Genomic DNA, 72,089 nt, shown 5'->3' on the forward strand with positions numbered 1-72,089 from the left:
AGTACAATTTTTTATGATTTTAGATGTATCATAATTGAGTGAGGTCCATTGGTATTCCCAATCACATTATTCAACCCTTAGGATAATTTAAACCACTTATCAATAAGGCACACCTTATAAAATTCTTACACGAACAACAACACGGATAAAATATATAAATTATGGTGGGCTCCACCAAGCTCCTAACAAGACCTACCATCTCTAGTTAGCTTGTCCCAAACCCAGAACAGGCTGAGGCTCTAAGCGGACACTGGATTTGTCAATACTGTCCAGTAATTTCCTCATTTTTCCCATGTCGTTTTAGGATATAAGCTAATACATGAAGCAAGTCCAAGGATTAAATGCAGCACATGGTGGGGATTAAAAACACACCATCAAAAACTTCTTGGGAACCGTATCTGTCTCACCTTTGGGCTTACGGCTTATGATGATATGGAAAAATGGACGCAGTTATTAATAAACCCATAAAACACAATAGCCCCTCAGCCTGTTCGGGCTTAGGACATGCCGGTTAGTATCTAAGCCACGTCCGGTCCTGGTTGGGTAGTACCCAGTCGGCGTCCCCATTGTCTAGATCACAGTCCATGGCCCACTTCCACGTACTCCAAAAAAACACACTAGTACAGGACGCATGTCATGATGCGGACGCGGATCAGCTGATGCCTGACCGTGGGGCCCACCTCGATGCATGCCTTATATATCCAAGCCGCCCATCCGTTTTCCCGACTTATTTAGTAAATAGTCCTAAAGACGAAGCAGATATAAATCTCAAGTGGACCACACCGTAGGGAAAAGTGCTCATTGAACACCTACCATTAAATACTTACTGGCGTCCACCGTAATGCTTCTTTAACACCCAACCTGTTGATGAAGGGAAAACACATCTTTTGTGGCCCGAAGAAGCTTTTAATGATTGGAATTCAATTCCTACTGTGTGGTCCACCTGAGATTTGTATCTGCTTCATTTTTTGAAAAATATCCTCAAATAAGCTGTTAAAATGAATGGACAGCGTGGATATACAGAGCATACATCGATGTGGGCCCCACGGTGAGGGTCGCACCTACTTGGCTGCATCCGCGGTCGCAGCCAATCCTCGTTCTTTCTAATGCCGAGGATCGTATCAAATATGTATACCCTCTCGATATCATCGAATTAATTTAACTGAAGCAAATGACCTGTTATTGGATTTATATTCCCTTCATCTTCCCTTCCATCGCATGCTCTCAGAAAGCAAAACCCCATTTTAACCTACGCACCTCTGGCGCAGGATAAGGAACGATGACATCTGCTCTCGGGCATTCCATCATTTCAACCAGAAGCGTCGACTTCCCTTCATTTCCCGGTATTTTATTATTTTAATTTTCTTAATTTTCCCCAAATTTCTGTTTCTTTGATCTGTTCATCTCGTTTAATCTCTTCTTATATTTCGTTTTTATTTGTAATTATAGTTCTTGATTGCATGCTGGAATCCGTCGATTCGACAGTTCTGGATCTTTTTATTTTAATTTCTTCATTTTTAGGAATTCCTACTGGAACATCTTCACTGTACACGTGGCACTTGTTCACCTTGATCAACACTGTGGATTTGTGGGGCCCATCATGTGGCTGGGCGATTGCACCGAAAATCGGGGTGATCTATAACGGTCTGTAAATTGATGGATTTAACTCAAGAGTCTAGTGAAACATGAGTGATGGTCCGCGGTGGATGAGAAAAGCTCATAATGGTCAGGATTGTCTGATGGTCTTTCCAAGCGACGGTCCATCAGACCGATGGTCATGACCACTGCCACATGTATGCGAAAATGTACTTCATAATAGGATTTATTTTTTTAATGTGTTTGAGTTTGATGTTTGGTAAATTCTACGATGAGGTGATGCTCCTCCAAACAAGATTTTCATTTTGTTCAGCCCATCAACTTAACAGGGTGGTCCACCTTTTGCGATCAGATGGTTGATCTGGTGGGCCGCAATATGGATAGGTTGTTATCAGAAAAATAAAAAAGAAGCACCTCACAACACACATGATAAGCCTTTTGGTGATTTAGACTAAGCCTTTTTGGTGATTTAGACTGTTCTGATGGGTCGTCATGTGCATAGGCCACATCCCAAAGGGTTAAAGATTGACAGTGGTAGGAATCTGATGCGTGGCGACTTAAAAAAGTTAGAGCAGTGGTCCACATTTCACGGGAAAATCTCATGATAACTGGATGGTCGAAGTCGTCCAATTACAGTGATTTCATTTTTGAACCATAGTCCATCCACACAGAGGCCAGCCAGATCAACAGTTCTGATCGTAGAAAAACCATACATCTGGTTTCCTTTGTAGTGACACATCAGTTGATGTTCCCCCTTCGGAAGGTCCAAAAGACCATGAATTCAACCAAATGAAATCAAGCAAATATGATAAAAAGGAACAATTCACTGTTTTTTTTTTCCATGAAATAAATGAAATAAATTCCCATTGCTTGCTTATGGATTCTATCCTATAGACAATTTATGATGCAAATGAGAAATCTGGGCCCCAAGAATGAAGATGCAAGTGTGACTGACGATCCAGGGAAGTTCTAGGGGCTGAAGTGGGCCCTAGCAGTTCCAAAATGGGACCCAAAATGGCCAACAGTTGCATCCATAGGGATAACAAAGTAGCCTTCATATGCAAGGTTTGGAGCCCCAAGATAGGGACTGAATCAGCCCTTGATGATGTCAGCATCTCCATGGCACAAAGTGCTTTCAAGGTTGAATGTGTTTGTGCATGATCTCAAAATAGAGTTTAGCCTGTTCATGTGTGACTTGGTGATGGGGGCCTTAAACTATATAAAAGGAGAAATAAGGTTAGGGTGGGGCCCCACAAGTCAACCAACCACTTTAGAAGGCCAAAATAAGTGGTGCGGCTGGGCCTCCTTCAGCCCAGCACGTACATGTGATTTTAATTAAGAAAAGTTGATTGCAGAGGTATTTTAGTAATAAGTATTTTTCTGTAACTCAGCCTAGTAGTTTTTTGTTTTTTGTTTTTTTGGGGGGGGGTGCCTGGTAGAGGTGCCGATTCCTCTCCTTCGTCTTGGTGCTGACTCCAAGATCATCATTGGTGTTGATTCCATGGTGAAACATATCTCTTTCCCTCCTCTAATCTTCTGTAGTCTTCTTCTTCTCTTCTTACTTTTACATTTTCTATTTCAAACTTTTGAATCTCATTTGTTTTTCTTTATTCTGAATTTAGACAAACCCATCAACCCTTAAAGATCATCTAAGGTCACATCTAAGATTTTCGGGTTGTGAACTTTCAAATCCCTAGATCATTCCCATCCCATTCCCATCCTTAGCCTAACTTGGAGGTTGTGTTTCCTCCATTCCACTGGGCTAGACAAAGCTCTCAATTGGTTTCCCTAGCTCTTCTCTTTCTATATATATAAAACCCTAAGCCTCCTCGCTATTTCCTCTTTCCCTTAAACCCTAGATCTGTTGCATTCTGAATTCTCAGATTTCTTTTATTTTTGTTATTCAGTCTCTAATTCTTCCATCACCCATTATTAGGTTTCTAGTTACCTGTAGGCACTAGTTTGCATCAACATCGTTATTCTAGTTGTTCACTCACTATCAAATTGGTATTAGAGTTGAGTTTGCCACAATGTCAACTCGCATAGGCAGATCCTATCGTGGGAGATTTATGGATGTACAACGGGATGCTTGTAGGCATGGCGGATCAAATCGACTACTTTGTATGTCACATGTATGCATTAGAGATGCGAGTGGAGTGACAGAGTCAAGGAATGATGGAAATCGTGTGCTCGCAAATCCTACACATGACACGAGAGATGGTGAGACTTCTAGACAACATGTGGCGGAGGAAGAAGGTGAGGTCGATGATCTTCCTCGAGAGCATCCATTGACACCTTCTAATTTAACTGCCAATAGAGCTACTCGGGAGCGGCCTATTCCTCCACGAGGTGCGTTTATGGAGACTACCAATGTATTTTGGAGGGGATGAACCTAAACATAACTATGTGGCTAATGATATTACGAAGAAAGTGAGAATAGACGTGCTTGATTTCATTGGCAAGTGGGAGCTGAAACAATTTCTTGATTGGTTGACAGCATTGGACGATTACTTTGAATGGTACAGCATGGATAATGATCGTTGAATCCGATTTGCGAAGATGAAGCTTAAGGGGCATGCTCGTGTTTGGTGGAGAAGTGTGGAAGATCGTATGTATTGACTTGACTTGCCACCTTTGGTTTTATGAGGATATGCTTTATGAACAACTGGCCAAACTTCGACAAGGGAGCATGATAGTGGAAGAATACATTGAGCGCTTCAATGAGCTCACGACCCGTTGTCAAATTAATGAGGAGGAACATCATACTCTCTCTCGTGTCAAATCAGGCCTTAGATATGAAATTCAAAGAGATGATTACTGTGAAACTTTATGGAATAGATGATGCATTCCAATTAGCTCTAAAAAATGAGCAACAACTTGCAGTTCGTTGGGAGAAGATTTGGCGCCATTGCCAGAGAGTTGATTGTGTAGTACATTGCCCTCGGAAAGTTAATTCTTTTTGTACGGAAGAAGGGGATAATGAATCCGCAGGGGAAAAAGATCCATGTGAGGCCGATGAACAACAAGAAGACACCTATGAATGTGGCTCGGAAGACGAAATATTTGCAGTTGTTCGGAGAGTACTTGTAGCTCCTAAGAACGAAGAGACCGAAGATTGGCAACGGACTACTCTTTTCCAAACCAGAGTCAAGTGTGGTGATAAAGTATGCAACCTGATTATTGATGGGGGAAGTTGTTCAAATGTGGTATCACTTGTAGCACACCCACAACTCTATAAGATTGCATGGGTCAATGACATGACTATTTCAGTATCCAAGAGGGGTTTGGCGAACTTCAAGATAGGCCACTATGAAGATTCCATTTGGTGTGATGCAGTTTCCATGAACATTTCTCATATTCTTCTTGGGAGGCCTTGGCTTTATGACCGAAAGGTGTTCAGTGACAGAGAGGCTAACACATTTACCTTCAAATTTAATGGCAAGAAGATTCTTCTTATGCCTATGAAAGCAAATGAACCAATGAAAAAGAGAGCCGAGCCAAAGAAGTCATCCAATGTCTTATTTATGAGACAATTTGAGGAAGAGAGTAAAGAGGGAGGTGTTATGTATGCTCTAGTGACGTGGGAGGTTAAAGACAAGGTTTGGAAAAAGGGGCAAGTGATGAATCCAAAAGTAGAAAGGGTGATGTTTGAATTTTCAGATCTGGTACTTGATGAATTCTCACCTATGAGGGATATTCAACATGTTGTTGACTTCGTCTCGGGGTTCGTGCTTCCTAACCTACTAGCCTACAAGATGAATCCAACGAAGGATACCAACTTGAAAAGGCAGGTCGATGAATTGTTGTAGAAAGGCTATCAAAGAAAGCCTTAGTCCGTGAGCTGTCCTGGCTTTGTTGACACCAAAGAAAGACGGGAGTTGGCAAATGTGTGTGGACAACCGTGCCATAAATAAAATAACCATCAAGTACTACTTTTCAATACCATGACTTGATGATATGGTTGACATGTTGGTTGATTCCAGATTCTTTTCAAAGATTGACTTGAGAAGTGACTACCACCAATTATGGATCTGACCTGGTGATGAGTGGAAGACAACATTCAAAACAACGGATGGGCTCTACAAATGGTTGGTTATGCCTTTCGGATTGACCAATGCTCCTAGCACCTTCATGCGAGTAATGAATCAGGTACTGTGTCTCGTTATCGGTCGCTTCATTGTTTTCTATTTTGATGGTATATTTGTATATAGCAAAGAGGAGAATATTGATCACCTTCAACAAGTTATGAGAGTTCTCAAAAAAGAAAAACTCTACATTAACTTGAAGAAGTGCACTTTTGTAAGTGCAAGTGTGATCTTTCTTGGCTTTGTGGTCTCTTCATGTGGTGTAAAAGCTGACCCGGATAAAGTAAAAGCAATACAAGACTGGCCTATTGCTACTAATGTGCATGAAGTGCGAAGTTTCCATGGGTTAGCTACCTTCTACAGGAGATTTATCAGAAATTTTAGCACCATCATGGCACTGTTTACTTGTGTTTGAAAAAGGGACAGTTTATGTGGACCAAGGCAGCGGCTAAAGCTTTTGAACTTCAAAGATATTAAAACTAAAATGACTACAACCCTAGTTTTTTAGTTGCCGGACTTCAACAAAGTCTTTGAAGTTGCTTGTGATGCTTCTCACGTAAGTATTGGAGGGTTACTTAGTCAAGATGGACACACGGTGGCTTACTTTAGTGAAAAGTTGAATTAAGCTAAATAGAAGTACTCAACATATGATGTGGAATTTTACGCAGTGGTGTAGGCGTTGTGGCATTGACGGCATTTCCTTATCGGCAAAGAGTTTGTTCTTTATTCTGACCATGAAGCACTCAAGTATCTCAATTCCTAGAAGAAGTTAAGTCATAGGTATGCCAAATGAAGTGCTTATCTCCAAGAATTCACCTTTGTGCTGGAACATAGGTTAGGAGTTGAGAACAAAGCGACTGATGCATTGAGTAGAAGAACCCACTTGTTGGCAACAACGTCAGTAGAGGTGATTGGCTTCAACCAGATAAAGCGTGACAGCTAGGGAGATGGTGATTTTGGGCAGATTTATGCAGATTTTTATGCCGGGCAGCAAGCAAGTCACCCAAAGTTTAGTGTGCATGATGGGTATCTCTTCTTTGAAATGTTTCTATGTATATCCATCACTTGTCTACGGTAGCATGTGATGCTAGAATCATGCTCATGTGGCCTCAACAATCATTTTGGGCGTGATAAAACAGTTGCTCTAGTAGAAGATAGATTTTATTGGCCTTCATTGAAGTGAGACGGGGCGAGATGGGTGCAACAATGTCGAATTTTCCAACTTACCAAAACACAAGCAAAATTTAGGTTTATAGTTTATACACATCGTTGCCCATGCCACAAGAGTCATGGCAAGATATCAGTATGGATTTTGTGGTTTTGCCGAAGACCGTATGAGGAAATGATTCCATCTTTGTTGTAGTAGATCGCTTTTTTTAAGATGACTCATTTTATTCCTTGCTCTAAGAGCTCAGATGCTCTGAAGACAGCCACCTTGTTCTTTCGGTAGGTGGTTCGCTTACACGGTGTGCCAAAATTTATTTTATTCGATAGGGATGTGAAGTTTATTAGCTACTTTCGGAAAACTTTATGGAAGATTATGAGCACCAAGCTTAAGTTTGGTTGCATATCATCCTCGAACAGATGGTTAGACAGAGGTGATTAACTAGAGTTTGGGAAATCTACTACAGTGATTAGTTGGTGACCATGTTTCGAGGTGGGATCAGATTCTTTATATGGCTGAATTTGCTTATAACAGTTCAGTTAATTGGTCAACTGGATTGTCACCATTTGAGGCAGTGTTGGGAATGAAACCAGAGGTAGTGTTGGGAATGAAACCAAGACAACCCATTGATTTGATTGCCCTGCATATAGATGCATGACTGTGCAAGGAGGCTGAAACTTTGCCCAACATATGTGTGACATCCATGAAGAGGAAACAAGGAAGATTGCAACCAACAATGAAAAGTATAAAGCGCAAGCTGATTTGCATCAGTGCTTCGTGGAATTCAAGGAGGGTGACAAAGTGATGCTATGTCTCCGACCAGAAAGATTTCCTATAGGGAAGTACCAAAAACTTCACTCTAGGAGTGTTAATCCCTTCAAAATATTGAAGAAAATCAGCGCTAATGCTTATGTTTTAGAGTTGCTAGAAGATTTGCGTATTAGCTCAACATTCAATGTTGGAGACTTGATTATTTATCATGGCGCCCATGAAGATGAAGGATACGGAGAGCAAACTAGAAGGTTGCCTCCTGTGCCTACTATAAGCGAAGAGATTAAAGATCTGTACGACAATCAATTGATGTCTACTAAGGATGGCAGATATCACAAGTTCCTTGTAAAATGGAAGGGTAGACCAATTTTCGATTGCACATGGATTACATCTTCTGATTTTCAATGTCTTAATCCAGATTTGTATGAGAGGTACCAAGCTGCTAACTCGCCGGGGTAAAGTTTTTCCAAATCAGGGAGAGATGATGGGGGGCCTTAAAGTATATAAAAGGAGAAGTCTTCTCTAGGCCCCACAAGTCAACCGACCCTTTCCCTTAAACCCTAGATGTGCTGCATCTTGAAATTTCATATTCTTTTATTTTTGTTATTCAGACCTGAATTCTTCCATCCCCCATTATTAGGTTTCTAGTTACCTATTGGCACCAATTTGCATCAACATTGTTTTCTAGTTGCCCATCTGCTATCACTTGGGGTGGCTCTCAGGAAGGGATCAACCATGGGTTAAACATGTTTTATTTTGTATATTAGGACTCCTAGTTGCAAGATATAATGTCTGAGATTGCACACAATCACAGTTCCAAATATTTGTAATTACATGTTTAGTGTATTGCACTCACGATATTCGTGATTGTATTCACATATAATATTAATTCCTGACTCTAGATTGATTTGTGGTCTCTTGTGATGTTTTGGCTAACATTTGTATTGAAGATGGGATTATATTTTATTTCCAAATATATATACAACTATTTAGTTACATTATTACATTTCCAAAAGAAAGACTAAGCCAAATGGGATATAGTTTCTCTTCTCGCTCAACTACCTCGGCTGGCTAAGATTCCCTGAAAAAGATGACAGATGGAATGAGCTTTATAACCTCAATGGTAGTGTTATCAAAATCGTATGATTCACGATATAAATCGTACGATTTATATCGTATTGTATGGGTATTCAATTTGAATCATACACCTAAATTGTAAATCCTAAATAAGCGTACTAATTGTATAGAATCATATGATAATCGCATTGAATCGTATGATAATCGTAAATTGCATAATTGGGCCCAAAAATTACTTAAAAAATAAAAAAATTTAATTTTTTATTCAAAATTGCTTCTTTCTTTGTACCCTTTTGCTCACAAAACATAAAAAGGCACTCCCTTATTAAATATATCCTCATTTTTTTTAGAGAGAGAGGAGGAGAATGCCATTTTTTCTTTGGAGATTTTGAAATCAAGACACTATTCACAATGGAATTGAATGCCATTTTTTCGAACATGATGCTACACTCAAGAAAGGTACAAAAGAACAAAATTATTGAAGGACTATTGTACGTTTTTTAAGGTAATTTTTTTAAAAGACAATTAAAGAAAATAAAGGAAAAAGATGAGAATACTTTACTATCATGATATGTATACAATATAGATTTTCTCAATTGATAATATCATGATATGTATTACTTTTTTTGGTACATGTTGATGGGAAATGGATGATTAATGAGTTTTTAATCTTTTTTGATTTACTTATATTTTTTCATGTGTTTTATATGTATTTTTAAAATTAGAAAAAATCTTATGATTTACGATTTACAATACGATTTGTAATTCGATATAATTTGACCCCTTTTACAATTTGCGATATGATAACGATTTTGACAACATTGCTCAGTGGGTACATCTCTACTCCCAAGGTAAGATAAACTACAATGGGTACAATAAGCATATGGTATAAGTGTGTAGCTAAAAGTATCAATTACTAAAATCAGTAAAATGAAATCATGGATGCAATGCAAGTATGAATGCAATGAGTATAAAAGCTACCTCCAACCAAGGTATTCTGTAACGGTAATAGTGCCCGTAACGGGCACTGGCGTTACCGTTACAGGGGCGTAATGGCCGTTACGCCCCCCTGTAACGGTTAATTTTTTTTTTTTGTTAGAAAATTATGAAAAAATATGGGAGAAATCCCATTTAATTAGAGGATTGCAAATACGTTTTTATTTTTATTTTTTATTTTTTATTTTCAACATGTTTATGATGGCGTAACGATCCAATCTTTGGTTTAATGTTTATTGATTTTATGAACCTGATAGTCTTCATTTGGCTGTAAAATTCATATATTTCATTTTCTAAATATATTTTATCAATGATTCAATATAGATAAGATAATATTAGTATCATGGGGATTGGGCGAACGGTTAGCATCGTGGGTGTGCTCGTCATAGACACGAGTTCGATTTCCTTCCCTGGGATTACCTAATAAATGTGATTTGGGGGTGATTGCGTGCATCTACATGGTATAATCTCACCTCAAAATGAGGCAGGGACATCCTGACGTTATAAAAAAAGAAGACAATGATGGATTATATTCATGGATGTAATATAAAGATACTGTATAAGTAACATATTAAGTGAATGGATTGGAGAATGGACAATGTCTCATGCATAGAAAAAATAAAAAAAACATTATTATTATAAAGTGATATAGTTTATAGTAAACCATTTGTGTGAATAAATGTATTCCGTATTGGTAATGGTGGTTGTAATGTTCACCATCGTTATCAATATAGGTATCGACCGTATCGGTTGATATGGTGGCGTAACGACCATTATGATCCCTGTAACAGTTGAAAAAAAAAATTGTTCGAAAAGTTCTGAAAAAATATTTAGAAAATCTAGAATAATGTAAATATTCTAAATATATATTGATTTTTTGTTTTAAACATGTTTATGATAGCGTAATGGTCACTCTTTGGTGACATTTGTATTTGATTGTCTAGTGAATTTGTGAACATGGTTATATGTCTCTAATATTTACATATTACAATTGAGCATTAGAACTAGAAATCGGAAAACAAGCATAAATACTACTTTTTATTTTTTGAAAAAAATGGCCATCAAAGTTTCTATTCGCCCAAATCGCTTCAATTTACGGTTTTAATCCTAAAAAATATAGTAAAAGTGTTCGAAGTATATTGTAGAATAATCTAGGAAAGTATTTGGAATAAGAAAGTGAAAAAATGAGGAGAAAAATGAATTTAAATAGAAAAAAAGATGACCGTTTTTCGACTGTTAAGGGGTAATGGTGTTATGCCCTATAACGGCCTATACAACCCCTGTAACGGCCGATATGGTCTCAGAAAACTAGCTGCACCTTTTCGCTCCCGTATCGCGTAACAGTCATGGTTGTTACCAATATGTATCAGCCTTTACTGCCGTAATGTAAACATACCACCAACATACTCTAATCACCACTAGAAAGAAAACCTTGCTCCCTGTGGCTAATCGACCTCTGCGTCGTCGTCATACTAATGTAGCTGTGGCTGTGGCTGTGGCTGTGGAGGAGTTGCATATCCATAGTAATTACCAGATCCTGTGGGGAAGACCAAATCAAGGAATCCTGAGGATGATTGACCTCGATTCTCACTACCACTAGGCATTTGCTGTGTGGAATCTAGGTGAGAATAAGTGTCAAATGACGACCTGTATTCACCATAGCCGTACTTATATCCGTCCTTGGACTTGGCACTGCTCGTACTGAAACTGTGAATGAAACTAGGACGATGTAGAGCTTTGATCTGGATACGGATATCTATATTCCATATATTGACCGTATACTCGAACAGAACTAGTCCAACATGAATGTGTATGAATATGTTCTACATATTGGCCATACCCATATGAATCGTCTTATCCATATTCATAAACGACAATAGTCTGATGTCTGGGTTCTCCATCTCCTGTTGTGCCATTAGTGCCACCTCTCTATGATGCTTCCCTTGTGCTCCTGAGTGGTCATATTGTGGCTCATTGCACTTGTATGTGCGGCCTCTAGTCCGTCGATGCTAATCAACCTCGTGACGTGTAGATAGTTTTATGGTGGGTTGGGCAATGTCAATGGCAGGACCAATAGGTGCATCATCATCATTGTCCCCACTATCATTTGTTTCGGTGTCTTCTCTGTCGCTGCTTCTTATCTTCTCTTGAGGAGGTGGAGACCTCTCTAGATCCAAGATAACGACACGACTCTGTTGCTGCGCTATGCATATTTTTGGATAATTGATCTCGATTTCTTCATTGTGTTCTTCTACGTATTTATCACTTTCTTCCAACCAAGGTGGTAGTGGGTCATCCTCATTGTAAATGTGGTCCAAGTTTATTGGACAGAAGTCGCCCTCTTCAACTAAATTTGCACACGCCTTGAATTCCGCAATTGCAGCTTCATATTGTAATGCATATAAATGAGCCGGTCTAACGTCCTGGTCTGTATTCTATTTCTATTCTTTGAATGAATGAGCGTAAAACAACTCCAATTCCTCTTGTAGCTAGGGTAAGAAATTGTTTGGCGTAGAACTTTGATTGCAATCGACCCTAGGTGTCCCAAAACAGTTACGTATCGGCCGTAACGGCTGATACGTAACGGTAACGGTGGTACCCGTTACGCGATACGGGGCTGTATTGGCCGAGTCCCTTTTTTGTACACGTAACGGCCGTTACGGGCACGTTACGGGCGTAACAGCCGTTACTGACCCGTAACGGCTGTTACGGGCCTTGGAAAAAAAAAGAGAAGAAAATAAATAAAAAAACCCTAACCTTTTTCCTTTCTTTTCCTCTTCTTCTTCTCTCTCTTCTTCTTCTTCTTCTTCTTCTTCCTCTTCTCGGCCTGCTGCGGCTGCGGCCTCCTCCTCCTCCTCCTTCTTCTCTCTCTCTCTCTCTCCCTCTCTGTTCTTTCCCTCTTTCCCTCTTTTTTCTTCTCTTCTTTCCCTCTTTTTTCTTTTCGGTTTCCCTCTCTCCTTCCCTCTTTTTTTTTTTTTTTGGGCAGCGTAAGCTGCTGTCGTTACGTGTCACGCTGCGACGAGCGCTGACACTCCTCGAGCTCCGCGTTGTACGAACGGTTCAAAGGAGATCAAAGTTTTATAGGCTCCACAGTGATGTATTTATTATATCCACACCGTTCATCTATTTTTAAATATTATTTTATAACATTACCTAAAAAATGAATCGTATCCAAGGACCGTCCGGACCACACCAAAAATAGCAGCGGAGGTGATGATTTTCACCGTTAAACAATTCGTAGGCCCACCGTAACATTTATTTTCCATCCAATTTGTTCATAAGGTCAAAAAGACCCGAATGAAGAGGAAAAACAAATTTTATATTGATCTAAAAGTCATGTGATCCCAAAAAAGTTTTCAATGGTAGACGTTCAATCCCCCATTGCTTTTTGGGGTGTGGTCCACTTGATAGTTAGATCTGTATTATTTTTCGTGTCAAGTCTTAAGACAATCTCGTCAAATGAATGGACGGTTTAGATATAACACATTCATCATGCGTGGGGCCCAAAAAATTTTGACATGTGTGCTACACTTCACAATCCAAGTCTCACCTAATTTGAGGCCATAAAAAATTGTACCAAAGACATATTAACTTAAAATTTACTGATTAAATTATAAACTGCAATTGCTAACTCACAATGCCAAAATCAAATTATTTGAATAGTTTTTAATTGTTATTCGGTGTACTCTTATTTTTTAAAATAGGGCCTTTTGGTTTTTTTCATGATTCACTATCCAATAAATGTCTACTAATACATAAGTGGGATAATGACAATAAATTGCATGAATTTGAGGCTAATTTGGGGCATAGATTGGTCCTCCAAGTCAGCCCGAAATTGGCAACGCCATCTACCTAAATTTAATTTCATTTTTTTAAAGAACTACTAGGAGAAAGATATTAAATTGTTAAGTATATAAATTAGATATTTAGAAAATTAAATATATACATTTTGTAGTCAAATTCAGGTTACTTGGTTCAAAAATTAATCAGACAGTCCGATACAGCTTCTCACCAAAGAGTGGACCGTTACACCACCATAAACGTGTTCCAATTTATAAATGAATGCATATTTGGAATGCTTAGAATATTCCGGATTTAATACATATTTTTTTATATTTTTTTGGCAAAAAATTTTTTTTACGCCGTTACGGGCCGTTACGCCCCCGTATCGCCGTCACGACCCCGTATCCGTATCGGTTTTGGAGGTCACCGTTACGCCAACCGATACCGATACGGGACACCTTGAATCGACCTGAGAGTTGGTGCAATCTCTCCATAATGCATCCACCAATTGGCTGTATGGGAAAAATACTTACGTTGCTTACTTTGTAAACTATCAAGCTCTAATCTTACATGAGATTCTACAATTTGTAGAATAATGCCAATATTAGTAACTATTAAGCAGTCTAATAGATTGCCTTTTGTGCAATGGCATCGGAGAAACTACCCTGGCGTAGTGTATATATTTCCAAGTGTGGATGACACATTATACATCACAATGTTAAAGACTTTAAGCTTTAAAGAACGTAGATAATAAAATTAAAGACCAATAAGTTAAAGGCTAAAGATTTTCATAGGTGTACTTCATTCAATGCCCTTATTTGCCTATCTAAGTTGGGCTCTAATATTTTTATCACATTTTTAAGCCCGATACGAACCTTCTTGTCCTCATTATATGATTGAGCATATCTGTATCTTGGATTTAAAATGTATCCTACATTGCAATAATGAATTTAGTATCCATCAATTTATTTAATGGTCAAAGACAAGAAGAATAAGTGCATAACTAAGAGTTTAGCTGCTGCATGAAGATGATGATGAAGCTACTTCGTCCAATGCTTGTCAATCATCTTTCAGTAAATCATATGGTGTTTAGAATCCCGCTTGATAGCAAGCTTTGGCTTATCCCTGGCGTCGTAGAGGAAGCCCATGGTAGGTACCTCATCTGATTCGACAAGACAAATGACTCATCGGTGGTTCCATCACCTTTAGGATGTTTGCAACACTTTTTCAATATTTGTTGTATAGTTGCGACGACATTGACCGGTGCCCTTGATGTCTTCTTCCCGTATTTTGTATTAAGCTAATCTCATGAAGCAAACATCTTGGACAACTCTCCCCGATGCTCATATAAACTTTGAAGGATTATAAAGTTTGTTGCAAATCTTGTTGGCACAAGCCTAAGCTGCTCTCTACCCTTTGTGTACTTCCTCATTATGGCGACGACTAGGTTGTGGTTGTAGATGAATGTTGTTACTTCCCTTCCCCTTTCAACCAATGTTATGACTTTCGTCCTCCTTCCAATATCTTCTAAGATGAGGTCGATGTAGTGTGCAGCACATGGTGACCATAGCAAAGTTGGTCTCCTTTCCATCAACTGTCTTCCGATTCCCATGTATGTTACTTCATTGTTGGTCTGGAAACTCGGTTAAACTACTGAAAAATTGTTTCTAGTTGCTCGAAATTGCAGTTGTTGAATCAGCGATTGAAGTCCTCCAATTACTCATATTTAGTGGAGGAGCTGGGATCATCCCCGCTTATCCCCTATTACGTCGTGTTTTGAAGAGGGCAATTGAAAACAGATATGTAATCCTATGATCTATTGCATCACATGACCTGACCCTGTCAATTTGAAATTTACAAAAAAAAAAAAAAAAAAAAAAGGGTTCAACAAAAATTATAAACCAAGAACAAGAAAAACATTAATGCACTGCTTCCAAAATTTCATCAAAATAACTGTCTCTTCAGGTGGGCACTGCAGAGCAACTGGCCCAGTTATTGTGCCCTAAAAATCTTTTATGATGGCAATGGTGATCTTCTTTTATGATCCTATGAATCACTGTGGATGTTTGCCAAAATATTGGTGCTTTTCCGGTGTTTTAGTGACGTATCTCTGAATTGCCGGCAAGTATATCTGCTATTGACTTTGGTTCTTGGCTACATGGGAGAGTTTGATTCAGGATGACTGTTGAGGGTCATGCTCGACCCACAATCTCATATCTTAATTCTCCTATAAGAAATAATTAGAACAAATCTGAAAATTGTTGACTAGATTCAGAAGTTTCAACATTACAGCATAAGTTGTTTGCATGGTCCAATTATGACTAGTATTGCACTAATCATTGATGGAGTGTCACACCTCACCTGGCCATAGCATCACACCATGTGTATTAAGCATCATACCCAATATATTTCAAGAATTCACCTCCCGAACTTTAGAGAATCTCTAAGTATTAACTCTTCGCTTCTCATTTTCATCCATGCTACTAATATTTATAAATTACAATTGAGAAGACCAAAAACCCAAAAGTTCCCGTGAGATCTAGAAAATATATCTATCATTGTTTTAAATAGCTTTACTTTGTAGTGTGTAGCTTCCACTACGTAGTGTAGCTTAGCCTTAACGTTTCGCTCATGAAAATAGCTTAAATTGTGTGTAGATGCTACATGGTAATTTGTATATGCTACATGCTATATAGCCTACGTTACACACTATGTAGCTCATGCAAGTTACTTTTCAGTTAAAAAAAAGTTACTTTTCAGTAAAACATTAAAATCCATTAATGTTTCAATGTTTTGTTACATTTTTCAAATTTCAATAAAAATTAGTTAAGCTTTTTAATAATTTTAGTAAAATAATATAAGTAACAATATTAAATAAGTTATGTTACTCTTTCTTTACCTTTATACTTAATCTTTGTCTATTTTTCCTATTATTTTAGGTTGTGTTTGGTTGCACCAAATATCATAAAATTTCATTGTTAATGGGACCAATTTGGTGCCAAATATCATGAAATTTCATGATATCTAGCGGAACCAAGCACAACCTTCGTTAAAATTTAGAAGTAGCGTGTAGCTTACGCCTCATGCTTTAGAGGGGTGAATGCTATGCTACACGCTATTTGCTAATTAAAACACTGATATCTAGTCATTTGAACCCTCATGAAAACTACGGAAAATAGTTAAAAATAGAAAAATCCTAAATGTGAATCAAATCTTCTTGCTCCCTTTATGAAATTGTATCAAAAGGAAACCATCATTGATTATTTGATAAAAAAATAAAATAAAAATCAAACTGACAAGTTTTAAAATGATGAATATACCCCTATTAGAAAAGAGGGAAAATACAGAATTCTAAAATTTCATTATTTGATTGGGATGTCACAAATGACAAAGTTCTTCAAAATTATTGTCTTGATGATCTTCCTGCTTGTTTGCTCCATTCTTGTCTTGCATGAATTGGGTAGTATTTCTGTGTCCCAGGGAAATTCACAAAGTAAGTTGAACTCCTCCTTTTTGTCTTTGATTCTTGGATGCAACAAGCTCTGGATCGCATTAATAGCTTATACACTGAAACCCAGCAGAAGATTAGCATGCTTGTCAAAGATATGGTTGAAGTGCTTTGGTGTGGGACCTGAGAAGTAATCCATATGATATCAAGGAGCTTGCGGTTATCTGAATTGGTGGGTGTAAGTGTAAAAAGGTTTGTGAAGCCAGCTCATGTACTTGAGATCCTGGCTTAGCTGTCTCAGTGAGACTAACTGGTCTTGCAGGTCAGATGATTGTGGAATCGTGGGTATCATGAAGAAAATCCCCTGGTTTGTAGTCTGTATGGACAATTATGATCCTGTCTGGCGAAAGAAACATTCATACCCAATGAGGAGAAGCATGAACATTCACTTTTTCAGTGAGTCACATGAAATCCTCTCAATTGCACTATGCAATTCATCGCCCACCATAGGAAGTGGTTATTCTGCTTGTTCCACATTCGCTAGATAATGGAAGCTGTTATCTGAATCTTTTAGGGTGGTCTGTGGTCGCCAAATATTACAAAAACCTGTCAGAAGCAAATAACTCATGATTGAAGTATCATGTAATTCTTTGGAATTAGTTAAGTATTCTATTTCAACCATAAACTCATTAATATTACTGGAAATTTGTCAGGTTTATTTTTAGCTTACCCTTTTTATTTCCATTATGTGGTTATTTTAGCAGGTTTGTGACAGCCCTTTTGCTACTTCATATTTTTAACTTACTAGTTCACTGTTGTGGAATGCTAGTTCTTTTATTTATTCATGAGATGTCTTAGTATGCATGCGCACTATTGTGTCAGTTTCTTATGGATGTATAATACACTTGGCATTTGTAAGCATTAAATCAGTTCATAACCTACTTGTGAATGCTGATTCTTTTTTTTGTTGATGTTTCTACTCTTTTTTTTTTCTTTCTGGTTGATTATAATTCTACTGTTCTTGAAGTCTGTCAGCTTGTATAATCCTTGTCAAAATTTCTCATGAAGGTTCTCCAGTGAAGCAATCAGGGCAATGCCTTGTGAACTGTGGTCTTGTTAACTTTTCTATCAATCCCATTCGCTGGCAGAAAGCAAAGATTTCAACTCATAAAAGTTTGCTTACAGTTCGAGCTGGGTACAGGTATGTTATTCGTTATTTACGAACTCTTCTGGTTTTGCAGCTTTCTTTTTTATCTTTGATTATGATCTGTAAATTTCAAACAACAATTATATGGGTGTGTTTGTGTCCCTCTCACCACTGTTCATACTAATTTGGACCCACTAATGTTCGCTCAAACTTTATGTTTTCATGAAGTGTAGAATTTCCCATCAGGGTCGAGTGGATGCTGATATTGTTCTCTAGTTTTTGTACTCTTTCGTTTCTTCTTACCCACAGTGTCCATCAATTTGGGCAATCTGGGAAGAAAGGAACTGAAGATGCTTTCATTATTCTAGCCACAGTGTTGATTGGGCTATTGCAAAATTTTGGACCTACTCTCAGGAATGGGGTTGATGCTTCTTGGGCTGTGTGGGGTGTGGGTCTTTTCTGAGTTGTTGATCCTTTGGGGTTTGATTTTGTTGGGGCTCTTCTGTTGGGGGCTGCTTTTTTTTTTTTTTTTTTCTTTTTTCTTCTTTCTTTCTTTATTGTCTTTGGCGCTTTCTCAATAACTTTTTTTTTTGGTCAACTCTCTAAAAAAAAAGTGTCCATTGGTTTTTAGTTTATGTTCAGTTATTTCTCCACAGCACCTTTTTGGGAAAAATAAATTCTGTACTCATGATATCTGCACATAAATACATGTCTTCACTGTGCAACACATTGATGAAAAACTGTGCAATACGAGTTTCTGAAATTTGGGACCCAAAGAAATGTGAGAGGCATATGTCTGTGTATGATAGTTGAGTAATTGAAATATGTGAAATAGTGGAGAGATGTGTAAAATATGGACGCATTCATAATTAGGATAATATCCATTTGCATCCATTTAGTTAATATCGTGTATTGGACACTGTATTTTTGTCAATGTTGCTAATTGAGAACTAGTCTACATATTTAGCCAGTGATATTGCGATATTTTTACTACTTAGACAGTCAGGGCGACAGTTGAAAGTTCTGAGGACTGATAACTATGTCGAGTTTACTTCGAAGGAACTTAAATCTATTTTGTAAGAATGAGGGGATCGTGAGGCATAACATAGTAAGACATACACCAAAGTAGAACGGTGTGGTGGAGTGTATGAATCAGACTCTTTTGGAAAGAGCTCGAAGTATGATGAGTAATGCTGTGTTAGGCAAGGAGCTATGGCTGAGACTGTTAATACGGCTTGCTATTTAGTGAATTGTTCCCCGTCCATGCCGATTGATTGTAAAATTCCAGACAAAGTATGGAGTGGTCATGAAGTTGATTACTCGGGATTGCGCGCATTGGGTTGTGATGCTTACTCATGTACCGTCTGTTGAGAGAGATAAGCTAGACCAAAGGGCGAAACAGTGTATCTTTGTCAACTATGATGATAGTGTGAAAAGATACAAGTTGTATGATCGGTCCACACGGAAGATCACAATTAGCGGGGATATCAAGTTTGATGAGAGCAATGTTTAAATTATCGGCGATATTATCGAATTATCGCCAATAATTTCGATATCGCTAGAGTTGCGACACCGAAACTCCCTATTTTCGTTTCTCTTCCTTATATCGCTTATTTTTCGGCGATTTTATCGATTTTTTGTGAAAAGTCCAGTTGTCAGCAGTGTTCGCGCTATCGTCACAGTCCAATGATACGAAACACGTCGGAAGAAATATTCCGAAAAAATTGAAAAAAAAAAGAGAGAGAGAGGGAAACTTTCAATAGGGTGGATTTCCCCGATTGGAAGCTGCATTTGGTGGGCCATTTGAATCGAAGCTCGCCATTCGTAGGTTACTGTAAAGAAAATCTCGATTCTCTTTTTTTCTTTCTTCTATTAGATTGTTACTTGAAAATGAAATTGATTTCGGAAGGAAATGCGAAAAAAAAAACAAAATCTAGAGAAATCCGGAGATTTGGGGAAGATTTCAGGGGTTTTAGGGTCTCTTGGATTAAAAGAAAGGGTTCGGAGCCCTTTTTTATCGGGCGCGGATGCGCTATTGACGGGTTGAGTAGCCAGACTAGCTACTGAAGTGACGTCACCAAGTTCTGTGGGTCCCACCATGATGTATGTTTTGTATCCACACCGTCCATCCATTTTGAGAGACCATTTTAGGTCATGAGCCAAAGAATGATTTAGATCCAAAGCTTGAGTGAACCCCACCACAGAAAAAAGTGGAGAGAGTGACGCCCACAATTAAAAATTTCTAATGGCCACATAAGTTTTCAATGAAGCTGATATTTGTGTTTTACCTTATTTAATGTTTGTGTTAACTTATGAACAGATTGGATCTCAAATAAACATCACGGTGGACCTTAGGAAGGTTTCAACGGTGAGTGTAACTCACTCCACTGTTTTCAGTGGTGGGGTCCATTATAGTTTTGGATCCGCCTAATTCTTTGGATCATGCCCTAAAATGTTCTCTCCAAATGGATGGACGGTGTGGATACAACACATACATCATGATAGGACCCACATAACTTGGTGATGTCACTTCAGTAGCCACGCTCGCTACTCAACCTGTCATAGATAATCCATGTCCTTTTTTATCGGGCACGGCTACACGAGGCACGTAGGTATCTTTTCACACGTGTAATGGGCCTCCAATCATGGAATGCCAAATCGGTTACGTATCGGCCGTATCGGCCGATACGTAACGGTAACGGTGCGAACCGTTACCCGTTTCGGGGCCGAAACGGCCGATTCGATTTTTTGTACCCGTATCGGCCGATACGGGACCGATACGGGCGTAACGGGCCGTTACGGGGCGTAACGGGCCGTTACGGGCCCGTTACGGGCCCGAAACGGTAACTTTTTTTTTAGCTCTGTTTTTGCCGTTTTTTTGAAACCTCTTGCTTCCAAACTGTTTCTAAGTCCTTCTACTACTAATTTCGACCAACCTTAGCTAGGTATTTGATAGAAAAACACATTATATTATAGATTTTTTTGAATCAAAGCTCGGTGGGCCATTTTTCAGAAATTCATCAAAAATAGGTATTTATACTTTTTTTAATATATTTTGCTGTTTTAATCATGTCATATGATGTGTTAATCATAGTAGAACATGTTAATGTGCATTTTACAGATTTGGGGTGCCATTTAATAATTTTTTAATTTTTTTTCTATTTACGCATGTATTTTGGCCCCTTTTTTAAAATTCGAAAAATCAGTTTTTAATGGTTGTTTTGCTGTTTTAATCATGCCATTTGATGTATTAATCATAGTAGAACATGTTAATGTGCATTTTACAGATTTGGGGTGCCATTTTATATTTTTTTAATAATTTTTTCTATTTACGCATTTATTTTGGCCCTTTTTTTGAAAATTCGAAAAACCATTTTTAAATGATTCTTTTGCTGTTTTAATGATGTCATATGATGTGTTAATCATAGTAGAACATGTTAATGTGCATTTTACAGATTTGGGGTTCCATTTTATATATTTTTTATATTTTTTTCTATTTACGCATTTATTTTGGCCCTTTTTTTGAAAATTCGAAAAATATTTTTTAATGATTCTTTTGCTGTTTTAATGATGCCATATGATGTGTTAATCATAGTAGAACATGTTAATATGCATTTTACAGATTTGGGGTGCCATTTTATATTTTTTTTTATATTTTTTTCTATTTACGCATTTATTTCGGCCCTTTTTTTGAAAATTCGAAAAATCATTTTTTAACGATTCTTTTGCTGTTTTAATGATGCCATATGATGTGTTAATCATAGTAGAACATGTTAATGTGCATTTTACATATTTGGGGTGCCATTTTATATATATTTTTTATTTTTTTCTATTTACACATTTTTTTCGGCCCTTTTTTTGAAAATTCGAAAAATCATTTTTTAATGATTCTTTTGCTGTCTTAATGATGCCATATGATGTGTTAATCATAGTAGAACATGTTAATGTGCATTTTACATATTTGGGGTGCCATTTTATATTTTTTTCTATTTACGCATGAATTTTGGCCCTCAAAAATAATTGCAAACACCTAAATGTAAGATATTTTCATATTACATTCATTCTAATATATCTATCATTGATAGTAGATAGTTAGAAAATTAAATATATGAATTTTGTAGTCAAATTCAGGTTATCTGGTTCATAAATTCATCAGACAGTCCGATACAACTTCTCACTAAAGAGTGGACTGTTACACCACCATAAACATGTTCCAATTTATAAATGAATGCATATTTGGAATGCTTAGAATATTCCGGATTTAATCCATATTTTTTTATATTTTTTTGGCAAAAAAAAATTTTTGTGCCGTTACGGGCCGTTACGCCCCCGTATCACCGTTACGCCCCCGTATCCGTATCGATTTTGGAGGTCACCGTTACGCCAACCGATACCGATACGGGACACCTTGCCTCCAATCTAAACAGTTCATGTGATGCGGCGTCCCATGAAACTCCCGGGGACCAAATTTTACCTTGATCTAAAACTCTGGTGGGCCATAGCAAAGAAAGATGCAAATCAAGGGAGAAAAATGTTTTCTTTTATAATGGCCCATTGAAGTCTTAGATGAAAGCAAAAATTGAACTATAGAGGTTTCATGGAGTGCTGCATCACTTAGATCGTTCAGATTTTGGACTCACATCACATATGATGAGTTCTCAAAAAGTTCTCACGATATCTTTGCTTATGGGAAAATTGGCGTTGGCGCAGATCTGGAGCCTGTTGGCGCAGATCTGGAGCCTAGAGATGGATGCTCCTGTCAGGGCTCTATAAGGCCTACCATGATATATTTTTTTTTATCTACACCATCCATCCATTTTGACTTGTTATTCTAGGGAATGAGCCCAAAATGTAGCCAGATATGAGGCTCAAGTGGTCCACACCACAGGAAGTTGTGGTGGGAATGATATCCACCATTGAAGCTTTCCTAGGGCCCTTCATGATGTTCATTTTCCATCCAATTTGTTCATGAGGTCTAAAAGACCTGGATGAAGGGAAAACATAAATATTAGCTTGCTCCAAAACTTATGGGCCCCATACAGTTGACTCAGTACGATGAGCGTACTGATTTATATGATGCGCACGTGTGACTTGTTTGGATCCATGGATTGATGGGTCCATGTTTTGTGGGGCCATCATAATGATAAATATTTTATCAATGTTGTCCATTTACTTTGATAGATAATTTTAAGGCATGAGTCCAAAATGAGACAGATTTGCATCTCAGGTGGACTACACTAAGGGAAACAGTGGTGATTAAATGCCCACCATTAAAAACTTCATTGGGCCATTGTAATGTTTTTTTTTTTTTGCCATCCAACCTCTTGATCAGGTCACACAGATCTTGATGAAGTGAAAACTCAGTTTAGATTATGTTAGATTTTGCCACATGTACATCTCTATCATGCAAAAACCACATTGATTGGATAATCCTATCCATCCTTGATTTGACATCTTTGAGTTCATTTACTTTTATGTGTCTTAATTAGCATATGCCAACTGCATTTGTAATATGTAAACTCATTTTGGTTGCTATTAAAGTGATTTTTTTTGGCATCGTATGCTTTTTGGGTCCCATTAAATGAAAACTTATTATGTAATGTATTCTTTTTGCAATTTTTTATTCCTAAATATGTAAATATGTGTATTTAGGCATGTCTTGAAGTTTCACTGAAAAATTCCATCGTTTTCCCCATGTTTTCCTCTTTTTCCCCACATTTCTGATTATCGGCGATAACGATATTATATCTTTATCTCTGGCCGGCGAAACTTGTAGCGATATCGACAACTCGAACACTGGATGAGAGTTCCTTGTTTCGTAAGGATGAACACAAGGAAACGGAAAAATCAGCGGTGATTGATGTTAAAATTGATAAGGGTAAGACACTTGAAGAAGCCGAGCTTCAGGAAGAGGTACAAGAGTAGGTGGAGCTGCCACCTGTTAAGAGAAATTCACCATGGGATTGCAGGTTACCGTTGAGATACAGAGATAACTCAAATGTTGTATTCGCCCTTATTACAGATAAGGGGGACTCGTTTACTTTTTAGGAGACTTTCGATGACATAGATGCAAAGAAGTGGATGGTAGCGATGAAGGATGAGATGGAATCTTTGTACAAGAATGAGACCTGGGAGTTGATGGAGCTTCCTGTTGGGCAGAAAGCGATCGGGTGCAAGTGAGTTTATCAAAAGAAACATGATAAATACAAGGCCAGATTGGTAGCGAAGGGTATGTGCATGAGGGTGTTGACTTTAGCAAAAATTTTGCACCTGCGATCAAGTAGGGATCTATCAGATTTGTGTCACTGTTAGTGTTGGTTGACCAATATAATCTAGAACTGGAATAGTTGGATGCAAAGATTGCTTTCCTACATGAGGAATTGGAAGATCAGATTTACATGAAGCAACCTGAAGGGTTTGAGGTACAGGGAGTAGAAAATAAGATTTGTGGGTTGAAAAGGTTGTTAAACGGCCTGAAACAGTTGCCTAGGCAATGTTATAAGAAGTTTGATTCTTTCATGTTAAGTCAGTGGTTTACCAGAAGTGAATTCGATTATTGTGTCCACTTCAGATTATTGAATGATGGTGAATTCATTATTCTGGTATTGTATGTTGATGATATACTTATCACCAACCATAACATGTTTGAAATTAACATATTGAAGGCTCAATTATCCAGGACATTCGAGATGAAAGATCTGGGGCCTGCAAAAAGGATTCTCTGCATTGATGTACACAAGGACAAGGAAAGGAGCAGGCTGTGGTTGTCTCAGGAAGAGTATCTTGAGAAGGTCTTGGTCTAGTTCGGACTAGATAAGGCTAAATTGGTTAGCACTCCCACACTGCTTACTTTCGGCTTTCTTTGGAACAATGTCCTATGTATGATGAAGAAAAACAATATATGTCTTGTGTGCTGTACTCAATGTTCGAAATATCGATATCGCACCATGTATCGCATCCTTGGGATACAGATACGTATCGGTTATCGCACGGGATATATCGTTTGTATCACATAATTTATTGCACTTTTTGGGAAACATTGGGAAAATGGTTGAATTTTTTAATGAAACTTTGGGGATTGTTAAAAAAGCCCTTAATACACTTTTAAATCATAACATCTCAAAAAAAAAATAAAATGCACATAATAAATTTCCTTTGTATAGGGTCTTAAGCTATGCGTTGTTTAACTGAACTAATGCAACTATATTTAAATTGAATGCATGATATTTACAAATATATTAAAGTCATGTATGAAAACATAGCCAATTTATTGAAAAGCAAAAGAAGAAGTAAAAATTGAGAAATATACATATCAATAATGGGCCCATGGTACAATGGGGATGGACCCACAACTGAAATGGCCCATGGTACATGATACACCGTCCAAAAATCTGCTAGACCCACAATTGAAATGGGCCACACCATATGGTACAAGGAAGCGGATTGCGTAGTAACTCACTACGGTTAGCGTACTGAGATGCGTGGATAGACCACATACATTCAAACCATTAGACGCTCTGTGAGGGCTACCGTGATGTAAAGGTCTTATCCACACCTTCCATCCCTATTTATAGATTATTTTAGGGTATGATACCAAAAATGAGGCAAAACCAAGGCTTAAGTGGGCCACAAAGTGGTGATTGAACGCCCACCAATAGACGCTCATAGGGTCCACTACTTTTTTCAGTGTGGTCCAGTTGATTTTTGGATGTCTTATTTTTCAACTCAACCCCTCAAATGAGCTATTCAAGTGGATGGACAGCTTGGATATAACCCATACCTCATGATAGGACCCACAGTGGCCCATCAGTGGCCCTCGGATCCTCCGCCTGTGCGGAGCTCTGAACACACAGGGGGTAGTACATAATCCGCTCCCTGCGTGATACACGGAAGCGGACTGTGTACTGCCTAACTTAGTACGCCAAGCGTACTAAGTTAACTCTGTGGGACCCACTGTGATTTATGTATTTTATCAGCTCCCCTCATCCGTTTTACTAGATAAATTTAGATCTTTATCTGAAAAATGAAGCACATCCAAAGTTCAGGTGAACCACACCACAAGAACAAAAAAAAAAAAAAAGAACATCTAACGTTGGGGGCACAGAAGTTTTGGATCAAGATGATATTTGTTTTTTCCCTTCATCCATGTCTTTGTGATCTTATGAACAGAATGGATGACAAATAAACATCACTGTGGGCCTTAAGAACATATCAACGGTGGAAATCATTATTCCCACTCTTTCCTGTGGTATGGTCCACTAGATCTTTGGATATGCTACAATTTTGGGCTCAACCTCCCAAATGAGATGAAAAAAAATGGATGAACGGCGTGGATAAGCCACGCATACATTCAAGATAGGCCCAACAGAGTTTATCAGTAGCGTACACTGTATGCCAGCCAATCTGCGTACGCATCAAGGTGGTGCGCTGGGATGGAAGGTGGGGTCCACCTTATGTTTGTAAGTAATCCACTCCGTCCATCCGTTTTATGATATCATTTTATGACATACTTCAGAAAATAAGGTGGATACACAAATCAAGTGGGCCATATGAGAGGGAAAACTGGGGAAAGAGTTTTCTACCGTTGAAACCTTCGTGGTCTCCACCTTGATGTTTATATGCCATCGAACCTATTTATAAGGTCATTCCCACTGGGATGAAGTGAAAAAACTGTCCACTTAGCCTTATGCAAAAATCCCAAGTGAGGCCCACTTAAAAATATTCCAGCGGTGGTGACTGAATCCTCATTGTTTCCTCTAGTGCGGCCCACTTGAGTTTTGAATTTGCCTCATTTTCAGTCATATGTCCTAAAATGATCTAGGAAAACGAATGAAGTGGATTTCTCACAAACATCAAGGTGGACCCCACCTAGCATCCCAGTGGTGCCCAAGGGGAAGCGGATTGTGTACTGGGTAACTCAGTACCCAAAGCGTACTGAGTAAACTCTGTGGGGCCCACCGTCATTTCTTTGTTTTGATGCATTCCGTTCATCCATTTTACCAGATAATTTTAGTGCTTTAGCACAAAAATAAAGCATATAAAAATCTAGAGTGGACCACACCAACGGAAACAGTGTGATTTGAACGTTTACCGTTGAAAAGTTCTTTGGGGTCACAAAAGTTTTATATCAAGTTAGATATTTGATTTTTCCCTTCATCCATGTCATTTTGACATTATGAATAGGTTGGATGACAAATAAACATTACTGTAGCCCTCAGAATGGTTTCAACGGTGGAAATAAATACTTAACTCTTTTTCTTGTGGTATGGTCCACTTGAGATGTGAATATGCTTAAATTTTTGTCTCAACACCTAAAATGATATTTAAAAACGGATGGACGGCGTGGATAAATCACATGCATTCACGGTGGGACCAACAAAGTTTACTGAATACGATAAGAGGTTACTAAGTAACTCAGTACGAAATTAGATTTCTTTGAATCATGCCCAAATCGCCCCAAGCCCCCAAATCACACGCCCAAAATCAAGAGGGATTCCAAATCAGGATTTTAAGCCAATTTTGGGAGGGATTCCGAAACCCAAGCCTCGAAATCATGTGCCCAAATCACGATTTCCGCCCAAATCACCTCAAATCGCCCAAAATCACGCCCAAATCTCAGAAAATTTTCGATTTTTGGGTCTATTTTTTACAAGATTCACTCACCTTCAAGGCTCTGCAACGATCCGATTTTTGGGGAGCTTCCGATCACAACCGCTTCTTTCCAATCACGGCCCACCAGCTTCCGATCACAGCCCACCAGCTTCTGATCACAGCCCACCTCTTTCCAGGTACGAAATTGAAAGATTGTTTCGAATGATGAATCTACAGATATCCCACCACTTTTATCGACGAAATTGGTAGGTGGCTACAGTAGCACCGTGCATGGGTAGGTGGCTACAGTAGCCCCGTGCATGGCTAATATCGTTGATATCACACGATATTTTGTGATGTCGTGAGATATCAACCGATATTCATCAATATCTTGACAATATCAAGCATTCCTTTTTTTTTTTGAAGTATCTCCACTTGGTTTCGTATTGCTGGAGTGCGATACCGATAATATTGGTCGATAGTGTCGATATTACGAACACTGGCCGTACTCGAGCGCGGTTGTTGGTCTTATGTATGTCATGATTTGTACTAGACCTGATATTTCACATGCAGTCAGTGTTGTGAGTAGATGCATGTTAAACCCTGGCAAGCAACACTAGGAGGCAGTGAAATGGTTACTTCGTTATATACGAGGTACGACTGACTACGTCTTGTCGTTCGATAAATTTGAGAAGAAACTGGTAGGGTATGTGGACGCCGATTATGTTGGTAACATGCACAATAGAAGGTTTACTTCTGGTTACTTGTTTATGTTAGTGGGTGGAGTGATCAGTTGGATGTCAAAACTTCAGTCTGTGGTTGCTCTTTCCACAACCGAAGCTGAGTATATGTTGGTGACGAAAGCATTCAAGGAAGCAGTTTGGTTGAGAGGAATGATGAATGAGTTAGGGCTTCCGCAGGAAGTCTTGCCTGTGCATTGTGATAGCAAGAGCGCTATCAATTTGGCGAGGAACTAAGTATATCACTCCCGAATTAAATAGATTGATGCGCATCATTATTTTATATGGCAGATGCTAGAGGAAGGTAGTGTTACTCTTGAGAAGACTCACATCAGTGAAAATTCGGTTGACATGCTTACAAAAGTGGTTCCTGCAGAGAAATTCATGTTTTGATCAGACTTCTCTAAGCTTGGCAAAGAAGAGATGAAGATGGAGTGTGCACATGAAATAATGGTGAAGCTATGTTGAAGATTAGAGATGAGGATAACAATTTGGAACAATGGATTTGGAGGATTAAAGCCACGGTGGAGATTGTTGAAAGAGTGCCTTTAATTTTTCCAGCATTGTCTGGTCGACCATGGATTTCTCGGGTTGATCTTGACTCGTTGTGAAGTTCTCGGTCGACCATGACTCTCTGTTGTTTTCACGGTTGACTGAGCGTGCGACTGTGCGGACTGCATAAGTGCACGGTTTTTATTCTAATTTTGTATGGGGGTTACATACACCTTGTTAAAAACGGGATTAGGGTGAATTACGTTTTGCTAGTGAGAGAGAGCTAGGGTTTTGAAAGGGGAATTCTTCTGTAGAGATGAGGGTTTCAAATTTGTAAGTGGTCTATCCCTTGTAATATTCAATTATAGTGGATTGTTTGTCGCTTGGTGTCGTGGTTTTTTCCCGCAAAGGTTTTTCCACGTAAAATTGTTGTGTTCTCTGTGATTGCTCGTTATTTTCGTTTCTATTTTGCATTTTTAAATTGTTCTAAGGTTGCTTCTGTGCCTAACGTGTGGCGGTTGCGGTGCTGTGCACAAAACTATTGATATTCCCCAACTTTTGTTTTCCTCCAATAAACATCTCAACAACTTTCAACCATTGAAAGTAATTGCTGGACTTGAGCTTATTTGTGGTAATCTATAAACCACGATATTTAGAATGAACAATCAACTGTTCCATCTTAAGAGTTAACAAGATCAGTTGCCTCGAAAGTCGACGAAGAGGCCATATACAATCTTAAAAAATAGTGAGAGAACCGAGAGGAAAGGGCCTTGCAGCTGGACAAGTAAATCAGAAAAGAAGCCCAAAAAATTGCCCAAACGACAATATGCAACAAATTCTTACTTGCAAATTGGATGTTAAAGATTTGGAGTAAAAACGACTTAAAAAAACTGCCAACTTGAATATCTAGCAATACCTTCAATCCTTCAACAAAAACAACAACAAATCTTTTAGAAAAATTCTTCTTCAAAAAAAAAGGAAAAAAAAAAAAAAGACTCGAATGAGAATTTCTAGTAACGTCTTCAATCAGGACGGCAAAAAAAATTCGCAAGCGCTTCAACTGCATATCAAAGAGGCGTTAAACCCAGCAATACATCAATCACTAAAACTTCAATCGATTAGTGAAGGGGCTTCAAATCCAATAACACATTATTCAAAACCCTAAAAAAAATTCAGCCACAAGCTAAAGTGGTGGGGGCTAGGGCTAAAAAGATGGTTTTAGAATGGGCTGTTAATGTTAAGGATTTGAATAGTGTGGATCTTTCTTTTTTAGGTAGTTAGGGGCTTTCTGCTACCTCAGTAGTTCGGCTCCTTTTGTTTCTTTTGCTTTCCTTGTTGTTTTTCCCCCTGTTTGATGGATTTTCAGTTCGTTGCTTTTAAAAAAAAAAATTCAGCCACAAGCTGCTACTCTCACGAATCACAAGTCAGTGAGGAAAAGGCCTCATGACTCTGAAAACAGAAAAAAACATTAAGAGGAAGAAAAGAGGGTGAAGGGAAAAAAAGAAGAAAAGAGGAAACAAAAAGAAAAGAATATTATGAAGGGAAAGAAGGGAAACACCAAGAGTGGAGGGAAAATAAGAAAGGAGAAAACAAAAAGAAAGGAAGATTACAAAGGGAAGGAAGGAAAACGCCACTTGTTTGGAAAGAATAGAAGAATAAAACACATAAGGTTATGAAGGAAAGAAAGAAAGAAAGAAAGAAAGAAGAAGAAGAAACAAGAAGGAAAGAACCCTAGGAGCACTTAGGCTCTGATACCATGTTAGAGAATTTGAGAAGAGAGGGAGAATATGAGAGAGGAGAAAAGCACATGTGGTATGAGAGTTAACATCATGCTCCTGAAAATAAGATATTATAGTGTGGGTAGTGTATTCTTTTGCATTATCTATATGATGAGTACCATTAATATACATTTCATCTCTTATCATGATGTGGGATATGTGCATAAAAAATTAGATGGTGAAGAGAAATAAATCAATGGGACCTGAACCCCTAAACTGGACCCGACCCATAGCCAAGGTCCAAAGATTGAATGGGTTACCCGGACCTAGTTGGTTCAAGATCCAGGATCTCAAACATAGAACCCAGACTGGTGGGACTTGATGTTCAAGGAGTTGGGGCTCGATTTGTCTAGGCATAGGTACACCTGGAACTGACTCGAGTGTGACTTGAGGTTGGCCTCTTAGCCTTAGGGGCAACATCGGCAGGCGCATCGTAGTTGATGTCCTTTATGATGATATAGATAACATTATTCTTTCTTATTTCGGCCTGGCAGGAGGGGTTGATGCGCATAAGGCAGAGGCTATCGCTTTGTGTGAAGGGTTGAGCTTGTAAGGAGCACAAGGACTGGTCATAGTTGAAGGAAAATCTCTTAGGGCCTGTTTGGTTTTCCAAATTACATCGTATTTGGATGTAAAGAAGTAATAATTACTTATTACATGTAATTGTAATGATTGGTACTATTTTCGTTGACTATTGTCACATGTTTGTTTAATACAAAAAATATGGTGTATTAGAGATAAAATCACTAGCCGTGTGTTTGGTTCAACGGTGTAATAGACATGTCAAATCAAAAAGGATGTTATGGTGTCCACCGCCTCACCTTTAATACAGCTGCAAATGCTGTTTGATTTCCATTGTAGTAACACGCAAGACAGGAACATTGGAAGAACATGCAAAACATAAAAATCATCAGGGAAGAAGATGAATCGAATCGCTGTAAACAACACAACAACCCTCTATAAGTACCTGCTATCCTATGAAGATGCTGCGGAATTTGCCGATGAACAGCTTTCTCACAAGCTCCAAACCCATTACCTGTCGAGCATGGAAACAGGGAAGAAACGGGAAATGAATATCGGAATTTCAGATGACGACGCACCACGTCTTCTCTGCAAAAAGAAGAGCGGAGATACATATGAAAGTATATCGCTGTCGTCGTCTTACCTTATCAAAGAGAATTTTCTTTGGGACGCTGGTTCGGTGCCTTGGTGAAGACGACGCAATGGGAGAAATGGATATTTTAAGTCTTGTATTGATGGACCACGAAAGATGCAGTGCTCATGCGGACCGCGACATTGTACGGTGTTAGCTTTTGCTGCCTCGATATCGTCTCTTTGATTACCTACAGAGAGATGTATTTCAGGCGGCTACTTTTTGGCGAACTACCGCCATTTCTAACACGGCTATATTGCGTCCAAATCCGGTTTTTTTTTTTTTCAAACACGCGTCAGAAGTAATAATTACTTCTTTACTTCCGATTGACAGTAAGTCGGAAAACCAAACAGGCCCTTAGGGGCCGTTTGATTTTCTAATTACAGTGGTAATTCCAGGTAAATGGGTAATAATTATTTACCTTTGTATTTCTGATTGGATTTCCAAAGTGATGTTGATAGCCACCTTGATTTATCACACTCACGTCACCCAAGGAGAAAAACGTTAAATCGTGGGGCTCACCATGATGTGTCTTATCCACACCGTCCATCCCTTTAGCCAGCTCATTAAGGGCCTGTTTGGTTTTCCGACTTACTGTCAATCGGAAGTAAAGAAGTAATTATTACTTTTGACGCGTGTTTGAAAAAAAAATCGGATTTGGACGCAATATAGCTGTGTTAGAAATGGCGGTAGTTCGCCAAAAAGTAGCCGCCCGAAATACATCTCTCTGTAGGTAATCAGAGAGACGATATCGAGGCAGCAAAAGCTAACACCGTACAGTGTCGGGGTCCGCATGAGCACTGCAACTTCCGTGGTCCGTCAATACAAGACTTAAAATATCCATTTCTCCCATTGCGTCTTCTTCACCAAGGCACCGAACTAGCATCCCAAAGCAAATTTTCTCTCTGATAAGGTAAGACGACAACGGCGATATACTTTCATATGTATCTTCGCTCTTCTTTTTGCAGAGAAGACGTGGTGCATCATCATCTGAAATCCTGATATTCATTTCCCGTTTCTTCTCTGTTTCCATGCTTGACAGGTAATGGGTTTGGAGCTTGTGAGAAAGCTGTTCATCGGCAGATTCCGCAGCATCTTCATAGGATAGTAGGTACTTATAGAGGGTTGTTGTGTTGTTTACAGCGATTCGATTCATCTTCTTCCCTGATGATTTTTATGTTTTGCATGTTCTTTCAATGTTCCCGTCTTGCTTGTTACTGTAATGGAAATCAAACAGCATTTGCAGCTGTATTAGAGGTGAGATGGTGGACACCATAACATCCTTTTTGATTTGACATGTCTATTACACCGTTGAACTAAACACACGACTGATGATTTTATCTCAATACACCGTATTTTTTGTATTAAATAAACATGTGACAACAGTCAACGGAAGTAGTACCAATCATTACAATTACATGTAATAAGTAATTATTACTTCTTTACATCCAAATACGATGTAATTTGGAAAACCGAATAGGCCCTTAGGGCATGAGGTAGATCCAAGGCTCAAGTGGACCACACCATAGGAAACAATGGGAATTGAACTCCTATCATTGAAACTTCTTGAGGACCCCAAAAGTTTTGGATCAAGCTGATATTTTTGTTTGCCCTTTATCCATGACTGTGTGATCTTATGAACAGGTTGGATGACAAAAAAAATCAATGTGGGCCCTAGGGAGAAAACAACTTTCAACTGTTGATGTCTTTATGATCATTGTTCCCTAAGGTGTGGTCCACTTGAGCTTTGGATTTGCCTCATTTTTTGGGCTCATGCCTTAAAATCTGCTGTTAAAAAGGATGGATGGTGTGGATAAGTCACATATATCATGATGAGGCCCACATATTTAAATAGGTAATGACATGGTTTTTATGGACCAAATTTCAAAATGTAATTCCTGCCAATTTCAAACAGGTGGAGTAAGTCATAATTACTTTTCCATGTATTTACTAGGGAAATTAAAAATCAAACAGCCCCTTAGTGTAATTCAGTGGGCTTCGAGCGACCTTGTGGTTACCCAGAAATTATTATTTGCGTTCAACCAAATTACTTCAATTCCCTATAGTTGTACAGATGTGCATACATTTCTGGTTACCCATATTGGCAGGGAGGTGGATTCTCTAGATGATGGTTTAGGCAAAGAAAGTCATTCCTCCATGCTCATATTGTTGGGAATTCAATTCCCATCTCTTGTTTTATTTCTCCCCCCTCTAAATAAAGTTTAGTTACTATTTAAAAGAAAGAAAGAAAGAAAAAGGTCGTGGCGAAAGCTTTTGGATGTTTGGCTTCTTGGTTGCAAGTCTTCCATGGCTCACTAATCGAGGGGGACGTTTTAAAGATGAATAAACAACAGAAATTTCCTTTTTTCTTTTAAAAATAAAAATAAAAAACAAAAAACATGGGAGAGGTATGGTTGCCCCCCCTCCCCTATTATTATTATTATTTTAATGGCTTTAAATAGTATGTTCTATCTGGGAATTAAACTGGTCTGTCCCACAATGGTTTTAAAATCCATTGAAGCATTAGAGAAGGTACTCAAATGCAAATTATCTTTTCAGGTTGCTTGATGGTGTGTTGTAGGGTGTTGAGATGTACAAGTGGCAAGATACGGAAGGATAGAATTAGAAATGGATGCATTCAAGGGAATTTAGGAGTAGCACCAATAGGTAACAAGATAAGGGAAAGTAGACTTAAATAGGTTGGTCATGTGCAACGGAGGCCAAAAACTGCGCCGGTTAGGAGTGAGTCTGTACAAGTTGAAGGATCTAAAAGGGCAAGGGGAAGGCCCAAAAGGACGTAGGTGGAGGTAGCAAGAAACGACTTGATGACCTATGGTCTAACTCAAATTATGGCCCTTGATAGAGTGGAATGGTGAGGATTCATGTAGCCAACCCCAATTAATTAAGCTTAGGCTTAGATTATGATGACTACAACAAACACAAAAAGAAGAAGAAGAAGTAGAAGAAGAAGAAAAAGAAAGGAAAAAAAGAACTAAGTAATTATGTTGTTATTTACTCATTTCCCTTGAAATGCATTTGTGGTCTCAAATATTAACATTTAACTAGTAACTTGCCTTTGTTTGCTTTGATACATGAGTATGTGCTTAGAACTTGTTTGGGGGTGGATGGTATCTACGACATGTGGTTTTGCATTTCCTAAGCTTATATATGCATCTGGTCGCAAGTGTAACTAGAGCATGTTTGATAATGCAAGTTGTTTGACTCATTACTTTAATGTAATTTCAAGTTAACAGTTTCTGAACTACTTCATAGCCCCAGCATTTTTTTATATTGATTTTATGATGTCTACTTGGGTATTAGTCATTTGTTTTCATGATAAGCTGAAAATTTCCTTTCATTAGTTTTCAGCGTTATCATAGGTGATGTGTGTGTGCGCATGCGCCGAAAATCCACTTCAATAATTTTCAGCCTTAGCTTAGGTGATGTGCGCGCGCGCGTGCGCGTGTAGTTTTCAGCCTTATTTAGGTGATATGTGTATGTATAATTTTTCAACCATTAGTTATGTGAGGAACTTACATGTTACTGTCAATCCATTGCAAGGAACAATCTATTAACCAGCAATTTCTTTGTCAGTCAGCCCTTGGCTTTTATTCATCTTTTACTATTTTCATAAGCTTGGTTTGTCATTTCATAGTGTTATGTAGGGCTGTCAATGGGTTGGACCTGGGTGGAGCAAAATAAATAATTTGAACAGACTAGCCTGACAGGCCCAGCCCAGCCTGATCAGCTAGGTCCAAATTAACCGTGGCCAGCCTGTTGTCAGCCTTAGCTTAATGTCCGGCACATACTTTTGGTTACAAATCACTCTTTTTGTTCAATTACAGTGAGGATGGTGGAAGGCCAAGTGGTGCAAGTATCTTTGTTGGGGGCTTTGTGTTGGGAGGATTAATTGTCGGGACACTTGGTTGTGTATATGCACCTCAGGTAACTGGTCTTATGTTAATTTTAAGTCTCTCTCTCTCTCTCTCTCTCTCTCTCTCTCTCTGGTTGGATTCCCAACTTTTTGGGAATTGGGGTGTTATTATTCCTTTTGGATGACAGTTGTGCTTTGGATTTATTTTCCTGATGAAACCTGCTGTCAAGCTGAAGAAAACTAATTCATTGATAGCTGCATGGAGATTAGTTTGTCATGAACCATCTTTTCATTGGACACTTGGTCTGCATTCAATTTTGTTCCAATTAATATGACCTTCTGTTCGGTGGAGAGGGAACCCCAGAAATGTATATATTTTGTGAAGATGAATACCTGTTACTCTTGTGTTGGCTATAAAATTGTGCTTGTTTAAGATGAAAGGCTAAAAAATTTGAAAGAATGAATGAAAAAATAAGAAGAAAATGAAGAGAATGGGAAAAATGAAAAATGTGAATACTCTCTTATGGCTCCCCCTTATTTTATTAGAAATGTCTTATCATAAGAAAATGACATAAATACTCTCATGCACATGTGCATATACTAACTTAAACCAATACACCCAAAATACCCTTACAGCTCAACAATCCCCCTCAAGTTGGTACAAAAATATCTATCATGCTTAACTTAAAGTTTCAAGCAATCTTGCTTTGCAAACTCATTTAGTAAGAATGTCCACCAACTGAAGTTGTGTAGAAATGTAAAGAGTACAAAATTAGTTCAGCCCGTAGCTTCTCCTTTAGAAATGTCCCACCTCAATGTGCTTAGGGCAATCATGCTGGATAGGATTATGAGCAATACTTATGGCAGCCTTATTGTCACAATATAGACGCATTGGTCTTGGAGTTTGTATCCCAACTTTGACAACAAAGATTGAAGCCATAATAGCTCACAGACACCATGAGCCATGGATCTGAATTTTTCTTTTGCACTAGATCTTTCCACGACGGATTGTTTCTTACTCCTCTAGGTGATTAAGTTCCCCCCAACTAAGGAGCAATACCCAGTAGTCAATCTTCTGCCAATAATTGAACCGGTCTAATCTACATCCGTATAGGCTTCAACCCTCAGGTGACCATGTGTAGCAAATGAAATTCCTCTTCCAGGAGATGATTTCAAATATCTAAAAATCCGATGAGCTGCCTCCATATGTGTTGTCCTTGGATTATGGATTATGCATGAACTGACTAATAACACATTGCATAAGAAATATCTGGCCGAGTAAGAGACAATTAAATTAGTCAGCTTACTAACCTCTGAAACCGCACTGCATCATTTAAATGTTGATGATCCTCATCATTCAGTCTATAATTTTGTTCAATTGGAGTATCTGTTGGCTTTGCTTTAAGGTTATCGGTCTCTTTCAGAAGGCCTAGGATGTACTTTCTTTGAGAGATAAAGATGCCTCGCTTTGAACATGCCACCTCTATACCAAGAAAATACTTTAGTTTGCGTAAATCCTTAATCTCAAACTCCTTTCCAAGGTACCTCTTGAGTTTCAAAATCTCCTCATCCCCAATCACCACTATATCATCTACATGAACAACGAGAGCCACTGTCTTTGAAGCAGGACAACCCTAATTATGATGCATGCTCATGGACATAATTAAACAGCGGAAATAAAAGGAATAAATGATCTAAAATTCTATTAGTAATCATCATAACTAAGAAAATCATAGAGGAAACATGCAATGGAGCGGGCCATCACCACAACCATGGATTATGGAATTCAATTACTACTTAGGTTGGATCCGGCGAGGGATGAGACCTCCCGATCTTGCATGGTCACACCCAATCGATCAACGAAGATCACTAGTTCGAAGAACCAAGGAGTTTCTCGGATTAGGGATTTGAGAATTTGGGAGTTTAGGGTTTAGTTCGGTTCTCAAGATTTTGATCGAAGAAGGATTAGCCAAAACTGGAAAATAGAAGGAAGAAAATTATTACCTTGAAGAAGTTGGAGGGGCACAAGAAGAAGTTAAAAGAAGAAGATCAAGGGAAGATAAGAAGCACCATTAGAGAGAAGAGAGGAAGGAGGCAACCAAAGGGTTTGCTTTTCATTAATCAATAGTTAAAATTTGAGTTTAGGACTTTAACCCACTTAAATAAGCAAATAAAGACATAAAATTACTAAAATACCCCTAGAATAAGCAAATAAAGACATAAAATTACTAAAAGACCCCTAACTAAGTCAAAAACGCGCGAATAACATAAGTACAGGAAAGTTTGGGCGCTCGGTCTTCTTTCTCTAATCTTCCTTCACATGTGTCTTCCCTGGGTGGGGTCTTCTATATGTCTAATCACATGTGAAAGGTCTTCAGCTCCTCAATAGTCGCCTATCCACAAGGACGACACTTGTGGTTGACACTTTCTTCGTTGGTACACCTTGAATGCGCTTGTGTCCGCATCAATTCCTCTCGGGTGAGAAAAACTCGACTCTGACGAGTTGAAACTTTTGTAGCGCTCGAGTAGATCTGGATCAATACCCTGCAATGCGTCGCCCGACAGCCACGTAGATTCAGACGATGGTTTGTTCTTCCACTTGACAAGATACCTTTAGAAACCCCCATCTCTCGTGGATACTATCTCGTCATCCAAGATTTCCTCAATTGCTTCTTTATGGGTAATGGGTGGAGGAGGGGGTGGAAGGGGTTGGGTAGCAAACTCAGAAAAAGGCCATGAAAGGGACGATGTATCAACAATGGGAGTATGGGCACGGACTAGATCTTCCACATTAAAAGTTGGATTAATGCTCATTTCAGGTGGAAGGACAACCCGATACGCGTTGGACCCAACCTTTTGTAATATCTTGAATGGTCCAGCACTACGCGCTTGTAATTTCTTTGCAGAACCTTAAGAGAATCGCTCTGGCCTTATTCGCACCATTACAGTCTCCTTCTTGAAATTCTTGCACTCCACGATGAGAATCAGCTGAAACTTTATAATCATCATTGCTCTTATTTAACCGCTGTCTAATATGTGTATGCAAATCATGAATATGGCGTGTAAATGCATCGGCTGACTCAGAAGACCTTTGGGTAACAAACATAGGTAAGAGATCTATGGGCATTCTAGGTTTATAACCACTTACAATTTCAAAAGGACTCAACCCTGTAGATCTATTAACTGACCCATTATAAGCAAGTTCAGCAGTTGGTAAAATTAGGTCCCAAGTCTTAACATGTTCACCCACTAGACAACGTAGAAGATTTCCAAGGCTACGGTTTACCACTTCAGTTTGACTATCTGTTTGTGGGTGGTAAGCAGTAGAAAATTGCAAACGAGTTCCCATAATGTGCCACAGTGTCTTCCAAAAATAGTTAGTAAATCGAACATCACGATCAAACACTATGGTTTTAGGTAACCCATGGAGACGCACCATATCATCGAAAAAGAGACGAGCAACATGAGACGCATTTGACGTCTTCGAACATGGGAGGAAATGCGCCATTTTAGAAAAACGGTCCACAACGACAAAAACGGAATCGTGCATTTTTATAGTCTTGGGAAGCCCGAGCACGAAGTCCATACTAATGTCCTGCCACGGAGCATGTGGCACTGGCAATGGCGTGTACAACCCGGTATTTTGTTTTCTTTGCTTTGCCAGCTGACATGTTCGACACTGCCCTAAAACTTTGGCTACGTCTCGCTTGAGGCTTGGCCAATAGAAACGATCTTCCACGAAGGCAATGGTCTTATCACGACCAAAATGGCTAGCTATCCCTCCTGAATGAAGCTCCCAGATGAGGAATTCACGAAGGGATATACGGGGAATACAAAGTCTGTCTCCCTTGAAAAGAAAGTCATCTTTAAGAACATATTCACCCATAATATGCTGGTCACTAGAGAGCGACGCGTAAGTACCCCCAAAATTAGGACATATGGGGTATTCATCTTTCAGTTGCTCAAATCCGACTACCTCTACACTTAAGGAGTTGAGCAATGCCACTCTCCTATTAAGGGCATTCGCTGGTTTGTTTTCAACCCCGGCCTTGTGTTTCAAAACAAACGAATATTCCTGAAGAAACGCTACCCACTTGAAATGCTTTGGGTTGAGTTTCTTCTGAGAATGCAAATATCTCAAAGCTTCATGGTCAAAAAACAAAACGAATTCTTGCGGTAGGAGGTAGTGTCGCCAATGTCTCAGGGATTGCACTACTGCATAAAATTCTTTGTCGTAAGTGGAGTATTTTTGTTTTGCCTTATTCAGTTTCTCACTGAAATAGGCCACTGGGTGTCCTTGACTCAACACTCCACCTATACCGACACCAGATGCATCACACGCTACTACAAAGACTTTAGAAAAGTCAGGTAGACGCATGACAGGAGCTTCCATCGTCTTGCCCTTAATTTCTTTAAAAGCCTTGACGGCGGCTTTAGACCACACGAACTCTCCCTTTTTCATGCACTCGGTAATGAGAGCCATGATCGTGCTAAAACCCCTAATGAACCGATGATAAAAAGTTGCTAGGCTGTGAAAACTTCGCACCTCATGAATGTTCCTTAGTTCTGGCCACTCAACTATGGCCCTGACTTTTTCAGGCTCTGTGTGCATCCCTTCAGATGACACTATAAATCCTAAGAACAGAACTTGGCTAGACATGAATGCACATTTCTTGAGATTAGCGTACAACTTTTCCTTCCTAAGGACACTACAGACCTTCTTTAAATGTTCAAGGTGTGATTCCTTAGTGGTACTATAAATAAGAATATCGTCAAAGTACACCACTAGGAATTTTTTCATGAACGGCCTCAAAGCTTGTGTCATCACCTGCATGAAAGTACTGGGTGCGTTAGTCAAGCCGAAGGGCATGACCAACCACTCATACAGCCCATCTTTCGTCTTAAACGCCGTCTTCCACTCATCTCCTGGGCGTATACGGATTTGGTGATATCCACTCTTGAGGTCTATCTTAGAAAATATAGTGGACCTGGCCATCATATCAAGCATATCATCAAGTCTAGGTATAGAGAATTGATACTTGACAGTAATTTTGTTTAGGCATGGCTGTCCACACACATGCGCCACGTGCCGTCTCTCTTTGGCGTCAACAATGCAGGCACGGCACACGGGCTCATACTCTCTTGGATGAAACCCTTTTGCAGAAGCTCATCAACTTGCTTCTTCAACTCTGCATGCGCTGCAAGGTTCATTTTGTAGTGAGGAAGGTTCGGTAGAGTAGACCCTAGGACAAGATCAATGACATGTTGTATGTCCCTCATAGGTGGCAACTCATTTGGTAAGTCTTCAGGAAATACATCACTGTATTCCTTCAGGACCGAGGTCACCTCACGGGGCAACTCTGATGGAACCTCAGGTGTAATTTCTCTAGCCACAAGGGCATATACCATAGAATCCTCCTTAGCCTCTTTTTCAAACTCTCTTGCGTTGATTATATGTAAAGACTTAAGTTTGGATTTTCCCATTTCTCTAGGCTCACTTGCCTTCTCATCCTTCTTCTTCCCTAGTGTATTCTCAGGTGGCATGGGATTAAGTTTGATCTTTTTACCATTATACATAAAAGTACACGCATTCGAACGGCCAAAGATCGTGACATCATTATCGAATAGCCACGGTCTACCTAGGATAACATGTCCCACATCCATAGGAAAACATCACACCACAGGGACTCTTTGTATGACCCAAACTCGATGGGGACTAGACATTGCTGGGTGACAAGTAGGGATGTCTTGTCAACCCAAGAAACTTTATACGGGTCTGGATGAGGTGTGGATTTCAGTTTTAAGCGATCTAAGGTGTTAGTGGAAATCACATTCCGACAACTTCCACTGTCCACTATCACCTTACAATTCTTTTCACCACACTTGGCAATAGTGTAGAAAATAGTGCTTCGACGCCAATCAGCACTACTTCTAGACTGAGCTAACACACGCCTGACTACTACAAGCGTTGCTTCTCCATCCACTTCTTCTTCATCAGTAAGTCCTCCTTCAGGGTGATACTTTTCAACTTCATAATCACCCTGGTCATCTCCACCCTCGTGGGACTCGCCCATAGCTAAGGCTCTCCCACGGCTCTTCGGAGGACACTGACTAGACATGTGGCCAAGGTTGCCACACTCATAGCACCTCACTTGGCTCATGTTACTAGGACTGGCACCAAGAACCCCTTTGCCTTTGTCCTCCTTAGGCCTAGGCGGAATGGTCGCCTGTGCCCTAGGTTGACTACTAATATTAGGTCTAGTTTCTTGGGAACTAGATCTAGCACTGGAGTCTCGGGACTCAAAACGACGAACGATAGGAGCTTTCAGATATTGCTCTAACTCCTGCACGACTTGATATGCTCCATCTAAGTCCGTTAAGGGCCGAGTAATAAGCTCGCGCTGAAGATCCGCACAAAGGCCCGTCTTGAAACGCGAGAGCGTTACTAGAGGATCTTCTCGGATATCACATCGCATCACATACTCTTCAAATTTAGCGATGTAGTCAGCGGCAGGCATTGACCCTTGGCGTAAGGATTGCCATTGGTCAAGGAGCTTCTGATGGTATGAGAGAGGAAGGTACTTCTCTTTCAACTTCTCTTTTATCTCATATCAATGTGTGATAGGGGCTCTACCAACTCTCTCTATCCTACGCTTGGTGTTGGTCCAGAAGAGCTTGGCTTAACCCACAAGCTTCATCTTAGCAAACTGCATTTGACGGTTTTTTGACATGCCATACCACTCAAAGTAGTGGTCCATGTCAGCAACCCAGTCAAGGAACACCTTGGGATCCAAGCGCCCATCAAAACTTGGGGCCTCGACTTTCACACTCTTCATCGCACGCTCATCTGGATCATAGCGGTCTTGATGACCACATGTGGCTCGTGCCTCTCGCACCACACCACGACCGTTACCACGATCTCTATCCTCACTACCACCATGTGTGGCAGCGCGTTCTTCAATGATTCCTTCTACTTGGGAGTGCGCATCTTCCCCTACAGCAAGGTTTTCCTTTTGGGACGCCTCTAGTTGCTCCACCTTAGTCATGGTAGTGGTAATTTGGTTCTCAAGGCGGGCAAACTCACGCCTTTGACCTGTTTCTAGGGCGGTTATCTTTTGTATCAATTGAGCAAGTTGCTCAGATAACTGCTTGTTATTCATGGTAGGTTGAGGTCCGAAACCTCTACCTCTTCTCGTGGGCATACAATGAAGACTTGAACCAAACTCTACATAACTAGACTACTAGGTGTTATGACTTTCAAGATGAATGCGATGAATGCAAAACTATTATGAACTGACACAATTAAGTTGAAACAGGAAACAACTCAAATCTGGAAATTTTCTAGATTAGGAACTTTCTAAAATTGGAAAGTTTCTAAAATTGAAAACTTTTTAAACCTGGAACTTTCCTAAGTTAAACCTAAAAATCAAAACCCTAATTTGATCACTCGATCTAGACAAAAACCATGCAAGCCTGGGCTTTGATACCAAATTTGACGCAGGACAGCCCTAATTATGATGCATGCTCATGGACATAATTAAACAGCGGAAATAAAAGGAATAAATGATCTAAAATTCTAACAGTAATTATCATAACTGAGAAAATCATAGAGGAAACATGCAATGGAGCGGGCCATCACCACAACCATGGATTATGGAATTCAATTACTACTTAGGTTGGATCCGGTGAGGGATGAGACCTCTCGATCTTGCATGGTCACACCTAATCGATCAACGAAGATCACTAATCCGAAGAACCAAGAAGTTTCTCGGATTAGGGATTTGAGAATTTAGGGGTTTAGGGTTTAGATCGGTTCTCAAGATTTTGATTGAAGAAGGATTAGCCAAAACTGGAAAATAGAAGGAAGAAAATTATTATATTGAAGAAGATGGAGGGGCACAAGAAGAAATTAGAAGAAGAAGATCAAGGGAAGAGAAGAAGCACCATTAGAGAGGAGAGGAAGGAGGCAACCAAATGTTTTGCTTTTCATTAATCAATAGTTAAAATTCGAATTTAGGGCTTTAGTCCACTGAAATAAGCAAATAAAGACATAAAATTACCAAAATACCCCTAGAATAAGCAAATAAAGACATAAAATTACTAAAAGACCCCTAACTAAGTCAAAAACGCACAAATAACATAAGTACGGGAAAGTTTGGGCACTCGGTCTTCTTTCTCCAATCTTCCTTCACATGTGTCTTCCCTGAGTGGGGCCTTCTATATGTCCAATCACATGTGAAAGGTCTTCAGCTCCTCAATAGTCGTCTATCCACAAAGACGACACTTGTGGTTGTCACTTTCTTCGTTGATACACCTTGAATGCGCTTGTGTCCGCATCAGTCTTCCTCTAGGATCGTCTAATGAATAAAGAATGATGTGCTTGACTCTGTGTAGCTAGCCCTTTTTACTGCATTATTGGAGCACTTCCATGGGTATTAGGATACAAAAAACCGAAGGAATTTTCATGTGTACTTCCTCCTCCAAATCATCATGAAGAAAGCCATTCTTCACTTCCAACTGATAGTGGCCATGTCAAATTTACAGCCATAGACAGGAGTACTCATATAGAGTTCATTTTGTCACCAGTGCAAGTCTCTTGATATTCAATACCATATGTCTGCGGGTAGCCTTTGGCAACTAGGCGGGCCTTATATCTGTCCACAGATCCATCTGGTTTGTATTTCATAGTGTACGCCCACTTACACTCTACTGGATGCTTCCCTCTAGGAAGGTCTACCAAGTTCCACGTTCCATTATTTTCTGGAGCTTTCATCTCCCCATATGTAACACCTTTCCACTATTGTTTAGATGAAGCATTTGAAAAACTAGTAGGAAGAGAAACAGAGGAAATGGAAGTTAGGAAAAAACGCTAACATGGTGAAAGAGACCAATAGGAAATAAACTGTCATGGGATGTTGAGTGCGTGAACGTTTACCTTTTCGAACAACAATAGGAAGATTGAGATCATCAGTACTATCAACCACGGGAATAGGATTAGGAGGAGAAGGTGTGATAATGCTGGTGGTAGTAGTATCTGCATCCCAGAAAGGACTTTCCTGGGGTCGACGGGTCCTCCTTTGGCTTCTCTTTTGACTTCTGTCTTGTGTAAACTTACAACTCTTTAACATGCACACTCGTATCCTATAAGCTAATAGTACCACTAGAGCCTGTATCCTGTAAACTAATAGTACTACTAGAATTAAAAAACATATGGTGGTACAGGAACATGAAGAAACAATGAGTCAGTCCTCTCATCACCAGCTCCCCCCGCCCTGAAGAATGGCATTGCGAGAAGCGAAGAAAAGATTAGACTCATGAAATGTAACATCCATGGATACAAGATGACGCCGAGAAGCAGAATCATAGCATTGATATCCCTTTTAGGAGGTAGAGTACCCAAGGAAGACACTTGAGAGCCTTCAAACCAAGTTTAGTGCATAATTGTTTATGAATATGGACAAAACACACGCAACCAAAGACTCTAGGAGGGATTGGAAATAAATGACGACTGGGGATAAGAACTTGAATGGGAGATTTAAAGCCAAGAACATGAGAAGGCATACGATTTATGAGGAAAGCTGCAATGAGAATGGCATTAGACCAAAAAGTCTTTAGGACATTCGTACCAAATAACAATGCTCTTGTCACTTCCAGGAGACGGTTCTTTCGCTCTGCGACTCTATTTTGTTTTCGTGTACCAACACTAGTAGTCTGATGTTCAATCCCATGATCACGTAAATATGATTTAAGTCCAGAATAAATATACTCCTCTCGTTATCAGAATGAAGAATTTTGATATGAGAATCAAACTGAGTACAAATCGTCTTATGAAAAATTTTGAAGATGGAAAAAACTTCATCTTTAGATTTCATTAGACAAACCCATGTGCTACAGGTGCAATCATCAATGAAAGAAACAAAATACCGATAACCTGTAAGAGAAGTAGGGGGAGAGTGTCCCCAAACATCAGAATGAACAATAGAAAAAGGAGCAGTGCTTTTATTAGAACTCAATAGATAAGAACTACGACAATGTTTTGCAAGTTCATACACTGCACATTATAGCTCAATAGTGTTAATCAGGACAGTAGGGACAACATACATTTAGCAGGGACAGCAGGGACAACATACATTTAACAGGGACAGCAGGGACAACATACATTTAGCAGATTTAGCAGGGAGAGCAAGGAAAGCATACATTTAGCAGGGATAGCATACATTTAGGCATAATTAGGACAACAACATATATTTAGCAGGGACAGCCTAATCAGGACAACATTAGCATATATTTAGCTATAATAAGGTCCTCTAATTATGGCATGATTGTGTCAATCTTGTACAGTTACTGATTGTATATATCTTGTACAGTTATTGTTTCCTTGTTTGTTAGCCTAGATTGATGTTAATGGCTGCAATTCAGCCTTGTAATTAGCCTAGAGTTTCTATATAATCAGAGGAACCTCACAATGAGGACATGGAATCCAAAATACTTACATGGATTACCTGTTCTGAGATTTCTGGGTTGGGTTGGGACTAATCTGTTGGTCTTCTTGGCTGTCGATACCTTCAAAGGAAAGTGTAAATAATTCTGGTGGGTTATAAACTGCTGTTTAACAGTTTCTGTCGAGGGTAGGAAGTTTCTTTCTTGCTGAAAATTTTCATTTTGGGGTGATTAATGGCTGTCGGCGTGTCCAGTTCTTGCTGAAAATTCTCATTTTGGTCTCCTTTTATTTTGGACTTGCTGGTTGTAGGCCTGTTTTTGGACTAGGGGTGAGGTGGATTTAGTATTATTAGTCTTTATTAATGTGTTCCGGGCACCATGTCTACTAGCAACTTGGATTCTTTTGGTGTGCGCTTCACGGGCAAGAATTATTCTACCCGGGAATTTCAATTTCGCCTATGTCCTGGGGAAAGAGTTATGGGGTCACATAGATGGAAGTGATCCAGCTCCTATTGAACTGTCTAAATTGGCTCAGTGGAAAGTGAAAGATGCTAGAGTCATGACATGGATTTTAGGATCTGTTGATCCTCTGATTGTCCTAAATCTGAGGCCATACAAGACTACACGAGATATATGGGAGTATTTAAAGAAGGTTTACAATCAGGACCACACAGCTAGACGCTTTCAGTTGGAATATGAGATCGCCAATTACACTTAAGGCAATCTCTCCATACAAGATTATTTTTCTGGGTTTCAGAACTTGTGGGGTGAATTTGCTGACATTATTTATGCTAAGATACCAGTTGCATCTCTCATTGCTATTCAAGAGGTTCATGAACAGAGTAAGAGAGATTAGTTTCTAATGAAGTTACGACTGAAATTTGAGGCAACTCGCTCCAATTTGATGAATCGTGATCCTCCTCCCTCTTTGGATGTGCGCTTTGAGGAATTACTTCGTGAAGAGCAGTGTCTTGCAACACAAGCTACTTTTCAACAGAATCACATGACCTCTAATGACGTCGCTTATGCAGCTCATGGGAAAGGCAAGGATCGGGATATGCGGAAGGTCCAATGCTTCAGCTGCAAGGAATATGGGCATATTGCTGCTCACTGTGCCAAGAAATCTTGTAATTATTGCAAGAAGCCGAGACATATTATCAAAGACTGTCCGACTCATTTTGATGACTTGACTCCTATTCCTGAGCGATTCAAACCTGGATTTGTGTATGAACGCCGATGACCGACTTCGCCCCTTCCTAAGCCTGACCCGACATCTGAGCCTATTCAGCCTGTTCCTTTTTCGGCTGATCCAGGTTCTAACATTGTTCCTCGCCGGTCTACTAGAGTCTCTCGTCCTCCTGATTGGTATGACTTTTCTCATACATCTCTTCATGCCACTTTGTCCTCTATTTCAATTCCATCATGTTATTCCGAGGCTGTTAAGCATGAATGTTGGCGTGAGGCGATGGCGGAAGAACTTCGGGCTCTTCAGGACAATCACACATGGGATGTTATTCCTTGTGCGACGAATGTTAAAGCCATTGGTTGTAAATGGGTTTACTCAATTAAGCTGCGTTCTGATGGTACTCTGGATCGCTATAGGCCCGGTTGGTTACACTTGGTAACAAATAGGAATATGGGGTGGATTATGAGGAGACCTTTGCTCCAGTCGCTAAGATGACTACGGTACGGATGGTTATTTCTATTGCAGCGTCCCAAGGCTGGCCACTTCATCAAATGGACGTTAAAAACGCATTTCTTCATGGTGATCTCAAAGAGGAAATTTACATGGCCCTACCGCCGGGCTTGACCTCCTCTTCTTCTGATGTATGTAAATTGAAGCGATGTCTGTATGGGTTGAAACAAGCTCCCCGGGCATGGTTTGATAAGTTCCGGTCTACCTTAATTCAGTTTTCCTTTAAGCAGAGTCAATATGACTCCTCTTTGTTTCTTCGTAAGACCTCTGCTGGTATTGTTCTTCTTCTTGTTTACGTTGATGATATTGTTATCACCGGGACGGATTCAGATTTGATCACTTGTCTACAGCAGCATCTTCGGGCCTCGTTTCATATGAAGGATCTTGGTCCTCTTACATACTTCTTGGGGTTGGAAGTTCACACGGATCCTTCTGGTATCATTCTGAATCAATATAAGTACACATAGGATTTGATTGCTTTAGCTGGTCTTCAAGATACTTCTTCTATGGATACTCCTCTAGAAGTAAACACGAAGTATCGTCGTGAGGAGGGTGATCTCCTGTCTGATCCTACTCTGTTTCGACAGCTGATGGGCAGTTTGAACTATTTGACTATTACTGGGCCTGATATTTCCTTCGCCGTTCAGCAGGTTAGCCAGTTCATGCAGACTCAACGCCATCTACATTTGGCTGCTGTTCGTCGTATCATCCGATATCTTCGAGGATCCCCTAGCCGTGGGTTGTTCTTTCCAACCGGCTCTCCTCTTCGCCTTGTTGCATATAGTGATGCGGATTGGGCCGGATGTCTTGATTCTCGGCGGTCTGTCACAGGTTGGTGCATGTTTCTCTGTAATTCCTTGATCTCTTGAAAGAGTAAGAAACAACCTCGTGTTTCTAAATCTTCTACTGAATCCGAATATCGTGCTATGTCTGCTGCTTGTTTTGAGATTGTCTGGCTTTGTGGGCGTTTGGCTGAGCTTGGTTTTTCCTAGTCTGATCCTACACCTCTCCATGCTGATAATACTAGTGTCATTCAGATTGCTGCTAATCCCATTTTCGATGAACGAACGAAGCACATTGAGGTGGACTGTCACTCTATTCGGGAAACATTAGACACTCGTATCATTTCTCTTCCTCATGTTTCCACTGACCTTCAGGTAGATGACATGTTTACCAAGGCCATGACACGACCACGCCATCAGTTCCTTGTGGGCAAATTGATGCTTCTTGATCGACTAGCATCAATTTGAGGGGGGATATTAATTAGGATAGCAGGGACAACATACATTTAGCAGGGACAGCAGGGACAACATACATTTAGAAGGGATAGCAGGGACAACATACATTTAGTAGATTTAGCAGGGACAACAGGGATAACATACATTTAGCCATAATCAGGACAGCAGCATATATTTAGCAGGGACAACATAATCAGGATAGCATTAGCATATATTTAGCTATAATTAAGTCCTCTAATTATGGCATGATTGTGTCAATCTTGTACAGTTACTGATTGTATATATCTTGTACAGTTATTGTTTCCTTGTTTGTTAGTCTAGATTGATGTTAATGGCTGCAATTCAGCCTTGTAATTAGCCTAGAGTTTCTATATAATCAGAGGAAGCTCACAATGAGGACATGGAATCCAAAATACTTACAAATAGAACTAGAACTAGAACTAAATAATTAAGGAAACAATTTTTTTCAGATATGAAAAGAGTAAATGTCCCAAATGAAAGTGCCAACTAAACAATTGGTCTTTGTTGCTACTACTGGAACTACTATTAGCAATGCAAGGTTGATGTGCCATAGGCTGAGCTGACAGAGTCTCAAGAAGGTATAAGCCATTAGATTCCCTGCCACTCCCAATCGTCCTCCTCGAATGTAGATCCTGGAACACATAATGAGTGGGTAAAAAGGTTAACACTACAATTCAAGAATTTTCTGATACTACTAATAAACAAGTTAAAGGCGAGATTTGGGACATGTAACACATAAGAAAGGGATAAATTGGGATAAACAAAGACATTTCCCTTTTTGGCAATAGAAGAAAGTGAACCATTAACAACTTTAATTTCTTCTTTCCCAAAACAAATAGAGTAACTAGAAAAAACAGAAGACAAACTTGTCATGTGATTTGAGGCACCTAAATCAATGATCCATGATGGAGAAGTGGAGGAAGAAAATGTATAGGTGTGGAATGCAGATGTACGTATACTTGTGTGAGCATAAGTTGAGGTAGATGGATTTTCCAATTGTGATAGCGCTCCATTTCATCTTCTGACATGTATAACACCCTAGGTGAGGGACTAAGCCCCAAGAGGGGTTTTAATAGGAGAAGACTGTGAGTTGACAATCTTTAGAAACATAAACCCATTACTCACATCTGGCTCCGTAGAATTGACCAAAATGGCCATAAATGACAAATTCTTTGCTTCTCACTTATTATGAGAGGGATTAGTGATTGCTGGTTCCTTCGTTTTTCTTGTCAGATATCCAACTTTGCCTCTTCCCCCAATAAACATCTTCACGGCTTGTGATCATTGCAAATGATTGCGGATGAACCTCCAGTGGAATGTGAATTAACGTCTATATTATTGTTGTTTGACACCCTTGCAAATGAACAACATTAGTTTTCTTCTTCGCATTGCTTTTTGGTGGGAGAGGAACTAGAGATATCTTTTTGCCTTGATTTATGAATGAACATACATTTGAGCGGCCATATATCGTCACACCGTGGTCAAATAGCCAAGGTCATTCCAAAATGATGTGTCCAATGTCTATAGGTAAGACGTCGCACCACAACGAATCTGAATAGGATCCAAAATTAACGGGCACGAGACATCGCTAGGTAATAGGTATGGAAGATGCATCCACCCATGACACTTTATAGGGTTGAGGGTGCGGTTCAGGTTTCAACTCCAAACGGGACAAAGTGTTAGTGGAGACCACATTCATACAACTGCCACTATCGACGATCACCTTGCAATTCTTCTCTCCACATTTTGCATAGGTGTAAAATATCGTAGTCCGATGCCAATCATTATTCTCCTTAGTATTGGTCAAGGCGCACCTGACTACTGCAAGTAGTGTGGTCTATTCTTCTACTTCCTCATCACTAGCACCATTGATGTTGGGCTGATAAAATTCTTCTTTAAGATCGCCCTGTTCATCTCCTTCTTCCTCACCATCATTAATTACTAGGGTTTTGTTCCTCTCTTTCAATGGACATTGATGTGCAAAGTGACCAATCCCATGGCAATTAAAGCATTGCGTTTGCTCACCTCCCTTAGAGCTAACACTTCTATCCCTTTTCGTTTGACATCTCTGGGGTTGGGTTGGGACCCAATTTGGGGTCTAGACTGACTCCCCATGTTAGGCTTAGCCCCTTAAGAGTAAGTCATGACACTTGGATCCTGAGGGTCATAACGCTTTCCAACCGGTGCCTTGAGGTAGTGTTCAATGTCTTGCACAACTTGGTATATGTGCTCTAATATACCAACATCATGGGAATAAAGTTATCGTTGGATCTCAAATCGGAGGCCCATCCTGAATCTGGACAATGTAACCATCGGGTCCTCAATGTCACATTGCATCATGGACTCCTCAAACTTAGCGATGTAATTTGGCATGGTCATGGATCCTTGGCGCAAAGCCTGCCACTGTTCTAGGAGCCTCTGACGATAAGAAAGAGGGATATACTTTTCTTTAAGGACCTCTTTCATCTCGACCCAGTGTGCCACTATGGGCTTTCCTTTCCTTTCAATTTTATGCTCCATGTTGGTCCGAAAAAGTTTGGCCTGGCCCACCAACTTTACCTCTGCAAATCTCACTCCACGGGCATCAGATATATCATACCACTCAAAATAGTGGTCCATGTCTGCCAACCAATCAATGAATGCTTTGGGGTCCAAGCGACCATCAAAACTAGGGGTGTCAACTTTCACGCCTTTCATGACTTGTGCATCTATATCATAACAGTCATAACGCTCATGTGGTGGTGGCGTGTGTGCTCAACCACGGCCAATGCCTTGGCCATGACCATGTTCTCGCCTATCAACTTGATCTCTAGCTTGAGATTGAACATCTTCCCCAGTGTCGAGGTTTGCCTGTAAGGAGGCCTCAAGTTGATTGATGTACGCATTGGTCACGGTTAATTGAGTGGCAGTGGTTTTACTATGCGCTTTAATGGTTGTCAGACGGTTATTGATAGCATTAAGGGCCTCGGCAATTTGCTCTAGATTCAGTGGGATGTAGGCCAAAACCATGTCCAAAACAAGTGGGCATACACAAGGAAGCTCTAAAAGGAAACCCTAGATGTGACTCCTAACTTGGATGCAACACAAAAATCCTATATGGCCTAGATCTATATGGGGACTCAATAAAACCTAGAAAAAGGGCTGACTAAACTCAACAAAATGTCCCCTTCGCAGAGTCGGTACGCGGGTCGCTGCCCGGGGTTCGAGGCGGAGCGCCCGAAACCTCTACAATTTTTACAATTTGGGTAAAGGGGTTCTGTAGAAAATTTTCACTACAAAAAAAGATTGACGATAGACTAACCTACGCTAAAACTGTGCTATGATACCTCCTAGTTTGTATTAGGCCTTCTATTTTAAAATAGACTATATCTTATGATAATTAGATCTCCCTACATCCATTAGATCCTAGTTTCATTTTATTTAATGATCTTGTGTGATGATGTTGATAACTTAGGTTAGGATAATGCATGATGTTCTTTTGGTTTTCATGGGATTTGTGATGATCATGGCAATGCTTGTTTTTTCACATGGGTACCGCCTCACATGAGCCACCTGCCTCACACGGACCGCCTACCCCGAGTGTGCCCCTGCATTAATCCAATTCGATGCAGGACACAATTAACCACTTTCTCTAAAAGCTCGAACTGATAGAGCATGACGAATTAATCCCTTTATCTCGTAGCCTAGGCCCCACATCGCATGGGTTAGGATCTTAGCAGAACCCCCCTTGGGGGCCCCAAATCACATGGGTACCGCCTCTCATGGGTGGGGCTCGCATCACATGGGCCGCTCACCCTGAGTGTGCTCCTGCATCCCACAGGCAACCCCACTCGAGGCTGGTGTGAAAATGCCCCTGCACTAATCACCCTCGGTGAGGAGTCTCGAACACGAGACCTCCCGCTCTAATACCAATTTGATGCAAGACAATTAACCACTTGCTCTAAAAGCTCAAACTGATAGAGCATGACGAATTAATCCCTTTATCTCATAGCTTAGGCCCCACATCGAATGAGTTAGGATATCGGCCGAGCCCCCCTCGTGGGCCCCAAATCACATGGGTACCACCTCATACGAGCCACCCTCCTCTCACGAGTGGGGCCCGCCTCACACGAGCCACTCACCTCACACGGGTCGCCCACCTCGAGTGTGCCCATGCATCCCACAGGCAACCCCACTAGAGCCCGATGTGAAAATGCCCCTGCATTACATAGTTGTCCCATCAATGCAATTTTTTGACTATAAACCATCTGCACTGTGGTCCACCAGATCAACAGTCCCAATCAACAGGCATGTTTCAGGTTATGATATTATTCCACAATGATGGTTGACCTGAGCTTTGCCCAAACAAGGAGCGAGTATATGACATAATACATTTTGGGGGGTGACAACTTGTGCGGTGATGTGAAGCTATTGAATACAATACATTTCAATTTATCATTAAAAGCGAAACACCACAATATCATCATGATATTTTTGTGATATTACTGCCATTGTTTGTTGTAATAATACATTTGTATTTTCTTAATTCCTTGCAATTACAACTTAGTTTATTTATTTTCCTTATCTTTTCCATTCATTCTTCTTTTTTCTTAAAAAAAAAAAAAAAAACTTTTTCACCTTTTTTTCAAGACTTTCTCAAATATATCCTAAAATCTCTCATGTTTTAAAATTTCCTAAGAGATTCCCATGCCGATAAATACTCGCAAACAGGATACGTAACTTTGATACCCGTATAACTTAGTTGATTTCAATCTCTATTCTTCAATTAACTTCCACCTCTTAGTTGTTTACTTTCGATTTTTGATATTTCTGACATCACATTTTCTTTACAGATCAGCAAAGCATTGGGTGGAGCTGACAGAAAGGATTTGATGCGGAAGCTACCAAAATTTATATATGACGAAGAGAAAGCTTTGGAGGTAAGCAGTTGTTCTTGATGCAATAAACTACCTTCTCAAAGGCCATTTTGGTTTAGATGAGTTATTTTTCAGCATCTAGACTATTTTATTTATTATTTTTATGACCGTCTGTTGTTGGTTTGCCTACATATTTATGCTCTGGTAGGAAAACTCGTGTTATTGAGGCATAGCTTGGGTTTGAGTCATCTCAACTGGATGCTGTCTTGGTTTTCAGTTTTTGAACTATTGCTTTGTCAGTGCCTAAAAGTTGTTTGATAAGTAAATAATTCATATGTCAGAAGGATGCCATGTGGCATGCAATATAAGTTTAGTTTTGCAGTTCTCCTTGACCATCAAGTAAATCTGAGTCATGTTTTCACCTTTAAAGCATGGGTTCTATTGAATTGCCTGTTTCTGACATTGATGTCCGAGACGCTTTTTATCTTAAAATGAGAATGGGCCCAAATGAAGCATAGCGCATTAGAGACAGAGATTAAGATCACTTGGAATTAAGAAATGTAAGAGAATACGATAGTAAGAGAGTTTTAGGGTGAGAATATTGCAAATGGAGGAGGTTTGGAAGCCTTTTTATAGGCAAAAACTTTTATTTTTTGCAAAAAATAAAAATAAAAAATTTAATGTGCCATGGCCAATATACGATCTCATATGTTGCATATGCGATCGCATATTTTTGCATATGCCACATGTGATCGCATATACGATCTGCATATGGATATGCGCATATGCTCAAAAATCAACATTACACATGCCCATAGACATTGGCTACTTTTTGAAAGATTCGAGCATCATACCATTGCTATGGGCATGCCTAATGTTGATTTTTGTTAAGTTGGATATGGGCATCCATTTGAACTGATGGGTTTCCCTAGTAAGAATGGCATGAATAGTTTTTTTTTTTTTTTTTAAATTTTTTTTAATTTTTTAATGGCATAAGTAGTTTGGGTGCTGGTTTTAAGTGGAAAAGTTGAGGCTCTGAAATAAGTGAAATAATATTTGGCAATCCTTAATGGAGACCGGAAGGAGTGGAAACATTATTTTTCAATGATGTAAAACAGGTCCTGCCAATTTAACCTTGCTTACAAGATTGTACTGCTTTGAAACATTGGTTGATGTTGACAAGGACTATAGGCTTGAACCATGCTCTTGATTGTGGCTTTAAAGACCAGTTTTGACAATCCCCGTTTCTTGTTCTTTTTGTTGTTTTTATTTTTTTGATGTTTTAGAACCTGGATCGGACAGTTTGACCAACTGTTCTGACCCATTCTGAACCAAGTGATATCTATGCAAAATTTAAAATAAAAATATAAAAGAAAGCATGTAAAATAGAAAGCGCTTACAACACAGGTTTGGATATCTGCTTCGAAGCAAGGTGATTGTAGGTTCAACCCGTACAGTGCATTCATAATCAATTACTGATTGGAAAAATGATCAAAATGCTCAACCATTAGTTGATTAAATGACCCAGTGTGCTTTCGTGGCCAGTTCCAGTCTAAACTTGTCCTATTGTCCAGTTGATGCATGACGCATGCATGTGGCTAAATGATGAAGTGAGATCAATCAACAGGTTAAATTAAATAATTAAAATCACAAATCATGCAAAAATCTTCAAATATCTCAAGAATCCAACATGAAACTATGAATAGTCTAGGCTACAATCAACAAACTACACCATGCATGATCATTAGAAATTAGGATCTAATGGATTATGGATACCCAAATAGCATAGGAATAAGTCTATTTCAAAAGGGAATGACTATTACTACCTAGGGTTTGCTCGATTAGAATATAGGCTAACCTAGGGTTTGAGGAATTTGGGGGAGAATGTTAAATTAAGTTTTCGATGGTTTAATTGGCTAAGGGATTTGGGGCATGGATATTACTTGAGGTGAATAAGGGATTTAAGCGGTTGGAGGTTTGGGGTTTTAGGTTAATTAGGGAAATTGGGATTTTAGGGTTTGGGGATTTTAGAATTAGGGTTTTTGGAAATTGGGGAAAATAGAAAATTGGGGATCTACGGGTTTAGGGTAGGGTTAGAGATGGGGAATCAAAGGGTTTTGATTGAGGGGAGGGGGAAGCAAGGGAAAATCAAGGAGTTGAGATACTGTTCGTACGACCAGCCTAGGGGCTCGCATGTGTGGTCGTACGGTCACATGTGTGGGTCATTGGCTAGGGTTTTGGGGTTCTCAATGGTTGGGTTCAGTTAGGGGTTGAAGTTGTATGATGAAAAGTTGAAGAAAAAGATGATTTGAATGGTTTTGGATGGGAAGGGAAGAGGAGAAATGAAGTTATGAGCTGTGTTTTAAATAGCAGTACCGTGATGCGTAGCGCTCAGCCCTCTATAGTGTGTAGCGTAAATACGTAGCGTGTAGCGTAAGCTACACGATACTTCTATTTTTTAATTTAAAAATAGGACAAATATAATAAATAGTGAAAAAAAAAAGAAAAAATATAAAAATGCCTAAAAGATGATTCATTTTATAAATTATAAGCATGTTCAAAAAAGTTATTAGTTATCATTTATCAAAAGCCAATCCACATATATAAGCCAAATTAAATAATTATCACATCAACAACTTTCTAAGCAAACCACTTTAATTAATAATGTCTAATTGAAACCACAAGTCACAATTATGAAAAGAAATAAAAATCCTATAAGTTAAAAGTATTAAGTACAATGCAAGTGTTACATTCCTCAACATTAGAAACAAAGAAAACATGAAAAAAAAAGAATAAAAAAATAAAACGGCAAAAAAATACATTGTAGCTTACGCTACGGACGCTACGCGCTACATAGCTACAGGGGATTTATGCTATTTGGGACGCTACGTAGCGCTATGGCCACGCTACGCTATGTAGCGTATGCTACCGCTACGCTACGGGCGCTATTTGAAACACTGGTTATGAGAAAATACCTCTTTTGGATAGAAATGAAGAGAGAAAAAGATGATATATGGGAAGCCTTGTACTTTCATTGAATGGGGAATAGAATCACACCACACCCAAGCTCCAAATCACATGAAAAAGAGAACGCAGTTCTTTTTTTCAAAATAAAGGCATTAGGGTTCCCCCTCCCTTTTCTCTTTTATAGTCTCAGAAAGAGACTTTTGCAAAAAACCTCTCCTAGGAAAGAAATCTCATTTAATTTAATTTAAAAAAAAAAAAAAAAAAAAACTTATCTCAAGTAAAACATAAAATAGGCCAAAAATAATAAAATAAATGACAAAAACTACTCAAAAAAAATAAATCTAAACTATTCGTGGCCAATGGGGTGGTCTACAAATAAGACATGCAACGATCAAGAGTGGTCCAAAGGCCCGTCATGCGCGATCTAACGGTCCGATCGATGCGGGCACTCAATCCAACAGTCCAGACTCTTTAAGAATGCGGCCCACATGCATCTTCCTAATGTAGGGTTTTCGAAGATGTGTCAAATGCATGTGAGGTCTTCAAAACAAGCCATTCGGGCCCCTCCTAGTGGTCATCCATCCAAAGGGAAACTGGTGATGATCTCCTCCTATGGTAGACCCTGAATGGTGCTCTAATGTCCTTATCACTAGTCCTAGCCGAATTTTAAAACATCTATTTTATTTATCTTTACTCAGACTAGGGCTGAAAGTTGGGCAGGTTGGGTCGGGTTGGTGCTCAACCCTAGCCCAACCCAGGGTTCCTATACCTCAACCCAACCCAACCCAACCCAAGCGGGATCGGTCAGGTTGGTCGGGTGATACATGCTAATATTTTCGTTATTACATTAGTCTAATATATTTGAATACATGTCTTATTTTTTGTACCTATGATTTTATTAATTATATGTGTAGTTGTTTATCGTAAAGAACTTCATTTTTTCTAAACAAACCTGCTAAAATATAGGACAACTACTCATTTTAAAGTTGTGTTGTGTAGCACACAATATATTTGGGAGAGAGAAATCCGGTGTATCTTGTTAGCTTGAGTCATTAGAAATGATGTGGACGAATGAGACCCAACGACATTGGAATTTCCTATGCTTTCAACACAAATGATCCACACTCATTATAATTTGTAAGTAACTTTTATATCCATCGGGTTTGGGTTGGGTCGGGCAACCCAAGACCTCAATCCTAGCCCGACCCAAGTTTTATTGGGTTGGTGTTTGTATAGCCCAAGCCTGAGACCGAACCTGATACATCTTGCCCGAGCCCAACCCAATGTCGGGTTGGTCACGGGTTGGTAGGGTTGAACCCGCCCGGCTTTCAGCCCTAACTTAGACTCTGATGGTAGTGAGTATGAGGGCCCATTACAGGCTTGTTTCTAGAGCTGTTAATGAGCGGGGCTAGCCTGTTGGGATTATGATCCAAGCCCGATTTGGGCCGGTCTTGGGCTGAAATATCAAGCCTGATGGCTGAGCCTGGGCCTGAAGTCAAGCTGTTTATTGATTGGGTAGGCTTCAGGCTATGTCTAGGAGCCCATCGGCCTAGCCCATTTAGGGTTTTCAAGCGCATTTTGATAATATTACACACATGCATACCATGCACGCACACTTGCATGGAGTTCTGTAAAACTCTGTGACGTGCCACCCAACTTATGATCGGGTGGGCCTGATTTTTGGCTACTGAACATGCATTGTGGACACACCTAGTGAACAACTTGGATCTTGCACGAAATTTGTGAACGTGCTGAACTAGGGCTCGGGCCAGTCAAAATCATCTTGGGATGCGCTCGGGCCTGTCCATTTTGGTGCATCACAACCTTAGCCCAGCACGTGTCTGGCCTGTTGACAGCCCTACTCTTTTCCTTGTCAAATTTTCGTTATCCATGTGTAGATTTCATGCAGCATCTTGGTACATAGCCCATACTGAGTTCCATGAGTTTACATCATGACGCACTATGCATGTCTTTGACTTTAGTGACACCTTAGATGAGAGATCATTTGAGCCCTAGAACAAGGCAAATAAACCCACCTATGTAGAAAAACAAGAATAATTGAGGTGCTAGAAGTCATAGACCTGGATGTATCTTTTTTTTTCTTTTTTTTTCTGGGGTGGGGGGTGGGGGTGCACACACATGCCCTCTGTAGCTAGCCTGCACTTGTGTATGTGCAATAATGAACTTATATGCTCCATCTGACCATACACATCTTTAGTTTTCTTTTCACTTGCTGGAGAGATTTTTGGGCATCAACCATCTACCCCCCAGTTCCACTATGTGACAATTGGATCACCAGAAGGAGACCCCAGTTGTACAGTTTATTGGGTCAAAGAAAAGCTCAATTGGGAGAGAATATCTATACGGCTTCTATTTGTCTTCACAATAAATACCTGCCTATCAATACTGTGTTTCTTGCTTTGCTTTCAACTCCTTGCGGCACTGACATTACACGGATGGTTCTGTTTTGTGACAGAAAACTCGGAAGATACTGACGGAGAAGATAGCACAGCTGAATTCAGCCATTGATGATGTCTCTTCTCAGCTTCGAGCAGACGATGCCCCGAATGGAGAAGCAGCAACCTCTGATGAAATGGAAGCTGCTGTATAACAATGGTCCGGAAAACATCATGGTATGACCTCTCTTTTACTACATCTGAGATCCAACAGGAATTCTATGTTCAGAATCCCGAGATAGAGGAAAATAAATGTTAAATTTCTGGTCAGATTCTATATGTGTTCTTTAGGACATACAGATCAAACCATAGAAAAGAAGGAATCTGCTTTTTTGTAGTTCTTTGATGGGCTGGTAGATCTCAGTAGATTCATAGTTCAAAAACTTGAATATTTGACTCGATTCAATGTCTAGCTGGCTTGGGTCGACTCAAAGACTTGACGACTCAACTTGATATTTAAATATCAAATTTAAAGTTGCTACGTAGGTTGGAAAATCTTAAATTTCTTAGATGTGTCCAAGGTAGTATTAAAATATCCAACAGAAAACCAAGCTGGTGCCTATGGTGTGCTGGTACTGTTGTTATTCTTTAATGGAGGTTACTTTTTGCATTCTCTTCAATGGCAAGTGACTGAGTGAAGTCACGCCAAGTCAAATAGAGTCAACTCGACGAGTCTTGTCTGGTCCTGATCGAGTCAGGTTCTCCAGTGAATTTCCAAGAGATTCGGCTCAAAATCTCTCCTAGTTGAGTTGACTCGACCAAGTTTCGAGTTGACCCACTGAATTTTAGAACTATGAGTCAATTAGATAGTCCTTTGTAGCTCTGGTAGTGACTAGATCAACATGAAGTTGCTGCAAGCGAAGTTGCGATCCCTTCTAATGGTAGGAGGTGTGAAACGGAGGAATCTCTTGTTTGTACATTCAAACCACTGGATAACATACAATGGTTTTGTCAGGCCTCTACACAGGTACCTAAACTGAGTAGTTATGTGATAGCTGTGGGAATTGGGTCTCTACCACCATCTAACCAATTTCATAATTCTTGAATTTTCATGTGAATTGATTTTTGCAAGTCTTCAGATCGCAAGCTCAAAATCATTGTTGAATCCTACTCAGCTGAATGCGAAGGTGTTCATGGTAGAATCGGCCCATCTGTGATCGATCGTTGCAGAATGTCATGTACATTGCTGCATCAAGATGGTGTTCCCATTAGGCTACTGCTACATCCATTTCATTAGGATTAATGATCTCTCAACATTAGCAACCAAAGGCCAAGCCCCTGTCACTGTAGGAACTGCACAGGGTGGAAAAACTGTGTCAATCACCTTTGAGGCATGACATGCTAAAAGTGAATATCCGAGACGAGAACTGCATCTGATCTTTATATGGTTCATCTAATGGAAGTAGAGGACATGCGTGTTAGATACACTGACAAGTAGGTAAAAGATGATTAATATCAGTAATCAAGGGCATGATTATTTCACCTATTCGGGATTGGTTTCTACGAGAGGACTTTCTTTAATGGAATCTATCATTTCCTACTATGTAGCCTATGACAGAGTATATACTGTTGTTAAGCAGCAGCACAAACCAGTGAGCCCTGCTTCTCCTTTGATTGCCAGTCCTAGAAGAAGCTCACTGCTTTCAGAACTAGAACTGGGGCAGATGGGACTCTCACCCCTTGACCTTGGGATTTCCACCCGACGCACTTCCACACATCTATACCTCATGCACTAACCTGCTTCCTCGTCTGCTCCTTGCTCCAATGGCTGCCATTAAGTTGCTCTTGTCATTTCACGTTTTTGTGTTTTCTTACTCTCCTAAGTCACAATTCCCAAGTGACACGGGAACTCCAACTTCTGCTAGTTTTTCTTTTACAACATTCCACATTCGTCCGAAGTTGGCCAATGTCACAGTCCATAGTTCTAAAACTTTCCGACCTGACTTAAAACTTGGCTATGTCAAATCAACTTAGCGAGGTTACAAGCTGAGACATCATGAATAAAGAGATTGACTCGGTTGACTTGACATGACTCGTGGTGACTCAGAGTAAGTCACTTGCCTTGTCAAGGTGCCACTTAAAATGAAAAATAGCAAGATAGGAATCCAATGACACTTGAGATAGTGCCAACACTCAACAAGCTATGCCGCAATTTACCATTCACTCATATTTTGTAATACTTATTCAATGTAACTATTTTAAATACTCTTTTCTCAGCCCTTAATATTTTTAATTTGTAGTAATTAACTATGGAGTCAAGAGTCTTTTGAGTCGACTCAATCTGGTTGGACATTCGAGCCGCCTTTAAAAAAAAAAAAAAAAAAAAAACTATGGTACAATGTCTAGGATCTTTTTAGTTTGGGGAGGGGCTGTGTGTATGTGTTTTCCCGGGTCCAAGATGGGTCCATCATATTAACAATTTGGAGCACTGAACCATGGACCCCACTTGTACAAATGAAAGCCCGGGCAACCGGTGCACATCGTAACTCGAGCACACTGAGCAGTAGAACCTCATTCTTGCCATCCATGTAAACCAACTTCAGTGCCAACAAGATTGCTGGCTCGGATTGAATTCATCGTTAGTAAAACTCAATTTAGTGCCCACTATGATGGCTCTGCCAATGGCCCATTCTCTGGAAATTCCCCAGATTGGAAGATCTAGGCATACAATTTTTGGGCTTTTTCTTCGTTGATCCTCAACCAACTGCCATGTATTTTCTTTCATCACCTATCTATCTCTTGACCAATTATTGAAGGGTTGGGGTTACTCCTCGTGGGGTTTTTGCTGATACCCCATCAGCTGTGGTGCCCATAACATCAAAATTTTGGATCGCTGATTGGGGACCCATTTGCTCACCTTAGCAAACTTGCAATCCCACTGGTATTGGAAAGCTTTTTGGAGCAATGAACAATACCTCTTCGTGTTCGTGAACTGGGTCTGCCTGATACAGTTGGGCCTTCATATTGGCTATTGGCTGTTTCTAGGCCTATTTTGAGCCTTGCTTGATAAACGGGTTTTGCTTGAGCTCAAGTTTCCCGAAAATTTCCACTAAAGCCCAGCCAAGCCTAGAAACGTGCCTATGACTAGGGGTGGCAATGGGTCAGGTCGACCAATGGGTCAATTGGCCCAACCTGCTTATAAGCCAGGTTAAGGCCAAGTTGGGTTGGGTTGCAAGTCGGACCTGGGCAAAAAAAAGTAGCCTATTTACATTAATGAGTTGGGTTAGGGTTTGGGCCAACCCAACCCGACTCACTTATATGTTGAATCTATGCATATATTGAATCAATGGACTGCGCCAAATGACCCGACCCAACCTTAAAGGAAGGCATACTAATACGTTCGTGTGATTACTCTTCTGCGAATGTGTGGATGAGATGAAATATGTGTCATGGAAAAAACCCAATTCTATGAATGTGTAATAGTGGGTCCATAGACATGAAAACTTCGAGAATAGAGAAATTGTCTAATGTGAAATATTAAAGTTAGTGTATGTCTGGTTGGGTGGGTCGGTTGAGCCCACCTTGACTGTAATTAAACGGGTTGGGATGGGTTAAGGCCAGATTTCTTGGCCAATTTAATAAATAGGTTAGGCTTGGGCTGAACCTGATCTGTATTGAACCTGACCCATCGCCAGCCCCTACCTATGACTTTATGGGTAGATTTGATCCTAAAATTGGATGCCAGATGCTAAACCAGCTTGGCCCGTGCTGGATTAGAAATTGGGCCAACCAAAGCATGGCCCAAACCAGCCCATTTCCACCCGCACGCTGCTTGCTCACGTGTGTGTGAACCATGGTTTAAAACTGGGCCATCTGACTTGGTGATCGACCAATCCACTGCTAGATATCTAGTCAGATCATATCACAACTCAAGCCCCCCTTGGATAATTTCTCGCCATGATGACTCAGCCAAGATTTGTGTACCCCACTCATCCATATAACTATTTCTAAGTGTCCATTTTTCTCGTACATTTGTGGCTAACGTGATGAGCGGACAAGCTTGATTTTCAGTCCAGGACACGTGTGCTTTCTAGTTGAAAATTGAGTCCAAGTTTCTATTAACTCAGAGGGAGGGGGGCATGGAGAAGTAGGCGTTCATGGACGGCTGGAGATTGGGGCACACCAAAGATATTGGGATTCCAACCAACAGCCAGTACACTCCAAAGACGTCAGTATCAAACTCGAACAGGTCCACTTGTTCACATTGACATTTCAACGTTATGGGTTCACATGAATGGCTCATGGAACCTTCAAGTTTTCATGGTTGGGTCGACCCTTTTACAATGCGACTCGTTCCAGTGACAAGTTGGAGTGGCCTCAAGAAACACGTGCCTATATGAGAAATGAAAATAGAACCTGGCCATTCATCTGGTGGGAACTACTGTGAACATGGCCTACCATAATAACCAGTAGGGTCGTATCATCATTTGGATTATGTAGATGGGACATGGCATCTGATCAGATCGATTGGACAGTTCTAACCTCTTACTCATGAATATTTTATGTCCAACTTCAACTGCTGACTGTTTTATCTGAACCGTTCGTTGGATGTCCACAAATAAAACAGATAGGGCCGTCAATGGGCCAGACTTGGGATTTGTTACATCTTTTTCTTTGTCATAAACCCTTTGTAAATACAACCAATTTCTCCTACAGCCATTGTGATAGTAGAAGCAACCCATTAATAATATATAAGTAAAATGTCTAAAATACCCTCAAAGAGCCATTCATTCATTCCACACGTGCCAACTTGACACACACGTGCAGCAGTAAGATGGGACATGTCCTCGTTGAATTTAGTAATACATGTAAGGAAGTTATTATGATGTCTTTACAGCCAATTACAGTGTAATTCGGAAAACCAAACATGCCTTTAGGCTGTTCATCATATATCTTTTAGGTGCTCATTTTCTGGTACTTAGTGCGACCAACCTGATGAGACAAAAGACATGATTTTTGAGCCGGAGAATGTCCATAGTGGACCCCAGTTCATGACTGGCCAGCACCCACACACGCCTGACAAGCTGGCGACCACGGGGCAATAGGGCTCTCAATGGGACGGATCTGGATCGGATCCAATTGGATCCGGCTCCCAGTCCAAAAATCTGTAGCCGGATTCGGATTCAGATTTGGATCCGAGTCCGATCAATCCAAAAAGGTGATATCCACTTACAAATACCAAGATTCATTTCCGATCCAAAAATCCATATACCTATTAAATTTGGGTTAGATCCGGATCCAAATCCACCACATCACATATCTAAAATATATATAATATAATATATTTAATTTAACAGCAAAAATTTTCAATTTAAATCATGTGGGAGTATTGAAGTTTGAAAAGAAGAAGTCAAACAGCCACACATAACCCATTACTATGAAAGTTAAAAAGGTTCACACCTTGAAGCATACAATAAGGGGGATGCGATCGGATCTCACTATTAGATCCAGATCCGACCCATATATGATTTGAATTTATTCTGTGAAATCGAATAGATGGAATTGGATCTCGGATCTAACCCACTCTCATTATAGGGCAATAAGGAATCGGCCTCGCATTTAGTAGAAAATTGAGTCAGATTATGTCAGGGGTCATTGAGAAATAGGTGTCCATGGATGGTAGGCGATTCGGGTACAGCATTTACAAAATACGTTGCGATTGCGACGCACCATCCATGGTTTGTAGGAGCGTGGGGTCGATCACATTGAATTCGAACAAGCTCGGGTGTTCACTTGCACATGTCAATATAATTAATGTAGGGTAGGCGTGATTGGCTGAGGGAGCCAAGTAACTTTGATAACTTGGTCCCATGGTCTCTCTTGCCATTAAGTCGCTGGAGGGACATCGAGATACAGGTGCTTACGTGGCAAATGAGAATAGATCCTAGCCATTCATCGGGTAAAAACTGTGAGCATGGTGTGGCAGTCAAATCCAGCCGGTCGTTTCATCAGGTGGGTTATATTTGTACGAGAAAAGTTGATGGTTAGAAAAAAAATAAAAAATAAAAAATCCTAAGGTTACGTTTGGTTGCATATAATGAAATTTCATGATATTTTACAGCAATTATGCATTTGATTATGCCAAACATTATGAAATTTTATTACATTTTGCACAAAGGGTGCGTTTGGTGGTTGCACCAGATATCATGAAATTTCATAAATGCACCAATGTGATGATTGAAAAGATTTGGCTGTGGGTGGAAGCCTGCTCTGGAAGTGGTCCCCACCTAATGAGTGGCCTGAATGTTGCATATGGGTGAGCAAGGTTACTTCTTTATCTCCCTCTTCAAAGTCCCATTCGCATTTCTTCGTGCATTTCAAGGGTCTGATGTGTTTTTTTTATTTGTTCTTGGCTATGCTGGACCACCAAAGAAAAGTGCACCTCAGCTGTCCATTCAAAGGAATATGAAGGAATATGCAGGAGCAAAAGGTACTCGCTAACTCTTTATAGATGGCACATGGCCACTAGGTCCATTACACGACGTATACATGAATGTGAAGCATGTTCACAAAAGATTATGTTTTATGTGCACTGAAGTAGGAATAAGTTATCAAATTTTTTATTTTTATTTTTATTTTTTGTAAGATGAGCAATCTTTTCTAAACCATAAAAGACTATATTGTTGTTATTAACGGGTTACACATGGCATTAGCCATCCTGGCACTGGAATAAATAGAGTTTAGATTAATTGAAAGGGCATTTGTTGAGGCCCACAAAAGTGTGGTATACACTTAAAGCATGCACCCTTGGAACACTATACACGAGTCCTTTGATAGAGTTGTGCTCAAATGGGATTCTCTCTCTTTAAGGTGTCTACAATGTGGAGGAATTTAGCAATGGGTAGGACTTCTCTATTGCTAATTCAATCTTATAAAGCAATAGCTTCGGTCCCATCTCCCCTCACCCAACTAGTGCGGCGAATATCCCATCGTTTGGAGGGTGAGAAGGAGAGGAAGGTTGGCGTTGATGAAGTTTGAAAATATTGACCCTACGTTTCTTATTGTTATCTTTAAAGAATATATACAAGGAAGGAAAGCTAAAAATAAGCGTAACTGTTACAAAAACTTTGACTCGTGATTTGCCATGTTCAGCCTAATAATCAGGTAGCTGTTACAAGCAGATGTTCAGCTTAATAATCAGCTAAAAGTGATCTTTTCCTTGATTCGAGGAGTCCTCCGTTATACGCCCCCGCAAGATGGAGCTGCCATCGACTAAGCCAATATTGTGTTTGAGAGAATCTATGCAGTGTCGTGACAATGGTTTTGTCAGTAAATCCGCGAGCTGATCTTGAGTGTTGACGTGATGAACATTAAGAATGCCACGTTGAACTATATCACGAACAAAATGTAGATCAATTTGAATATGTTTCATCCGAGAATGCTGCACTGAATTAAAACTGAGGTGAGTTGCACCCAAATTATCACACAACAGTTTCAGTGAATCTTTCATTGGTAACCCGAGCTCTGTGAATAGTGATAGCAGCCACACAGTTTCTGAAGCTGCATTTGCAAGAGATGTATATTCAACTTCGGTCGACGATCTTGTTACAGCTCTTTATTTTTTTTAACTCCAAGATATGGGGTTTGATCCAAGAAAGCAGATGTATGTAGATGTGGATGTATGATTGTCAAAATTGCCCGCCCAATCAGCATCAGAGTATGTTGTGAGAGCAAAACTGGAATTTTTGGTGATGTGGATGCCATGAAAGATAGTTTGCTTTAAGTAGCAGATGAGTCTCTTTACAGCTGCCCAATGAGTTATTGTGGGGCGGTGCATAAACTGTGAGAGTTTAGTTACAGAGAAATAAATGTCTGGACGGGTGAGAGACAAATATTAAAGACCACCAATGATACTTCGAAACTCGGTACTATCAAAGGATGTTGTACCATCAACCAACTTTAGAACTGTGCTTGTGGACAGCAGAGTAGAAACTTCTTTAGCACCTGTCATGTTGGTTTTAGATAGGAGGTCCCGAATATATTTGTGTTGCGAGAGGAAGAGACCTGATGGAGTAGAAATGACTTCCATACCCAAGAAAAAATGAAGTTGGCTCATGTCCTTTAAAGAGAATCGAACTCCAAGTTGGTCAATGATATGAGACACAAAGCGCATGTCACTGTCAGTGATAACCAGATCATCCACATATACCAATAAATAGCACAAGACAGAATTGTGGTGATAGATGAACAAGGAGGAGTCCGCTTTCGAATTTTGAAAACCAAGATTCATAATTGCCAATCTTAGTGCCGAGTACCAGGCTCGAGGAGCCTGTTTGAGGCCATAAATGGCCTTATTTAACCTACAAACATGGTTAGGTTTTGAGGCATCTTTGAATCCCGGGGGTTGGACCATGTATACGGTTTCAGTCAACTCACCATGCAGAAATGCATTGTTGACATCAAGTTGTCTCAAGGGCCATCCTTGCATAACAGCAACTGTCAAAACAGTACGAATAGTAGCGAGCTTCACAACAGGGCTAAAGGTTTCCTTGTAGTCCAATCCAGGACGCTGATGATAACTTTTAGCGACAAGCCTTGCTTTAAAACCATCAACAGACCTATCAGCTTTGCATTTTACACGGAATAGCCATTTGCAACCCACTGGTTTACAGTTATTTAGTGGGGGAACAGTTCCCATGTACCATAGCGCATGAGCGCAGTGAGTTCTTCTGACATTGCTGTTCTCCAGTGTGTTTCACGGAGTGCTTGGCCCACATAACTTGGTTCAATGGTATTTGGAATGGGATGTTTGGTTGTGGAATACAATTGTTTGGGTTTATAGATATTGTTCATCAACCGAGTGGTCATGGAGCGGGGGCGGGTAATTTGTGGTGCAGGTAAGTCACAGGGAACAGATTCTAGATTTCGGAAAGTAGAAGAAGAGGAAATGGAGGCGTTACCTGGAGGTGATGCAGAATTAATATCCCCTGCTAGAGTCACTGGTGGAGGTTGTGGTGGAGACGAGGCGTTGATGAGTGGAGCAGCTGCCGAGGACAATGAAGACGTTGGGTTGCCGTGAGGACCATTTTAGTTTTCATCGAAGAGGACATGTCGAGAATGATATATTCTTTTGGTTTTTGGATCAATGCATTTGTATGCACTTTGGGCCAAAGAATAGCTCACAAACAGACATGGAATGACTTTGAGTTGAAGTTTGTTGGTATTGTAAGGCCGTGTGAGTGGAAAACATAGACAACCGAACTTTTTTAACTTGAGATAATTTGGTGGCTGTTTAAATAATGCCTCAAATGGTGATTTGTTGTGTAGAAGAGGTGTTGGTTGATGATTTATAAGGTATGCAGCAGTGGAAAAAGCATGGGGCCAATAAATTAAGGATAGTGAAGCATCATGTAATAGTGTGAGGCCTGTTTCCACTAAGTGACGGTGACGACGCTCGGAAATACCATTTTGTTGTGGTGTATGGGGGGCAGTTGTATAATGGCTTATTCCATGGATCGAAAAATATTTTTTAATGGCCACAAATTCACCACCATTATCCGAATAAATGCTTTTGATTTTTGATTGAAATCTGGCTTTAACAAGATGTTTAAATTGAGGAAATATGGTGCTAACACTAGATTTTGTTTCCATAGGATAGAACCAAATATATTTTGTGAAATGATCAACCAAAATCAAATAATAATGGGATCCGACAATGCCAACAGAATTGGAGGGGCCCCAAACATTAGTATAAATTAAGTCAAGTGGTGCATGACTTTGAATACTAGGAGGCTGAAATGGTTGTTTGTGTGCTTTATTAACTGAACAAGAAATACATAGTTGAGAAACCTTTTCTTTTATTAATGGAAGAGAAAAAGAGTTGACAAGTTGATGAACAATTTTATGAGACGGGTGTCCAAGACGTTTGTGCCACCCATCAACGGATGTCCGCTCATGCACGTTTGCAACCATATTTGGAGAAGATTTCACCATGGACTCCGGTAGGGTGTAAACTCCATTTTCACATGCACCTTTGAGTATAACCGCACCCGTGGTGTGATCCTTAGCAAGAAAAAAAGAAGAATAAAATTCAATAAAAACGTGGTTTTGAGATGTAAAATGATGGACAAAAATAAGATTTTTTCGTATATGAGGAACACAACGGGTGTCATTTAAATGAAAGGTGCGGGTGGGTGAGTGAAGAACCAATGACCCAATGTCTGAGACATGCAAACCTAAACCATCACCGATTATAACCTCATCAGTGCCATCATATTCAGAATGAACTGATAAATTAGCCAAATCACCAATGATATTGTGGGATGTTGCCGAGTCAATAAGCCATTTTGTGTCATAGGCTGGTGATGTTGAGGCATAGTTTGCCGTTGCTGCAGAGAACTGCACACGGGGACAGTATTTTATAATGTGACCCAATTGATCACAAAGTTGGCATTTTGGGGTGTAACGGCACTGTCCATCGGGCTTGTTTTTCTTATTGTCTCATGGGCCACCATTGTTTCGGTACTGGGCCGAAGGAGAGTTTTGTTGTTGAGATCCATTGTTACGGCCATACCCGTTTTGTTTTGAGAAGCCCTTAGAGTTGTGACCTCCAAAAGAAGAGGTGGGACTAAGTCGTCGATTGGAGTAATTGGCAGAGGCGACCAACTGCTAAGATGTGGCTTCAAGACGTCGCAGGTAGGCATCGTGACTTACGAGAAGGTCATGTAATTCCTCGAATGTGAGTAGGCGTTCCCGTGAGCGAATGGGGTTGTGATTTCACGGAAGTCAGCTCCTAGTCCATTTAGGATGTAGAGCGTGAGGTCATCTTTAGAGATAGGATGATCAATGATGAAAATTTCATTTACAAGAGATTTGACGGTGTGGAGGTATTCTTGAACCGTCTGATTGCCCTTCTTTATCAAGGTGAGTTCCTCTTTAAGTCGCATTGCATGAATGCAGGATTTGCTCACATACATGGTGTGTAATTTTTTTTATACTTCTTGGGAGGTTTTGACAATGGAAATGAATGGTGTTATGGTAGTGGTCATTGAAGCCAAAATAACATTGAGGATAAGCTTATCTTGTCTTATCCAGTGGGTTCTTTAAAGGATGAAAATAGAGGGATCATTGGGGTTGGGACAAGGTTTATCACCAGTAACATAATCAAGTAGATTATACCCAATGAGGAGGGCTTTGAACTGGGCATGCCATTGAGGGAAGGTTGAGGCTGTGAGTTTTTCATTTATCTGAGCAGTAATATTGAGAGCAATAAGAGGGATATCTGTTGGAGATGGTGGGGTTGTGATCAGGGTATGGATATTTTTAGTGTTTGGGATCGAGTTCTCGTGGGAGGAAGGTTCGTTTAATACCATGTCAAACAACCATTCACTCCAAAAGCTCAAGCTGTCAGAATGTGGTGTATCAATGTATATCAAGGGACTTTTATCACTTCAACACCCCCCACATGTGCGTGTGGGAACTCCACATGGGAACATACTGATGAGGGTGGAGGGATACTCACACCATAAATAGGCTGGGCTTAATTTCCCGGTCCTAGAGCCGACTTGATTTTCCTGGTCCCTCGTGGGAGAATAATATTTTAGAGAGGCATATTTTTGCTGCTCTCGAGATTTGAACATAGGATCTTCCGCTCTATAACATGATGAAGTTTGAAAATATTGACCCTACGTTTCTTATTGTTATCTTTGAAGAATATATATAAGGAAGGAAAGCTAAAAATAAGCGTAACTATTATAAAAACTTTGACTCATGATTTGCCATGTTCAACCTAATAATCAGGTAGCTGTTACAAGCAGATGTTCAGCCTAATAATCAGCTAAGAGTGATCTTTTCCTTGATTTGAGGAGTCCTCCGTTATAAGCGTTATAATCCTCTTCTCCGATAATGTTTTTGGCGAGCTCTATTGTCGTTAATGATGGCTGAAGCAAGCATGCACTCACAAATTCAAGTTTCTTTCGTCAGTAATCAATTTGATGTTAACATGTGGAATCAAAGTGGGGTTTGTATTTGTCATGGCAAATTTGGAGCTTCTTTGTTGCCCCCTCCCTCTCCCTTTTCTCTTCCTCTAGATCTTATAGTAAGAGCAATGGGTGATCCCGCCATCAGTTAAAGGCACCTGCACACATTGTCATCATGTTTGTGTTGGGTCCTTGACATACAAATGCAATGAAATATAGTACAATACAATTTGATTATAGGACCCATCTTCATATTTGCAAAATCGTCAAAATTTTAAAATATAACAAAAAGTGGAGATCATACTTACACACAATGTGCATAATGAAGATGTTTGCGATACTAATATCCTAAATTAAGAAGTCTCTTCTTAATCTATTGTAGTACTAGAGAATCAAGATAACCCAATTTCTAATCCTCTAATAGGTGCCAAGGAAAGACATATACAATCTACAAAAATGAACCACACTTAATGACGAAAGAAGAGGATGGAGTGGATCTCCTCTGTTTCTCTCAAACTTTTTCTCTTTTTCCTAATGCCCATACATCTCATAGAGGGAGGACGTCCAAAGCTAGCTCTCCTCTCCTTTGGAATAAGACCATATAAATAAGGAGGGGTTATGGTTTCAAGGGTGTACCCAATATGGTGCTCCTCCACCCTAAGGACTTCAGCATAACCTACTATAAAAGGAAGCCTGTCAATCCACTTCATCCATGCATATACTTATGATTCAATTCATCTACTGCTATAACATACCTACTAATGATCATATCTCATGCTAATCAAAAGTGGACAATCGGAT

The 72,089-nt window shown here is 39.8% G+C and overlaps 1 protein-coding gene across 1 annotated transcript; it reads left to right on the forward strand.

Annotated features, from left to right (window-relative positions):
* The first annotated feature begins 1,157 nt into the window (after window positions 1–1,157).
* LOC131236988 (uncharacterized) lies at window positions 1,158–59,703 on the forward strand. Its single transcript, XM_058234590.1, has 5 exons — window positions 1,158–1,343; window positions 17,990–18,122; window positions 35,668–35,767; window positions 53,924–54,010; window positions 59,391–59,703. The coding sequence occupies exons 1-5, from the start codon at window positions 1,280–1,282 to the stop codon at window positions 59,523–59,525; spliced, it is 519 nt and encodes a 172-aa protein (XP_058090573.1). The 5' UTR covers window positions 1,158–1,279; the 3' UTR covers window positions 59,526–59,703.
* Window positions 59,704–72,089: the final 12,386 nt, after the last annotated feature.

Source organism: Magnolia sinica, chromosome 2, assembly GCF_029962835.1.
Source record: "Magnolia sinica isolate HGM2019 chromosome 2, MsV1, whole genome shotgun sequence".
NCBI classification, from domain to species: domain Eukaryota; kingdom Viridiplantae; phylum Streptophyta; class Magnoliopsida; order Magnoliales; family Magnoliaceae; genus Magnolia; species Magnolia sinica.

What these genes read in the sequence shown, in the direction of transcription:
- LOC131236988 (XM_058234590.1), top strand. Translation starts at nt 1,280, where the DNA reads ATGACATCTGCTCTCGGGCATTCCATCATTTCAACCAGAAGCGTCGAC. An exon ending in GTTGTGTATATGCACCTCAG is followed by an intron (nt 35,768 to 53,923) that starts GTAACTGGTCTT and finishes TTTTCTTTACAG; the next exon opens with ATCAGCAAAGCATTGGGTGG. An exon ending in ACGAAGAGAAAGCTTTGGAG is followed by an intron (nt 54,011 to 59,390) that starts GTAAGCAGTTGT and finishes GTTTTGTGACAG; the next exon opens with AAAACTCGGAAGATACTGAC.